Consider the following 63531-nt stretch of genomic DNA (forward strand, 5'->3'; position numbering starts at 1 on the left):
TAATTTATGTATTTAATGTTTTTATTGTGCTTAAATCTCTATTCTAATGATATTTCTAATCCTATCTTGCTTTGTGTAATCTAATTTCTCTCTAGCCCGCTTTATATTATTGTATTTTCTGCTATTTATTTGTAAACCGCTTAAGATCTTACAATTTTGTATAGGCGGTATAAAAATAATTTTAAATAAATAAATAACCAAAAGAACTAATTAAACTGGAATAACATCTGCACTTATAAAAGACTGTAAGAGATCACAAACTTACTAAAAATACCTGTATCATCTTGAAAATGAAATACATATCCGTAAAGAATTTAAATTATTATTGCATCTTATCAGTATAAGAGAAATGTTGGAAACCACCAAGCAACTCTCATGTGTCTTATTGAGTAGTGACTGCATTATTCTCTACTTACGAGATTATCAGTGCTGTGTGCAAGGGACTTAATTATGGGAAAGGTAAAGAGCAATGTGAGGGTTTTGGAAGGAAACTGCCCCCCCCCCCCCCCCAACACCTGTACTGGAAACCCTGGAACATAAATGTTATTGTATAGCTGTTGTGATTCTGCCCTCATGGGCAGCCTCTTACCTTCTCTCTGCCTGGAGGCCATAGTCCCCGGTCTTCCTTGGAGCTGGAGCCGCTCCTCAGTCTACCCTCTGCGGCTTGAGAGCTGCCGACAATGCTGGGCCTGTTACTCAGCCCTGCCCTGCTCTTCGGCGTTAGCAGCAGCATTGCCGCTGGCCATGGTCCAGCACAACTTCCTGCTTTCTGTCCTTAAGGTGTGGGCCGTGCCTCTTCACAAGATTTAAAGGGCCCACGGCCGGATGTGCACTGGCCCCACCTGTGCATATCTGTCTCAGACTGTTTCCTGTCTCAGCCCTATAAAAGGGCTTCTCCAACATTTCTACCTTGCCTTGCATTGGAGTCACTTGCTCCTGGAAGTCTCGTCTTCCAGCGCTCCGTCAGGTCTTCATTCTTCATTGGAGCTCCATGTCTCGTCTGCTTCCTGTGTTCGTGGCTTCATGTCCTGAGGTTCCAAGTCCAGGCTTCCTGATGTTCCACTTCCTGATGTTTCTGAGGTTCCGCCCTCCTTCGCTCATTTCGCTCCTAACCTTCCAGTTTCTCTGGTTCTCCAGATGACCCCCTTGCCTCGTCATTGGAGTCTCGTCTCAGCTGGATTCCCTTCCTGCGCTAGTCCCGTTCTCTGCGTGGTCCGTGACCAACCTCTCTAGGTTGTGTAGGGCGCGCTACAGGAACAGGGTGGTCCGTGACCAGCCCATTGGGTCCGCCCGTGTCGGTGGGCTGTGTAGGGCGCCCTGAGAGACAGTGCCACTGTCTGAACCTTTCCAGCAACACGTTTCGTCTAGAGTCTTCCAAGTTCCTCGTCTCATCTAGAGTCTTCCAAGCTCCTCGTCCACATCCAGAGTCTTCTCATCCATGTCTTGAGTCTTAAGAACATAAGAACATAAGAAATTGCCATGCTGGGTCAGACCAAGGGGTCCATCAAGCCCAGCATCCTGTTTCCAACAGAGGCCAAACCAGGCCACAAGAACCTGGCAATTACCCAAACACCTAGAAGATCCCATGCTACTGATGCAATTAATAGCAGTGACTATTCCCTAAGTAAACTTGATTAATAGCAGTTAATGTGTCACAAGGCTTCTGTGTCACAAGGCTTCCGTCTGCCCTCATCCTTAGTCCGGCCTGCTGCTTCTTGCCGATACCCAGCGGCAGGTCCGAAAGGGCTGGGAACGGTCGGAGGACTGTTCACTAACCAACATAATGTTATTGGTTTCCAGAAGCATGAAGGTCCAGCAGAGGGTCAGACTTTGTCTTCACTCATGCTGGGACATGCCTCGCCAACCCTCGGTGCTGTCTTGGATTTGTCTAGGGTCGTGCCAAAGTCCATGGGCACACAATCCCCTCAAGTTGGGATCGCTCTCCTAGCAGTCCCTAACATAACAAGAGCAGTGTGCATCTAAATAGAAATGTGAGACATGGCCTCTGTAACTGTTATCTGGGTTCATCCATCACAGGGGTTTCATACATGTTTCTTATAAAATCATGATTTTTGAGCATGGGGGTCAATAAGCCAATTGAAAACAAAAAATGTTTATGGCACTGTAGAATGGAGTTAGAAAAAGGGAGAAAATTTGAGCATACTTTTAGGGAGTCAATTTATGCCATTGCACACAAAAACGTTAGCAGATATGTGCATAAGTAATACCAATTTTAAAAGCAGACTTATATGCATAAATCTGCTTTGAAAATTAACCTAACAAATCTATCTGCCCAAGTTCCACCTGCTAAATCGGCCGCACATATTTTTAATGACAATTTACATATATACTTTTTAAAATCCAAAAGTATGCGCCTAAGTCCAAACCCCTCCCCAACTTCGTCCTCTGCAATGCCTCCGGGTAAACTCACAAGTGAACATGACATATGCACATAAGTTTATCCGCAGAGCAGGTGAACAGTTTTGTAAAGGGCCATCTCTGTGTGCAAAATTAATTTTAAAAGTTACCCGGTTAAAGTGAGAAGACGCATACCCTCCAACCGCACCCCTTGGTCTGGTACAGAGTCTCATTTGTAGATCTGGATCATAAAACTTTTTAAACTCCTTTTGGAGAACAGCAGAGTCCTAAAGGTGCCAGTAAATTCCTCATTTCCGAAGGAGCTGAACCTTTCCCTTCAGTCACCAGTATTCTCCTGCTTTCCTCACCAGCTTCCCCTCCTACCGCTTTAAAATCTATTTCTAAAATACCCTCAATTATGGTCCCTCCCTTCCAGACAGTCTGCTCACGCAGCCTGTGTATGTTTTCTGGCTTCTGTTGTCTTAAAGTTCTGGAGGACTGTTGTACTGGAAAAATAAAATAAAGGAACTTCAGGCAGCAGGAATCTTTTTGTAAACATAGAAAGGTGACAAAACACCAATAAAAAATAATGAGCTTGCATGCCAAGTAGTTTAGTGAAAACTCTCACTGCTATAATAAGTACCTATAATTTTCAATGTCTGTCTCACCTAACTTTTACACTTTTATTGTGTTGTAATGTCAATGACTCAACCTCAACAAACGCTGAAAGAGAGAGAGGTTAGAAACCACCAGACTTCTAAACTCAAGCAAACTCTTGTGCAGTGGTTCCCAGCCTGGTCTTAGGTGAGCCCCTAGCCAGGCTGATTTTCAGGATAGCCCAATGAATATGCATGAGAGGGATTGGTATTCACTGTCTCCATTATATGCAAATTCATTTCATGCATAATTTATTATGGAGATCCTGGAAACCAAACAAGCTAGGGGCTCTTCCAGGATCAGGTTGGGGACCACTGCTTTACGGTACAAGGACTGAAACTATTGTTACTAGATGGGGCAGAGGTGGGCATGCCACTAATTCAACAGGAGGAGGCACACTGACTTCCATTAAATTTACCATGTTCTGGATGTACTAACCACAAACAAGCCGAGCACAGCTAGCACTCTATGTCCAATCACACACCAAGAAAGAGTGCTAGATTAGGGGGTTACACAGTCCCAAGTTTCCACAAAACTTTAAATTCAGGAAGATTCTTTATTTTTCATCGGCAACTCCACTGTATAAAGCAAACTGTATTTTCAAAAAGGAGGGTCCCCCGACAAGGACCCATGTTTTGCCAGGGGCTGCATCGGGAGAGATACACAGTAAATTTTAGACAAAAGCTGTAAACAGAAAACATAAAATGGGACTATGTTAAAGATAGGCGCCAATGCCGTGCACCAAAGTATTAAAGACACATATTACAGTTCTTACCTGAAACAGATTTGCAGAATTTAAATGGCAGGGAGCGCATTACATGACAGTAAACGTAAACCTTTAAACATACGGAAAAGGCGCCAAAACATCCACGGCCCAATCAGCTAAGGAGATGGCCAACCAATCAGGACAGACAGGTCTTAACCAATCAGAATCAAGTGACATGAACCCATTCAATCTCCTTGTTCAGACCTCCAGGGAAAACAGTATTGAGACGGTAAATCCACCGTTGCTCACAGCGGATCAAATGGGTGTCGAAGTCACCACCCCTAGACAGGGTGGGCACTACTTCTAAAACAAAAAAAAAAAAAATCAGATAAAGTGTGAGATGACGAGATCCAATGGTCAATCAGGGGGGCCAGTGCTTGAGAGTGTTTAATGTTTGATGGATGCTCTATAATCCTAGTCCTGATCTGCCTTCTCATCTTCCCTACATATAGTTTAGAGCAAGGGCAGCGTATAACCCTGGCGAAACACGGGTCTGTGTCGGCGGACCCTCCTTTTTGAAAATACGGTTTGCTTTATACAGTGGAGTTGCCGATGAAAAATAAAGAATCTTCCTGAATTTAAAGTTTTGTGGAAACTTGGGACTGTGTAACCCCCTGGATGTACTAACACCATCTCCCCTTCTTGAGAACTCCATTAGCAGATGCTAATGGAGTTCTCAAGTTGAGGGGAGACAGGGAGTTGAGGGAGAGACAGGGAGTTGAGGGAGAGACAGGGAGTTGAGGGAGAGAAGCTTCTCTCCCTCTCTGCTTCTCTCCCTCAACCCCCTGTCTCTGATGTTACCCACCAGAGAAGTGCATATGCTTTGTTTTATTACTTTACATGCACACATTTTGTATGCATGTAAAATCATATTTAAGTGCATAAGCCTGATTGTATGGATGTTTGCAAACACATACACATGTAACAAGAAAATGAAACAAAACAAAATGTAAAAACACAACAGCCCCACTCAAGAAAAACAAAACAAATACCAGTGTTCCCACGAATACCTCTATTACCCACATTCCCAGGGCCATTTAATAATAAAGGTGCTTCAGGGGCTGTGGATACCTGAATTATTTCATACCGCTTACAAATGTCTCAAGTTCTTGTATGAAGGGGTTAAAAATAACAGCTTTTACTATGAAACCAGCAGATCATCCTCTGCATTCAAAAAAGGTTCTATTTAGGTGGCGCTGATGTTGGAACACCAATCAGGAGTCCATTGTTGACTATAAAATAATCTGAAATTTAAAATCAATAAATTCTGAGTTTTTTTTAGTGTTTCCCCTGAGATCCGCAATTGATGCAAATTTCATGAGTCTCGGCGTGGGATGGGGGGAATCGGGAGAGTTCCCAGGTATGACTATAGCGGTAAGTAACTGAAACTTCTCATTATTATTGCCTTGTTAATTTTACTACCCTTTCTAATCTCTGGTTAACTCCAGGCCACCAGGGGAGTCTGCTTCCTTATCCTGGACAGGCGGACGGAAGCGTTCTCCCTTCCACCACCGCTATACTTTCTCTTTTCATTCATGGAATAGGGTTCATCGTTTTCAGCTGCTCCTAGCAGGTGGCGCTATAACCTGGGCTCTTGACTTCCCTTGGTGCTGAAAGGACATCCCCGAGCTGCGTGGCAAAAAAAAACTCATCCCCTAAAACTGAGCTCAGCCCTTGCTCACAACCCGACGCTAACAGACCAACTTCCCGCGGTGATCTCTAGGTCTGTAGAGTACACTTCCGCCCTCTGTTTCCCACAACCAAAATGGCCACCTATTGACTTCCTCAGTTCACTTGCCCAAAATGGGTGCGAATTTCCGCTGAAACTATCAACCAATCAGAGTCCGCGGTTGCCAAGTAGGCGCTAGGACTACAAGTTCCGTCCTGCTCGTGCGCCTGCGCAGCTGCTGGAGTCCTTGGAGGTTGAGCCTGGGTCTGTCTAGGGAGGAGGTGAAGGTTTCGTCGGCGGACGAGAAAATGCAGAGCTGGAGTCGGGTGTGTTGCGTCTTGAGCAAGGTGAGACCTGGGTGGAGTCGGTCCTGCCTTGCCGGAGCTGAGAGAGCGAGACCCGGTCTGGGTCGAGCAGTCTTTCCCCACAGTATCCTGGGGACTTGGAGGCCCTATATCGTTTGCAAAGCGCCTGCGCTGGTTTTTTATGGTCTCAGTGACAGGGTATTTTTTTAAGGTCTAATGCAGGCATAGATCTGTTTATCTTAGCCATTTTTTTTTCAAGAAATGTGACCCTTTTGTGTTGATTTGTTGCCCATTATGCCGTTTTGTTCTTCATTTGGAACGACGGTATATTAAATAAATAATTATATGTCATGCGGGTAACTGGTTGGCCTCAGGCATTTAGGGGAGGTTTTGCCCCTTGGCATCATGGAACTGTAATCCTGCTTTTCTCATAAATATGGGACCTCGCAGTTCATACATGCCATGAGGCCCAACCAGGACTGATTTAGCTTTCTCTCTCCCTGCTGATCTGGAGTTATCTTGTACATCTGCAGGTTAGCCACAGGATCTTGGGGTGCCATATTCCAAAATGTGGATTCCACGGTGTCTGTGTTTTTACAGGCACTGGGTGAAACTCTGAGATATGACACTGGAAATCTGACTTCTTGCCTGGTATTTGGTTACTAGAGATCATCATTCTGGTGCCTGAAACAGGAGTCTGTAGGCCTGCAGTTATTCTGAAATCCAGAATTGCTCATTAAAGGGTATAGTAGTACTAGCTCTCAACCCTGTATAGTATTAAGTCAGCTGCATGTAGGATGCATTCTGTTTTACACATGATCCTGCATATGGTCACATTAGAAAGTATTTTTTATTCACAATTAAGAATGCAGCTTTCCCTGCTCTCATCCCCCCACTTACCTGCATAGATAATTTTTTTTTCACTCTTTAAATGGATATTGCCTGTGCAATCTCTCAGGGACAGTCTACTGCTGCTTTTAGTCATAGAGCCACATAAGTGTTTTGTGTTTCTATAAAAGAGAGAATTCTAAACTTTGCAGACCATATAACTTTCTCCTTTGAATGCTCTGTCTGAAAAACTTTGAAAGTAAGTGTGACCCATGTAGTCTCCAAAACTCATAACATTATCTGTGGATAATTCTTTTCTTGCAGTAAAAGATATTGCAACCTACAAAGATTCCAGGGCTCTCCAGGATTAGTACAAATAGTAGAACTCTATGTATTCCTGAGAGCTGAAAAACCTTCAAAGAGTTGCTGTGAGGTTGTGTGGATAGAGTCAGGGCAGTGTCTCCCTTTTTTGGGTGGTGGAGACTGGGAGTTCAGATTTATGGCAGGCAGAATAGGTCAGCATTCCTCCCCTTAAAATCTAGCTTATATGGCCTGTTTGACTATGTATTTTTTCCCCGTTCGTTGCTGGAGGAAGAGGGGAGGGGAGAGGAATCTTAGTAAATCAGGCCCTTATTGATGTTTATAAAGGAGAGCTGTGTGTTAGGTAAAACAATTTTCTCGAAGGAGGTAGAATAACAGTACATAGTAGGAGGATGTAAGCTAAAAAGGCTGACATTTCTCTGCAGCTGTCACCTGGCAAGAAACATCTGGAGTCTGAATTCCATATAATAATGTGACTCTTCTTAACACTACCCTTTTTAGTAACCAGATTCCTTTTCCCAGCCTTCTCTTCCCTTAACACCTGTCCTCACCCTTTTTATCTGCAGAGCTTATCCTCTCCATCTTTATTTGCTTCGCACCTTTTTATGTGGGGCCTTCCCTGTCATCAGTTTTCCAGGTTCTAATTTTTATTCCTTCCCCTGGCACTTCAAGTTGGCTAGCCCCTCTTCTTTTCTGATGTCATTGAACCTAACAAGTTGTTGAAGAGATCTCCTCATCCTCTGGATTCTTTTGGAAACCCATGTCTTGCTTGCTGACCTCAATTTATTTGTTTTAAATCATATTATGAGACACTTCAGGAATTATCAAAGTAATCCAGACCAGCTTTCTTTATAGGAAAAGCAGAATTTATGATCCTTGAATGCTTTGATTTTAAATAATTGCTTTCCTGACTTTTTTCTGCCCACCCTTTTAAGAGAAGCCATTTCAGCCGTATCCTACATGGACTGCAGGGGCTCTCTGCTGTGTCACTGAGGTCATACGCCAACCAAACATGTAAGTAGCATTTGCTGTGGGCTTTGGCTAGCCCAGCAGAATCATTACAGCATTACAGAATCTTTTTGCCTTTAGGTTAGTTTAAATCTACCTCAGATCAATAGGGACTTGAAAAGGTGGCCTTTGTGCAGGGCTGGGAAAATTCCGGGAGCCTGGGTTCTTAAAATTCAGAAATGGAAAAAAAATTAAAAGAAGCCCCCCCCCCCCCCAAAAAAAAATAGAATGCATAATTTACAAAAAATGGCAAAGCAAAATAGCAACAATAAAAAGAGGAAAAAAGTAAGGAAAATTTCCCTGGATTTTAAAATTTTGGACTGGCGCCTAAGTTTTTTTTTTTCTACATGTGTTTCCATCCCTGCCTATGTGAAATGAATTGGTGGTTTCGGTCCAGCTTCAGGGGCCATAGGAACATTCACACTGTGGCCCCTTTCAGATTCCTACAAATTTGTGAATTCTGCAACCTTATCACTGACTTGTGCCAAGGACATGAGGAGAGTGTACTGTTATTATTATGTTGCAGACCATCCCATTGGCTGCCATGTGATATTGCTGCCTTTTGTTACCATCACAGTTGTACATCTACTTGTAATAGAGAAGGGCAGAGTTTTGGTTTCCAAAGATTGTGCATTGAAGAGACATGGCCTGATGTGAGGTTTTATTTTATTTTTTATTTTTATTTTGGAAATCACCAGTTTTGGTTTACAGTCTGAGAACAGTTAGGTCAGGGATCTAATGTTTATTTATTTATTTTTTTTCCTGTCCGTTTTTGGGGATCTAATGGAATGGACAGACATCATCACATGGAGAGGCCAGGACAGGATTTTCCAAAGAGGCTGGCTGTAGGGACTGCAGCATTACTTAGTGGACTCAGGAGGCAAGTTGAAGCCCTTTTTACTGACCAGGTTTCTTTTTGCCTTGTGTATGGAAAGCTCCAGGGAGACAGCTTGCAGGCAAGGGTGAGAGAGGGCAAGCCATCTGCTGCCATGGGTGGGCTATACTCTTAGGTAGAAAGAATCTAGAAGAAAAGTTCTTGGGCTGAATCTGTATGTGAGCAAAGCCGGTCTGGTAATGTGTGCTTTTCTGTGGAAGGTTGAATTATTTGAATATATATAGGCTGAGGACTGGCTGGAGTCTGGTGGCTGCTCTGCAGTGCATTAGGGGAGAGGCTAATTCCATCTCTGTGTGTAAGCAAATGGACTCCCTCATACAATAAAGCTTCTTTTTTTAATGTGCATTGATTCCTGCCTAGCTGTCAGGCTAACCTGCCACCCATGGTAGCCACCGCTCTGTTGTCTCCCACCCTGATTGGGAGATGCCTCTCTGAAGCTGTCTCCTACCCAAGCTGCTCATTAAATCCTGCCTTGGTGACATCGTCTGGTCTCCTCATTCCTCCCACAATTAATGCTGCAGTTACTGCAGCCCCCCAACTGCTTTTTTTCTGCAACCAGCCTCTTTGGAACAAGCAAAGGCAGGATTTTAATCCTTTTCTGTCAGTTTCAGCATTATTACAGTCAAATCAGAATCCAAAACATATCCAGATTGGACTTTGTCTTTGTGTGATCCAGAAGTTTACCCTTTTAAAAACAGCAGTGACAACATTGCTTTGCTGTGCTCATTTCTTCTGTCTTGTGTCCTGCAGCAGGGCTTAAACAGCAGAATCTTTCCCAGCACTGGCGCTAAACGACATTGTAGCTGTGAATTGTCATGTCAGTATAAGTGCAAGGGCTGTAATATGTTTAAGGCAGTGCAAAGTGTAACTGGGCAATATGAGTTGCATTTGACTGCTCTTCTTCTTTTTTTTTAAGTGGATGCTGATGTCACGGTCATTGGGTCTGGCCCCGGAGGGTATGTTGCTGCAATTAAGGCAGCACAGCTTGGCTTCCAGGTAAGAGGGCCTAATGTAGAGGGTGCTTGCTGTGTGTTATGTTTGCCCCAGGTATGCACAGTCTCACAGTGATCAGTATTGGTTTGGTGAGCGCACATCTCTCACTGGAGTCTGGTGGGATATTGTCACTGTCTCGAAGGCCTACCAGAACGTCCTCCCTGCTGACCAATTTGTGTGAAAGTGGATGCAGGAGAAATCTGCTTTTGTGTAAAGCTTGGAAGGAAATTCACCAAAGTATTGTTGAAATGTATCCTTTTGGGTATATAGCACTATTTTATAGCACTGTAGAAGCAAAAGCAGCTTTGGTAACTTTCTTTACCAATTAATTATGGAGCTGCTTCCATGCACTGTAAGCCCCAGTGCAGACCTTAGGCACAGCTCCTGAGTTTCAGTCACAAAGTAAAAGAACATGTTTACACATTCGGGCAGAGATGCTTGCTGAGGAAGGGATGGCAGTATTCCTGAAAGCCTGCATCATTTGAACCTTTGTTAGCCCAATAAAAGGTTTTCTTTTTATGAATTATACATTTCTCAGACTAATATTTTACTTTTTCTCCTTGTTTTAAGCGGTTAATTTTCCTGCTGTGTGTATAGCATTGTATGCACCCAGGGCAGAGTTCCGGCAGAGCCAAACTTGGCATTGGAAACCAATGCTGAAGAGCTGTTTAAGCTCTTCCTTCTCCCTCCATGTCCCAGCTTAGAGGTGGCTTAATTGTGCCGTGAGAGTTCTCCCAGCTGCCAGCCTTAAAACCTGGATTTCTGTTTGTGTTCTGGTTTCTTGTCAGCGCTTTGTTCTGTTTGATTTTTGGTCTTTTTGATGTGCAGACGGTGTGTGTGGAGAAGAATGAAACGCTGGGTGGAACCTGCTTGAACGTTGGCTGTATTCCTTCCAAGGTAAGTCTCTGAGAACCTGCAAGGCCCATTGGGTTTCTCTCTCTCTCTCTGTGGATCTGGCAGAAATGGCTTCCACGTGAGAATGGTGAATACAGTGGACCATGGTCCTTCAAGGACAGCTCAACTGCATAGAAACTGAGGAGAAATGAGGCAGTAAAAGCCTTTGGGTCATGGACCGTATACTTGTGGATGTAGAAGGCACATGTGCAAAGGAGGGAACACCTTTATAATCCAATGAAAGTGGAATCGAGGCTGTGATTATTATAAACTGTCAGATGATCATTTTTGTAGAGGAAACACTTTTGGTCTGCAGTTCAGTGTTTTCTTTAATCTGTTTCTCGTCTCGCTGGGAAGCAAGAGTAGGCTTGTTAAGCCCATGTTCCCTTGTGGTGGGACTGGTAATCCTTAGTATTAGGTGCCTTTGGTGTTTTTACAGTGGTTCACAGCTGCTGCTGAAGGGGAGAGCCAGTAGTCCTGGAAAATCTCACACTTACAATTTCTTGCAGTTGAGTAGCTGCCGTCCAATGCTTTAAACTCCCTAGAGCAAGATTTTTGTGCTTAATTATGGTCCAGTCCTCATGTGGAAACTGAACTGAGAGAAACTTTAGTTCCCTGTACGTACCCGGATCAGCCCAGACTGCTGGGGTTATGCCTCCCTTCCAGCAGTGGAGAAAGAGAAAAACTTGAAGGACATCCCCTGTAAGTACAGTGCACCACCTGCAGCCCCCTTCAGTATTTCTCTGACTCCAGCAGATGAAGGTGGCAGAACCTGCGGTCTTGGTAGCTTGATTCTTTAAAAAATAAAGAAAAGAAAAAACAGGCCTCCTGAGGGGACAGTGAATTTTCCCCTTCCCTCCTCAGAGGTAGGCTTGCCAGGGGCTCCTCTCAGCTTCCCGCATTCCTGGAGCAGCTCAGCAGTGAGTGATCGGGGGGGATTTTTTTAAATCCGCAAATCGACACGTGCCGGCCTCACCAGAGCACAACTTGCGTCTGGGCCGGTCCCGGTCCCTCCCCCCCCCCCCCCCCCCCCCGGCACAGAGACAACCACGAGTTGTGCGCTGGCACCGATTTGCCAACTTAAAAACAAAACAAAAAAACCCCAGCGCCGCTTTTGTTTTGGGCTCCGGTCGTCATTTTTGAGGCTTACCCTCCTCTAGACCATGGCGATGCCGCGCGCCTCGGCATGCTGTGCCTGCAGGGAGCAGGCGACGCGGCTCTCTCGCAAGAATCTCCGCTCCCAGTGTTCCTCCGGGGGCGAGGGCCCGGTGGCGGCAGCGGCTGGCGGGAGGGGCAAGCAGACAGCTCAGTCCCGTGGTGTGGGCAACCCAACACTGCCTCGTGGCGCTAGGCCTCCTCCACTCCCGCGGAACGCGAGAACAGCGGCCATTTTAGGGGCTGTGGATGCTGATGCAGATTGCATCTCCCCGCGACTTCTTTCCCTCCTCCCCTGCTCCTTTGGGACACCCTCCCCCCCCCCCCCCCCCCCCCCCCCCCGTGGGAGAATTTAAAGGGCCAGCCACTCTTTGCAATGGACTTTGTTTTATTGATTCATAAGGCATACTTAGCTAGCCTTATGCCCATGGGGGATCCGGAGCCTGCTCCAGGTCGACCTGTGGCTGGGCTCCCCCCCTCTCGTGAAGGTTCCTAGGCCGGATCCTCCTGAGGTCTTCCGGATTAGGGCAGACCGCGGAGGGTCCGGTCCCGAAGACCAGGGAAATACCGCTTCAGGCGGATGCGGATGAAGATTCCGAGCGTGTGGTGCCAGTGGAGGGGGATGATCCTCAGGGCCTTCGGCTCTTTCATAGGGAGGAATTGGAGCCGATGATCCCACCTGTCTTCACGGAGCTGGGCATACCGGCTGGACAGGCAGCTCAGGATCAGGACACGGTGGATTCAGTACTGTCTGGTCTTCGCCCCAACTTTTCCGTTTCATCCCATGTTGCTTCAGCTGATGTTTCAGGAGTGGGATACTCCGGAAGCTAGCCTTCGGGTAGGCCGAGCTATGGACAAATTGTACCTGCTGCTGGACGACTCTCTGGATCTTCTTAAGGTTCCTAAGGGTGATGCGGCCATGTCCAGTCACGAAGCGTATGACTATTCCGGTTGTTGGGGCGGCACCCTCAAGGACCCCCAGGATCGTAAGCTTGAAGTTCTCCTCAAACGCATTTTCGAGGTGTCTGCTCTTGGGGTTAGGGCAGCTGTTTGCAGTAGTTTGATGCAGCATGCGAGTCTCCAGTGGGTACAACAGCTCCTGAGTGCCAGGAATCTTTCCCCGGAAGAAGCAGGGTAGGCTGATCATTTGGAAGCTGCGGTGGCGTATGGGGCCGATGCTTTGTACGATCTCCTCCATACATCTTCGCGTACTATGGCTTCGGTGGTGTCGGCTCGCAGGCTTTTGTGGCTCCGTAATTGGTCGGCTGATGTTTCCTCCAATTGCAGCTGGGAGCTTTTCCTTTTAGGGGGAAATTCCTTTTTGGAGATGATTTGGAACAGCTCATTAAGTCCTTGGGGGAGAATAAGATGTACAAGCTCCCGGAAGATAGGCCGAAAGCCTCTAGGGGTTTTGGTCCTTCCCGTTCTCATTTTAGAGGTCAGCGCCGTTGTCGCCAGTCTAAACTGGCTCTTTTTGGACAAAGGCAGACGGCCGGCAGGTCTCAGTCTTGGTCTCATTCCTTTCACGGCCGTAGGCCTGCCCAAGACGGCGGCATACATCAACCGGCAAGGAGGAAGAAAGCCGTCCCGTGGCGGCGGAGGTGGATGAGCTCATGGCCTGGGTGGAGAGAAATCTGCTCAGGGTAACAGCTTCTCACATTGTCCGGGTAGACAACATTCAGGCAGATTTTCTGAGCCGTCAGAGACTGGATCCCGGAGAGTGGGAGCTGTCAGAGTTGTTGACTCATTGGTGGGGGATTCCCCGTTTGGATTTAATGGCGACTCGGGGGAATGCCAACACGTTGTGCTTCTTCAGTCGCAGAAGAGAGCGGAAGGAGTGGATGCCCTTGTCCTTCCGTGGCCCCACGACATTCTGCTCTATGCCTTCCCTTGGCCCCTGGTAGGCAAGGTCTTAAGAATAGAGGCCCATCCTGGTGGCTCCGGAATGGCCACGGAGGTCGTGGTTCGCGGATCTCATCAACCTTGCAGTGGGTGGCCCGCTCCGCATGGGTCATCTTCCAGTATTTTTCGACCAGATGGATCACTTTTGTCTAGCGGCTTGGCTTATGAGAGGTGACAGTTGAGAAAGAAGGGTTATCTGGATACGGTGATTTTCACTCTTTTTTGCGGGCTTGCAAAACTTCAACCTCTTACGTATGTCCGAGTCTGGAAAGTTTTTGACTCCTGGTGTAGTAGATCGAAAGTTGCCCCTAGGCACGTCTTGATAGTCCACATCCTAGTCTTCTTACAAGAGGGTTTGGCAAAGGGGTTAGCTTTCAGTTCTCTGCAGGTTCAAGTGGCAGCTTTAGTCTGTTTACGAGGGAAGGTGGAAGGAGTGTCCATAGCGGCTCATCCTGATGTGGTTCATTTTCTTAGAGGTGCTAAGCATTTGATTCTGCCCCTCCGGCTGTTTGTCCTTCTTGGAGTTTGAATTTGGTCCTTCGAACATTGTGTGAACCTCCTTTTGAACAGCTTAGGTGCGTTACTTTAAAGATCTTACGCCGAAAATGGTGTTTGGTGGCTATCTGCTTGGCTCGGAGAGTTTCTGAGATTCAGGCTCTATCTTGTCGCAAACCTTTTCTTAGGTTTTCATATTCCGGCGTTTCTTTGTGAACAATGCCATCTTTTCTTCCTAAGGTGGTATCGGCTTTTCATGTGAACCAGTCAGTGGAGTCGCCTGCGTTTTACGATTTGGATCAAGATTCTCCGCATGCACGTGAATTGAAGAAGTTGGATGTCAGGCGGGTTCTTCTGCGTTACTTGGAGGTCACTAATGAATTTCGTCTGTCGGATCATCTTTTTGTCTTGTGGAGCAGTCCTAAGAAAGGGCATAAGGCTTCCAAGACCACCATTCCTCGGTGGTTGAAGGAAGCTATTGCTTCGGCATACATATGTCACGGGTGAGTAGTTCCAGACGGTCTTAAGGCTCATTCGCTTCGGTCTCAGGCTGAGTCCTGGGCAGAAAGTCAGTTGGTTCCCCCCAGGAGATCTGTAGGGCAGCGACTTGGAAATCTTTGCTTACTTTTGCTCGGCATTACCGCTTGGATGTTAGGGCTCTTGACTCAAAGAGTTTCGGAAGCGGTGTGCTTCGAGCGGTGCTTTCTATGTCCCACCCCATGTAAGGCAGCTTGGGTACATCCCAGCAGTCTGGGCTGATCCGGGTACGTACAGGGAAAGGAAAATTGGTTCTTACCTGCTAATTTTCGTTTCTGTAGTACCATGGATCAGCCCAGACACCCGCCCAGGTTACACATTCTGAAATTTTTTGGATCTGCTTGAAACTTTTAATTTACTGTCACACTATAGGGCAGGATGAAGATTTCACAAGTGCTCTTATTTTGTACATAGTTGATTCTCATAGATTAGGTTTATCCATTTAAATTTGGACTCCTGTTACCAGTTTGAATTCCTTGTCTGCTTTGATACTGTTTATGCTGAAGGGGGCTGCAGGTGGTGCACCATACTTTTGGTGGTACCCTTCAAGTTTTTCTCTGTCTCCGTCTGATGGAAGGGAGGCATAACCCAGCAGTCTGGGCTGATCCGTGGTACTACAGGAATGAAAATTAGCAGGTAAGAACCAATTTTCCTTTTACATCCTGGATAGAAATGTTGTGGGGTTTTTTTTTTTTTTTTTTACTTTTTTGATGATTAATGGCACAGCAGGACAAATGGCTGCATAGTTGCATACATTATAACAAGGAATAGGGGTTTTTTTTTGTGTGTCTGTATCTAGATTGCTCATTCTGTGGGATAATGAAGCCACAGTAGTATGGAGATCTTTAATTTGCACAGTGTAGGCAGGAGCTTGACTTAACATATCTTTTGAAAGATGGCATCCTAACGTCATGATGAGGTATAGACTTGGTACTGGTTCTGAGGAAAGAGCAGTATCTCCACCCTTGTCTCTCCAGCGGTTGGTCAGGCTGATCACTGCTTAATCTTCGAACTCTCACAGAGTGGGAACCCAAGATTGGCTATAGGTGGGTAACCTGCATGGAGCGGACATGATTACAACAGCAGCGTTATGATCCTGGGGCAGCCATGGTTGTGACCCTAACATTAATAAGCAAGGAGTGGCCTAATGTTTTGAAAGACAGCACACTAGGTTTAATGGCTATTTGGTTTATTACAAAACTTTAAGATATGGAGGGACCCTCATGCTTGGGTATTGTAGGATATTTGTAGGAACCAAAAGGAAAATGAGAGAGGTCCATATTCTAATGGACTTTAGACATGCTTAGGTCAGTGGTAGGAACAGGGTTGAGTGGTTTAGCAGAAGACATGGAAGACTGTTTGATGCTGGTGTTGGTTTATGTAGGGGAGTTTATATGCTCATCTACTGACTGGGAGAGAAACAGATGAAGATAACTGGGCAGGCTGAATTGGCCAGTTGATCTTTATCTGTCTTCATTTACTGTGTAACTTAGTGTGTATATTTTCTTTATCTGGATTTAGCTCATGCCTCATTAGTAGTTCAGGGTGAGATAGATGCAGGTACCATAGATATATCCTGCCCCAGAATGCTTACGATCTAAGTTTTTACCTGTTACTGTATAAAGACTATCTCAGTAATTTCTATTTTACCATTGACCACACGCTTCCTGTGCAAAGAAATATCTAAAGCAATGCCATTGATTTCTAGGCCTTGCTGAACAACTCTCATCTTTACCATTTGGCTCATGGGAAGGATTTTGCCAGCAGAGGAATTGAAGGTAAGATCACAGTCCACAGCAGCAGGTTCCAGAAAATGGAAATGTTTTGCATGCCTGTGCTTGCAAAACATTTCATTTGGCTTGAGAGGTTTGCAGGGAAGGCAGTCATGCTGACCAGACTGTTTCTTTTCTGGTGGGAGCTAGAGGTCCAGAAGAACAACTCTCCAACACTTGGTTTTAACTTTGCAAGGCAGTTGGGGGAAGGGGGACTGCTGTGTTAGTGGTATGGGGAATGAGGCAGCAAGGAGAGATCCTGTGAACTGAATTAAGCTGACAGGAACAGATTTGACTTAAGGTTTATTGTCATTTGTATACCGTTGTCTCAGCATAGCCTTCACAATGGTTAACATTACACTAAATATACAATAAGAGAAATTACAATCAATTATAAGAATAAAACAGGTAAAAATTAAGATTACAAAAAAGGTATTGATTATTAAAAAAGAAGCATATGAAACCATAAATATTAAACCAATAAAATACTAAAAGCATAAAAATATATACTTCCAGGATTATTTAAAGGTTAAAAATAGTCACCTGTGAATGTACACTTAAATACAAGTCTGTTTCTCATCTTCGTTATAGGCCGCATTGAACAACCATGTTTTGAGTTCTGCTTTAAATTTATTTTTCTCCTGCTGTATCCTTAGTTGAACTGGTAGTGTATTCATTCCCCACGCCTTAGTGCTGATGTGGGCTTGGGGGTTGGCCAGATTTTCTACCTAACTGGATGTCCATGGGCATGGAAACGTGAAGGGAACCGATGTACAGGGAGAAAGGCAATAGTAAAATAAATTCCATTCTCCCAGGCCATCGATACTTGCAGGACTAAAGGCACATATTTTTCTTTTCTTTAGTCACAGGACTTCGCTTGAATCTGGAGAAGATGATGGAGCAGAAGAGCGGCGCAGTGAAGTCCTTAACGAGTGGCATTGCCCATTTATTTAAGCAGAACAAGGTAAATGGTGGTGTTCAATTCCTTGTGCTTTGTGAGGCAGAAAATAAGGGGGTAAGTGCTGCCAATGACCCCACAATTTTTGCAGTCGCTCGTGTCATGTCTAAGGGATTTTGTAATGGGGAGATCATGTTTTTGACTGCACAGGTTAGAGGTGATTATTCTTGGTCATTATTCTATCAAAGCCGATTTTGGCTGATTAGATCGCAACCAGTGATTATTAATAATAATAAATTGCCATGCTGGGTCAGACCACGGGTCCATCAAGCCCAGCATCCTGTTCCAACAGAGGCCAAACTAGGCCACAAGAACCTGGCAATTACCCAAAAACTAAGCAGATCCCATCTACTGATGCCAGTAAATCAGAGGCCATTCCCTAAGTTAACTTGATTAATAGCAGGGAATGGACTTCTCCTCCATGAACTTATCCAAACCTTTTTTTAAACCCAGCTACACTAACTGCACTAACCACATCCTCTGGCAACAAATTCTAGAGTTTAATCGTGCGTTGAGTGAAAAAGAACTTTCTCTGGTTAGTTTTAAATGTGCTACTTGCTAACTTTACAGAAATTAATTCATCGTGGACACCAGGTCCCGAGATGATTGGTTTTGCATGAGTGCAATACAGCAGGGAAGAAAGGTTTATAAAATACACAGGTTCCTGAGAAATGGTAATGTCTACATTGGGTGGGCGTACCTGAGAATGAATGTGGCATGGAACGGAACAGGAATGATGGAACGTGAGACGAGTGATTTGTTTAATATTACTTACATTTTGTTGTGCAAAAGAAAACATCTCAGCATTAATGTACTTGGGGCTCTGAGAACTAAGTAGGTGTTTCTGAACGATGAGGGAGGAGGGAGTCATCTGCTGGGTAGAGCTTTGGATTGGGATCCAGGGCTTGAATTCAAGGCGCCTCTGTGCCTGGGGACCCAGCTGAACAAGGCATTCACCTTACTTTACGCCTTCTGCTCAGTCAGTCAGATTAGTTTGTTTTTGAGGACTAGCAGGTGAGGGGAGTACACGGCAGTAGTTCTCTTGTCTCGAGCATGCCTGAGGGCCCAGCATTCTCTTTACCAGAGGTAGCTCTGGCAGTCCCTGTTATGATAAAGAGAACGATGGAGCTTGCCAGGTACAGCAAACAATGGAGAAGAAGGTGGTGCGGTGCTGAAACAATATACTCGCAAAAGAATCTATGTACTTTGCTCCATGTTGCAGTGCATTCCTCCTTATTTCACGCTTTCCTTCCTGTGGTTTAGATAGCAGTGATTCCCAGTCCTGTCTTGGAAGCACACCTAACCGGACTGGTTTTTGGGATATTGGTAATGAATGTGCCTATGAGAGATTTGCTTGTGCTGGGTCCCCCATATATGCAAAGCTGTCTCGTATGCAATCATTGTGGCTGTCCTGAAATCCAGACTGACTAGGTGAACCTCCAGGACTAGGACAGTGCAGACTGGGTATGCACTGAATCACAGCATTTATTATTTCCCCGTACGTACCTGGAGCAGTCCAGACTCCTGGGTTTGGCCCCCCCCTCTAGCAAATGGAGACAGAGCAGTTACCATAACAACGCTCCGCCTATAAATAGAATGGTGCCTCCTACAGTCTGGCAGTATTCCTTTGTCTCCAGCAGATGGTGGGGGTACCAAACCTACAGTCTGGGCTGTGTGGTAGTTTGTTTTGGGAGTTAGTCAAGTTAGGTATTTTTTTGGTTCCTTTTCTTATTTCTTAGTCAATTTGGCTAAAAAAAACAAAACAAAAAAACCCAAAACCTTAGTCGTAGCAGTGTTGTCTTCAGCCTCCCAGGGGGTTGTGAGGTCCTGAGAGGGCCATCCCCCACTGGTCGTGAGGCAGCTGCATAAGAGGGTCGAGGACTCTAATTTCTTTCTTGGGCAGCTTTGGGTGCGACACCGGGGAGCCCGGTTCACTCCACCCAACAGGAATCAGCACCTTGGACCACTGCTGGGCAAGTTTCTTAAACAAAAAAAAAAAGTTTCTTTTCATTCGGCCAGCAGTATCGCTGCGGCTCTCTCCTTCCTCCTTGTCTTGGCGCGTTTTAGGAGCGGGGGTGAGTTATTTTTGAAATTTTTTCTTGTCGGTGTAAAATTCTGTTTTCTCTCGATGCCGTTATTGCCCGCACGCGCCTTTCCCGGGAGGGCCTTTGTTCCGCATGTTTGCCGGGAAGGGGTCCTCCGGGGCGTTAATGCTGTCAAAATAGTGAAAATAAAATCTACCCGAGTGCTCAGATACTGCAGGTCAAGCTCCTGCTGACCCTTCCCGCTCAGCGCAGGAACGGAAAACATTTTGTAGTCTTTCAGAGCTGCCGCTTGTGCTGCGATGGGGGAGGGGTTTTTACCGCCTCTTTCTCCTCAGCAGAGGTTCCCAGGTGAAAGGGACCTTTTTGCATCGTGATTTGCCAGCAATGGAGGATTTCCTCTTTCTCGTCGGACTTTGTTTTACTGCTCCATAAAGCTTATAAAGCAAAAAAATCATGGAAGCAGCAGTCTGGCTTAAAATCCAGGTCTCTGGGGTCCAAGCCTATTTCCAGGAAATGCTCTAGGTCTCAGGAGGCTGCTGACCCATCAAGACCTAAGCGTTCTCTCTGAACAGGGGTCCCTCAGACTGACTCGGATACCTCTGATCGAGATACTGACCCTGGGGACCCAGACCCTCAGTCCAACCCCCGCAGGGGGTGGATGCTGATGCTGATGTGCATCCGCAGGGTTCAGCAAGGGGTTCACATGTGATGAAAGGGGACGATCCTAAGGTGGTCAGTCTCTTTAGAAGAGAGGAGCTGGGTCCTCTTATCCCTTCTATTTTGGCTGAGCTGGGCATTGAGGGGCCACCTGAGGAATCCAAACTGGGAGCGATGGATCCGGTTTTGCTGGGTCTGAGAGGCCATGCTACTTTCTTCCCTTTTCATTTTTCGGCTACGGTCTTACTCTTCCAGGAGTGGGATACCATGGATCTTGGTTTGAAGGATTAGCTATATCCTCTGCCGGAGCTGCTATGAGTGCCCAGGGTGGATGCGGCAGTGTCTGCGGTTACCAAGAAGACCATGATCCCGGTCACAGGGGCTACAGCACTCAAGGACCTGCAAGTCAGGAAGTTGGAGGTGCAGCTTAAAAAGATTTTTGAGGTGTCGGCACTGGGAGTGCAGGCGGCCATGTGCAGCAATTTTGCCTTGCGAGCGGGTCTGCGCTGGGTTCAACAGTTACAGGCTAACGCGGGTTTCTCCGATGAGGAGGCCGCCCAAACAGGACGGCTAGAAGCTTCAATGGCCTACAGTGCTGATGCGCTTCACGATCTGTTGCGGACGTTGGCGAGGTCCATGATATCTGCGGTCTCTGCTCGGAGACTCCTGTGGTTAAGAAACTGGTCGGCGGACGTGTCCTCCAAGGCGTAGCTGGGTTCTTTGCCCTTCAAGGGTAAATTGCTTTTCGGAAAGGACTTGGAAGATCCGATTCAATCTCTGGGAGAGAATAAGGTCCATAGGCTGCTGGAGGACAGACCTAAGTCACGAGGTGCTTTCTCGTCTCAGGCCAGATTCAGAGGGAATCGTCGTTTCTGGCCAGCTAGAGCGCCCAGTTCTTCTTTTCGTCAGGCACCAACTAGACAGCAGTCCTGGTCCCAGTCCTTTCGTGCCAGAAAATTTGGCAGAGCCGGGAATTCCCAGTCTATTTCGGGGGCTAAGTCTTCACAATGAAGGGACGCTGGTCAATTCCTCGGTGCCTGCGGTAGGGGGCAGTCTATCCCTATTTTTCGAGAAATGGGCCAAGGTAACTGGACCAGTGGGTGCTGGCCGTGATAAGACAAGGCTATGCTTTAGATTTTGCAATGCGTTCTCGGGATAGGTTTCTCATCTCTCCCTGCAACCAAGCGAAGAGTGGTCCAGAAAACTTTGCTGCACCTGCGGCAGTTAGGAGCCATCATCCCAGTACCTCCAGAGGCAAGAAGGAAGGGCCGTTATTCCATTTACTTCGTGGTGCCAAAGAAAGAAGGATCCTTTCTGCCCATTCTGGATCTCAAACGAGTGAACAGATGCCTCAGGGTGCCATATTTTCGCATGGAAACGCTCTGGTCAGTCATTGCCTTGGTGCGAAAGGGAGAGTTTCTGGCGTCCCTGGATCTCACGGAGGCGTACCTTCATATAGGCATCCGCTCGGATCACCAGAAGTTCTTTTGTTTTGCGATACAGGGTCAGCATTTTCAGTTTCGAGTCCTGCTCTTTGGGCTGGCCACCGCACCCAGGACGTTCACCAAGGTAATGGTAGTTGTGGCAGCCCATCTCTGGAAGGAAGGGCTGCTGGTACATCCCTACCTGGACGACTGGCTGATTCGAGCAAAGTCGGAACCACTGGCCCGGTTGGCGGTTCACAAGGTACTCCAGCTACTTCAGTCGCTGGGCTGTGTGGTCAATTTATCCAAGAGCAGGCTCGTGCCCTCTCAGTCCTTGGAGTATTTGGGGACTCTATTCGACACACAGCAGGGCAGAGTATTTCTTTCCACAGAATGCATTTCCAGATTGCAGGCTCGAGTAAGAGCCTTGTTACTCAAGCATCCTCCCAGGGTCCGGGATTACTTGCAAGTTCTCGGCTTGACGACCTCAACCTTGGAACTGGTTCCCTGGGCCTTTGCTCATATGCGGCCTTTTATAGTCCGTGTTGCTTTCCCGCTGGAATCCCATCTCTGAATTGTTTCTTCTTCCTCTCCCACTGATGGATGCAGCGCGGTCCAGTCTCGATTGGTGGCTGATAACGGACAATTTAATCCGAGGTGTTCCCCTGGAGGTGCCCGACTGGATGGTGGTCACCATGGATGCCAGTCTCTCTGGTTGGGGGGGGGCGGTATGCCGGGGGAAATCTGTAATGGGATTTTGGTCTCCAGAGGAGTCACAGTGGTCGGTCAATCGTCTGGAGACCCCAGCGGTGTGGTTAGCGTTACAAGCGTTTCGTCCTCTCCTTCAGGGGAGATCCGTCCGAGTTCTCTCGGACAATGCAACCACAGTAGCCTACATCAGTTGTCAAGGAGGGACCAGATGTCAGCCAGTGGCAGTTGAGGCTCGTCATTTGATGAGCTGGGCGGAACAGCACTTAATCAGCATAACGGCGTCTCACATTGCCGGTGTGGACAACGTGCAGGCAGACTTTCTCAGCCGAAATTGGCTAGATCCCGGGGAATGGGATTCAGCGGATGCAGCTTTTCAACTAATATGCGACACGTGGGGTACACCCAGCATGGATCTCATGGCAACATTTCAGAATGCCAAGGCCTTGCGTTTCTACGCTCCTCGCAGAAAGATGGGAGAGAGGGCGCGGATGCTCTAGTCCTGCCCTGGCCCACTGAAGTTCTACTGTACATCTTTCCACCTTGGCCGTTGATCGGTTTCCAGACAGCCCAGATCTACTACATCGAGGGCCCGTCTGTTTGGAGGAAGTCGATCGCTTTTGTCTAGCGGGATGGCTTTTGAAAGACAAAGGCTATTCTCCTGCGATCGCATAAAACGTCCACCAACCTCGCATATGTTAGAGTATGGAAGATTTTTGAGGCTTGGTGTTTAAACCGAGTTGTTTCTCCTACCCAGACCTCGGTGTCGGATATTCTGTGTTTACTTCAGGCTGGTCTATCCAAGGGCTTGTCGTGCAGTTTCCTTCTTGTGCAGGTGGCAGCTCTTGATTGTTTGCGTGGCTCTGTGCAAGGTGTAGCGTTAGCGGCACATCCAGATGTGGCTCGTTTCTTAAGGGGAGCAAAGCACTTGCGTCCTCCACTGAGGCATCCTTGTCCAACTTGGAGTCTAAATTTAGTTCTCACGGCTCTATGCTCTGCACCCTTTGAGCCTTTGAAAAGGGCGACTATGAAGGATCTTACCTTGAAGGTAGTCTTTCTGGTGGCCATCACATCGGCTCGTAGAGTGTCGGAACTTCAAGCTCTTTCCTGTAGAGAACCTTTTTTTGAGGATTTCGGAGTCAGGGGTTTCATTACGGACAGTGCCTTCCTTTCTCCAGAAAGTGGTTTCTTCCTTTCATATCAACCAATCGATGGAGCTTCCGGCTTTTGTGGAATTAGACCCTTCGGATCCCTTGTCCAGGGATTTGTGGAAGCTGAACATTCGCAGAATATTGCTTTGTTATCTGGAGGTTACAAATGACTTTCATGTTTCCGACCATCTTTTTGTGCTGTGGAGTTGGCTCCAAGCAGGGTCAGATGGCCTCCAAGACTACCATAGCTTGCTGGCTGAAGGAGGCTATTAGCTCGGCCTATCTCCTTTGTGGTAGATCTCATCCTGTTGGTCTAAGGGCTCACTCTACTCATTCGCATGCAGCGTCTTGGGCAGAGTGCCAGATGGTTTCTCCACAGGAAATTTGCAGGGTGGCTACGTGGAAGTCCTTGCATACGTTTGCGAGACATTGCAGACTGGATGTCCAAGCATCAGGTTCTGGTGGTTTTGGAGAAGGTGTGCTTTGAGCAGGCCTCTCCGGATCCCATCCCAGGTAAGGTAGCTCTGGTACATCCCAGGAGTCTGGACTGATCCGGTACAGGGAAAGAAAAATTAGTTTCTTACCTGATAATTTTCGTTCCTGTAGTACCACGGATCACTCCAGAGTCCCGCCCGTCAGAGGCAAGGAAGTAAGGGAGAGTCTGCTCGGTTATTATGTAATTAATTTTCTAGGTCTCAAGAAATTTGCGATTGTCTGTCCTCCAGTGGTTCTACAGGTTCAGTTCCCAGGAGGGTTAAGTGGACCAATTATTTCTTTTTTCTTGTTAAAGGGTTATTGTACATAGTTCAAGAGGTTTTGATGAGATATTCTGCTTTGACATTGAGTAATACTGCCGGACTGTAGGTGGCACCATTCTATTTATAGGCGGAGCGTTATTATGGTAACTGCTCTGTCTCCATCTGCTAGAGAGGGGGCCAAACCCAGGAGTCTGGACTGATCCGTGGTACTACAGGAACGAAAATTATCAGGTAAGAAACTAATTTTTCTTTTCTCACCATCGTCTCATTTGTAGCTGCAGTCCTTATTCTCCCATGAGCACGTAGCAAGTAAAGTGTATTGCACATTACCTTTGGCCATGCCACCCTGAATATGCTGATCTTGTCTCATTACTCTGCGCCTTCTTCTTTTTTTGATGAAGTTGATTGGCTGTTATAAAACTTTGGCTGATGCGTGTAATGCTGCACCAAGTAAAAGTGGCTGAGCTAGCATGGAGATGGGATACAGGAGAACCACAAGTGATGCAGGGAGCCATGCAGGCTAAGCTGGAGGAGAGCAGGCCAGGGTTATCTGAGGGTGGAAATAACAGTGGAGGCAGCATAAGGATAATGTCAAGCTGCTGCTATTTGTGTTTTGATTAGAGGAAAGCCTACAGAGTGCAGCGCTTAGCAAGGTGACATTGTCCTTGTGGCAGCAAAGTTGGGTGGGTAAGTAGGAGCTGGAAACGAGAATGTCTGTCTGTCTTTTCGTCCTTTATGACAGGTCCTGTTGCTGAATGTGTAAAAGCAAACTGTGACATATTCTTCTCCTCCTGAAGGTGGTGCATGTCCCAGGGTTTGGAAAGATAACGGGTAAAAACCAAGTTACAGCAACGAAAGCAGATGGCAGCACTCAAGTTATCAACACCAAGAACATCCTCATAGCTACAGGCTCGGAGGTCACCCCTTTCCCTGGAATTGAGGTACAAATTTTGAGCACAATCCTCATAGTCTGTTTTAGTCCCTAGCCCAGCTCCCTCCTTGCACGATCCTCTCTGTCTCCCTGCCCCATGATCTGAACATCAGAAATGCCATGCTGGGTCAGACCAAGGGCCATCAAGCCCAGTATCCTGCCTCTTGACAGTGGCCAATCTCGTGCTCTACTTCCTGCCCCCCCCCACCACCACCCCCTAACATATCCTCCTCTCACTCTTTCCCTCCCTTATAATCATCTCTCTCCACTTCCTGCCCAGCTGTGGTCCCGCCTTGTGATCTCTCATTCGGTCTTCTTTACTCCCCTGATCCTCTCTCACTCACATCCCATCCCACCCCACCATGTGATCTTTTTATGAGCCAGGGCTTAAAATATGTGTGTTTTTTATTATTTTGTTGGGGTTGCTGCCCCTTTCAGAGCTGATGGTTGGAGCTGGAGTGATTTACTGTGGTAGCATGAAGTGAAAGGTAGCGTTTTCTTGAGCCATGGGGGCCTTGGAAATGTTGGTAGTGTTGTTGTTAGCTGAAAACTGCAGGGTTGCTGGTGAGGGGAGCATTATCCTTTTCCTGACTCACCTGCATCATTGTCTCTTACATTCTCCCCCCCCCCCCCCAACCCCATCTGCTTCTCTCTTTTATCTTTGTTCTCCATTGCTGGCCAGTGCGGGGAGGGCAGTGTTTCTTACCTGTGTCTGTCCTCTCCGCCATCAGTTTGGCTCTGGTTATTGAATGCACGCTGCTGGCTTGTCCTCTTCAAGGCTTCTTGGGTTTCAACTTCAGAGTGAAGCTGGTGGGAGAGACTGTAGACAAGACATGTAGCGCTGTTATCCTCCTGGCGGCAGAGGTAGAAAAAATGAGCATTGGGGAGGGGGACATGGCCACCAAACAAGATGGCTGCCTGAGTTTGGGCTCTGCTATTCCCCAAGCTATTTTTATTATTATTGCTGCCCATTCCACAGGTTTCAGCCTGCTAGTCTGCTTTGAACTATTTCTAATTTTCCTTGATACCACTAAGAAGAAAGGTCCTGATTTTTAAGCAATTCTCCTACATGAAAATGTCCTCTCACAGTTCAGCGCTGGATGAAGCCTTGGCCCAGAGTGACTCTGTGTCGGAGATGGCCACGGCGGGTGGTGAGTCAGAGGGACACCTGCGAGAGCTCCCAACCCGTGCAGAGTTTAGGCAATGGTTTTGCGATTTACGCAATGATAATGCGAGAAACTGAGCAAGACCTGATGGAATTGATAACAGAGAGAGGTCATCGTGTGGACGACTGTAATATGTGCTTGGATGCGCAGTCTGAGAAGGTGGTGAAATTAGAATCTCAATTCGGTCATCTCTCCCTAGAAAATTTAGACCTGCAAGATAAAATTGAAGACTTGGAAAATTGGAATTGCCGCTGCAGTCTAAGGTTCTGCAGCATCCCAGAGACTGAGAATTACAAGGACTGCCATACAGTGGTTAAAAACTTGTGTGCTTTTTTTTTTTTTTTTTTAATTTAATCTTTATTAAATTTTCATTAGTAGCTTACACCATGAAAAAGAAAATATGTATCTCGACACAGAAAACAATATAGAAATCAAACAATTCCGTTATTACTACTGTTGTTACATATACCATAAATGGGAGAACTTAAAGTAAACATTACCATATATCCATCAATTCTAAAAAGGCAATTTACTATATTCTATACAACAAAACAATATATGAAGAGAAGGGGGGTATTCTTTCTTTACTGGTCATGCTCACTTGATATTTCCACTTGACTTTTATCAACCAAGAAAGTTTCTAAGTGTGTTGGATCTAAAAATGCAAATCTTTTCCCTCTATAATTAATACAACATAAACAGGGGAATTTAAAAAAAAAGGTCGCACCAATTGCAAGTACACGTGCTTTCAATGACAAGAAATACTTTCTTCTAGCTTGTGTGGATCTAGCCACATCAGGAAACATCTGCAATTTATGTCCACAAAATAATAAATCCTTAGAACTAAAGAATTTTTTGAATAAATTCTCCTTATCTTGTTCAGCCACAAATGATATAAAAAGAGTAGCTCTTTTATTAATAATATCAATCGACTCCTCTAAGAAGTTCGAAATTCCCGGAGAAGATGGAACTTCTCCATTTATATTCTGAATATCAGTACCTCTGACTGATTTTTTTCTCTAAATAATATATTTTTGAAATTTTGGGAATTTCCTCATCTTGATATAATAATGACTCAAGAATTTTTTAAATGCCAATATCTTTCTCCGCTTGTGATGAGAAATATAAATATATTCCAAAACTCTCGTACTCTCACCTACAAAAAAGTTCTTGTGAACTATCTTTTTTATTTACACAATTTAATGAAATAAATTAAGAAGAAAGAGGTAAGTTTCATATTACAGATGCATGCCTCCGCGGCCTTGCATTCTTCTTGTAGTATAATCATTAACTTGCCTCCTTCCTCCTTGTATCCATTTTATTTATATTAGAAATATTTTTTTGTAATTGAAATTTCTCTAAAAAACAATTATAATCTCCACCTTGCATAGCATTGGTTGATTTACGATCTGCTGATTAGCTTTTAAAGCATAGCGAACACGCTAAAAAATAACGCCGCCACTCAGAGTCTGTAAGCCTGAGAGAGAGGACGTAGACAATCTGAATGAAAAAGTCACGAATTTTTGAAACACTTTGAAACAAACAAGAACAAGAATGGACATACTCCCCTGATGAAGGAAGAACGAAACGCAGCTGTGTCGGGAGATAAGTCTTCAACAGTTTCATTTTTGATAGTGACAGTTTAAAGTATAAGAAATTGGCATTTCATAGAAAAATTCCCGTCAGGGAAATTTGAAATAGATGGCGTATAGATGATTAAAATGGAGATTTGAATATAATCTTCCTCGAGCATAGGGACAAAAGAATTTAGCTATTCAACATAAGCCTGGAAAGTTTTGAAAAAAGTTGAATGATCCTGCTATGCAAGGTGGAGATTATAATTGTTTTTTAGAGAAATTTCAATTACAAAAACATATTTCTTAAATTATCAAAAAAATATTTCTTAAATTATTTCTAATATAAATAAAATGGATACAAGGAGGAAGGAGGCAAGTTAATGATTATACTACAAGAAGAATGCAAGGCCGCGGAGGCTTGCATCTGTAATATGAAACTTACCTCTTTCTTCTTAATTTATTTCATTAAATTGTGTAAATAAAAAAGATAGTTCACAAGAACTTTTTTGTAGGTGAGAGTACGAGAGTTCTAGAATTTTTTAAACATCTCCCAAGGAGATAGGAGCCGAGTGATTGGAAAATTTAAATTTCTCATGTTCCTGGATCTCAATAAGTTTTCTACATGTTCAACTTCCTTGTGTATCATAATACTATCCCTTATAAAAACATTTTCAGAATTCTGAATTAACTGAATCTTATTTGTCAAAGTCGTTATTTCTTTATCAAGTTTATCCACCTTTTTTACTAGTTCATCAATTAATCCCTTGTTAACATTAATAGCTGTCACTAATGATTCATTCATCTTAATTACATTGTTGTCAAGTTTTAATATCATTCTACCAAGATCAGCCATAGTAACATTGTCTGGCACAATCGCCGGGCTAATGTTACTTTCTATGTGAATTGGGAGTCTCAATTGCACATCATTATTACTAGAGGAAATAACATTCTCAGTCCAAGGGGGTACAGACTGTGGATTAATATCAGTACCTCTTTGAGCTAATCCTACCAGTTCACTTGATGTTCCAGGGGATGTTAACACCTTTGGCTGCGGTGGTGGAGTATGTCCTTCGCCAGGACTAAGGGAGATTAAGGACATACTTCCTAAACTGTCCTCTTTTGGCGTTTCCAACACCCTTACGACGTGTTGGTCCATAGGGCCTGTGCGATGTGCTTGCACCGGTGAGGAGGTAGTGATGACTCTCGCTTTCCATTTCTTGCCCATTTAAGTTGTTAGCAAAGAAAGTTGGCCGGCCCCCGGCCTTCTCCGGTCTAAGCCGGTCCAAGCCGCGCGCGCCGGTGGCAGCGCCAGCGCGGCGCCGCCCTTCCGCCGGTCTTATGGTCGGAAGGGGTCCTCAGCTTACGTCATGCAGCTGGGCTTCGGCTTGCCTGCACAAATTTCTTTCTCGGGTAAGCCGGAACAGGGAAATCAAAACAAGCTTTCCCCTGCTACAGATCTTCTCGCGGCGTTTCCGGGTGGCTCAGCGGGAGGGCGATTCCCTCCTCCCTTCTCTTCCGCTCACTCCCCAACTGGCAGCGCCCTTCCGCCGGTCTTATGGTCGGAAGGGGTCCTCAGCTTACGTCACGCAGCTGGGCTTCGGCTTGCCTGCACAGATTTCTTTCTCGGGTAAGCCGGAACAGGGAAATCAAAACAAGCTTTCCCCTGCTACAGATCTTCTCGCGGCGTTTCCGGGTGGCTCAGCGGAAGGGCGATTCCCTCCTCCCTTCTCTTCCGCTCACTCCCCCTGCTTTTTTTTTTTTTTCTGAGTGGGCAACAAGGTGCAGAATTGCATTCTCTGATGGCTGAGTGGAATTGGAGAGAGCACATCGGACTTTAGGACCTAAGGTTGAGAATGAACCCCGCGACATCGTGGCATGTTTTCATCGTTTCCCAATTAAAGAGAAGGTTTTTGCTGAAGCCAGAAACAGAAAATCTGGCTTTGGGAGTCGCACAACATTTCTGTTTTTGCAGATTTATCACCAGTCACTATAAAAAGAAGATCGGACTTTAGGGAAATAACAGCTATCCTGCGAAAAAAAAGGGATCCTTTATCGGAGGTTATTCCCCTTTGGTTTAAGCCAGGACTATTTGCAGCACAACCTCCAGAGTTCAGAAAGTGGAGGAAGTGGCGGCCATTTTGGAGGAAGCTGGCTTAGTTGTTAAAGCTTTACCCCAGAGACTGTCGACACCCCTGCCGAAAGATGATACCCCTAGATGTCAGAGAGCAAGGAAAGGAGGTTGAGGAGGCATTCAGGAGATTCATTCTCCTCTCAAGACAATGGAAAAGGCTGAACTTTCTATCTTTAATTTTTGCATTGACTTTCTTGTTTTCCTTGTTCACTGTTTTAGGCTATGCTAATGCTTAAAGTGATATCTAGACAAACTTTCAAAGATATATGATGGGAATGTGCAGGCAACTTTCCTTTTTCAGTGTTTATTTACAGTTTTTGTGGGGGTTTTTTGTTTTTGCTTAGGGAGAGTGTAGAACTAATGCTCCTCCATTTGCAGTTCTGCTATGGAGGAATAGCAGTTGGGGGGGGGGGGGGGGGGAAGGGGATGGGGATTGTTTCTATGTAACGGTGGGAGAGGTGAGTTATATGGGTTTGGGTATACTGATCACAAGAGAAGAGTTTCTGGTCCAGAGGGAATTTCTTTAAGTCATGGAAATGTAGTTTCTCAGCGGAACAAAGTCATAGCACAGTGTGTACAATTTATTTTCTTACTTTTCATTTTTATAAAGGCGGGAATGTGTATAATATCTTTAAATATTAAGGAACTAAATGTCCCTCATAAGAGGCAATTGCTTAAGTCTGAACTTTTGGATAGGGGAACTACTATTGCTGTCTTGCAAGAAACTCACTTAAAAAAAGTGCTATGGATATCTCGTAAAACGGCCTGTTTTTCCTTGGCAGTTCTTCAGTGCTGCAACTAAACGGGAAAAATATGCAGGAGTGAGGATTTTGTTTCATAAAGATTTCAGGGGCCTGATTCTTAATAGCTACGTTGATCCCCATGGTAGATACATCCTGGTGAAGTTTGAGCTGGAAGGAGAAATGTATTCCTTGATAAATGTATATGCTCCAACTACAGGGCAGAGAGACTTTTTTAACGGCTCTCAGAGTTTTTAACATCAAAAGAGGAGGGCCATTTAATCCTGGCTGGTGATTTTAATTTAACCTTGTCTCCGATGTTGGACAGTTCAGGGGGGGAGGGGGTAGTATTAGTTCTAGCGCTCCACAGGCTCAATTTAAGAGGTTGATGAAGCAATGGGATCTAATATATATATTTGGAGACATAGGTTCCCCCAGGGTAGGGATTATTCCTTTTGCTCCCATCCTCATAAGTCCTATTCCAGGATTGATTTCTTTCTCATGGACAAATTGGTATTATCTAAGTTTTCACACACAGAGATCGGCTCAGTTTCCTGGTCCGATCATGCTCTTGTCTGGGTAACTATGCAGTGTGGCCAGGAGAAGCATAGTGGCCGATCTCGGACTCTCTTTAATACTTTATTAGGAGATGAGTCTTTTTTTTTGCTCTCAATTGGCTGACAGTATCAGAGAATACATAACTATATTAATGATGTGGGAGATATCAATCCATGCCTTCTTTGGGACTGTTTGAAAGCTGTTATAAGGGAGCGCCTTATCTCAAGGGCAGCCTTCCTTTAAAAGGAAACGTTTGTGATGAAATAGAAGCTGCAATCTGAGCTCTCAGATCTGGAAAGACATCATAAGCGCACTTTGTCTGCTTCAGTATACAGGAGAGCACAGAAGCTTAGGGATAGTTTGCAGGCATTAGAAATTGAAAACGTGGCGTTTCACATGAACTGGATGAAGCAAAAACCCTTTGAATGGGGCAATAAAGCTGGAAAATTGTTAACTCATAGGTTAAAGAAGCATATTTCTCAACACCAAATTACTAAGATTAAGGCAGAAACAGGGGAGATGACGTATAGGGATGTAAGGCAAAGTTTTATGCATTTTTATGGGAAAATAAACAATGCTGATACTTCTGTCACACAGTCAGACACTTACTTGGATTCCATAGACCTTCCAAGTCCCACGGAAGATGAACAGCGATATTTTGACACTGAAATAATCTCTTGAAGTATTACAGATGATTAAAGATTTGAAAATAAATAAGGCTCAGGGACTCGATTGTTTCACCACCGTTTTTTACAAAATAGTTTAATTCGCTACGTGCCGGCAATTCTTTATCAGCAGGTACCAATGTCACTGGGATAACTATTCTGGCCAAGCCAGGTCGTGACCTGTTCCTTTGTGGTTCGTATAGGCCCTATTTCCTTGATTAATGTAGACCTTAAGATCCTAGCCAAAGTTTTAGGTAATTGTTTAAACGGGGTCATGGCTCGGATAGTGCACCCAGATCAGCCGGGGTTTATAGCTGGGAGAATGGCTGGTGATAATGTGTGAAAGATAATTGGTTTAATTTGATGGGTCATGGAACAACTCATTCTGGCAGTCTTACTCTCAGTAAATGCCGAGAAGGCTTTTGATCTGGTGCACTGGCCTTTTTTATTTCGAGTTTTGGAGAAAATGAAATCTGGGTCTTTTTTTATCACATGGCTTCAAAAGCTTTATTCCTGAACATACCCAGATCAGTCCAGAGAAGTGGGTTGTGTATCCCTACCAGCAGGTGGAGTCAGAGAGCAAAACTTTGGGCACTGCCATATATACGAGAGTGCCACCTGCAATCCCTCAGTATTTCTCTGACTCCAGCAGCTGGAAGAGATGCACCTGCAATCTTAGTTAGATTTTTTTTCTTGATTTTTTTTTTTTCATCTTGTGTGTTTCCTGAGGTGTTAGGCACATTTGTGGGCCATCCCTCAGTCGAAGCCGGGCGTCCGGGGGTTGGATACCCCTGTCTTTGTCTCGCCCGCTCTCACACGTGGGGTGGCAGCCAGGGGCTCCTGGTTTTTCCCCTCCGAGGTTGCTCTGAAGCTGCTCCTTCAACTCCTGCTTCGGTGGACCCCATAAAGTTTAATTTAAAAAAAAAAAAAAAAAAGAACTTTAACTTTTTGCTTTGTTTCCTCCAGCTGAGGTAAGGAGTCTGCACCAGGGGAGGCCGGCCTTGCGGCTGATTGGGGAGTCAGGCAGCCTCATTCTTTCTCATTTCCCTCAGCCCCTGGAGCTCCGGGTGGCTTTAGGAGGGAGGGGGTAAGTGCCTTTCGGCAATTTCGCTGCTGGCTCGGTGCGAGCAACAGCGTGGCAGCGTTAGATGGCCGGCCAGCTAAATTTTTTTTCTCAAGCAGTCGGCAGCGCACGCTTTTTCATTGCAGCCCTTCCTCCCCGCTCAGCTTGCAGACCGCATGGCTGTACGATAGCGGCACTAATTTTTCCTGCATTCGGCAGTGCGTTCCCGGCTACACCGCGTGGCTGCACGGTTATTGATGGGTCTCTGATCCAAATCTTCTGCCTGCCGCTCCTGTGGGACGCGCAGGCAGATTCTGGATTCTGCCTCCCTCTATCTGGCCTGCGCCTTGGGGATGAAGGGATTGTCGGGTCCTGTGTTCTCTCCCCAGGGGGGAGGGGATTTTGGCTGCGGTTCGCTGGAGGAGGATCCCCCTCCCATTTTGGCCCCGGTGTGTGTGGATGTCTCGGTGGGGGCTGCTGACTCGGCGGATCTGGACCTCGCAGAGGGGGAGGGGGACCCAGAGGGGTTTTCCCTGGAGTTTATCTTACTAATGCACCAGGCATTCTTAGCCAGGAAGCAGGCGGTACCTAAAAGGTCCGGTCAGCCGCTTTTACTCTCGGAGCCCTCAGTTAAGAGAGTGCGGACTGAGGAACAGCTGTCCAGCTTGATAGATAGGCCACTGGACCCAACCCCAGGGTCAGGAGCAGCGACAGCTCCAGGAATGGTTTTGGCTCCAGATCTGATTCCTGATCTGGGGGATATCGATCCGGCAGATACAGATGGAGAGGATCTACCTTCCACAGAGGGCAATGATCCTAGCGTGGTTTGTCTTTTTAAGCGAGATGAGCTGAGACCACTTATCCCCCAGGTGTTGGAGGTACTAGGCCTTACGGTTTTGCAAGAGGAATCGGATAATGAAGGGGTTAACCCGGTCCTCGATGGCATACGTGGGCCAACTACGTCTTTCCCACTGCCTAAGAAGGTCCAGAAACTGGTGACCCGTGAATGGGATTCTCCAGATGTGGGACTAAAGGTGGGCAGAGCTATGGCGAAGCTGTATCCACTTTCAACGGATGTTTTAGATCTACTGAAGGTTCCGATGGTGGACAGAGCGGTATTGGCAGTATCAAAGAAGACCACTATTCCGGTGGTGGGGGCTGCCGCCTTGAAGGACATGCAGGACCGCAAGCTGGAGATTCAGTTGAAGCGAGTCTTTGAAGTGTCAGCTTTGAGTCTTCGGGCTGCGATTTGCGTTAGCCTGATGCAGAGGACATGTCTGTGCTGGATTCAAGAGTCCAGGGCTGGGACCGACAGTGATGGTGCACTACAGGGCGCCCGCTTGGAGGCAGGTATCGCATATGTGGCAGATGCGCTGTACGACCTGGTGTGGACCTCGGCTCGCAGCATGGTTTCCGTATTGGCGGCATGCCGACTTCTCTGGCTACGAAATTAGTCAGCAGATTTATCCTCCAAATCGCAGCTTTGTAACCTCCCTTTCAAAGGTCAGCTTCTGTTCGGGGAGGACTTCGATCAATTGGTGAAGCTGCTCGCTGAGTCCAAAGGCAGCAGGTTGCCAGAAGATAGAAGATCTACCAAGAAGGTTTTTCCTGCTAGGACTCTATTTCGGAATTCCCGTCTTTTTCGATCCAGCAGATATTCCACTCCGTCCGCGTCTAAGCAGACTCCTGGGTGCCAGCAGTCCTTTTGTGGTGGCCACTGAGCCGGAAGGGACTCTGAACACCCTGGGGCAGGAGGCAGTAAGTCCTCCCAATGAAGCCACGAGTACCTATTCCATCATCGAAGCTGTTTGAGGCAGATTATCCAGCTTTTACACGGAATGGGCAAAGATTACCTTGGACCGTTGTGTTTTGGAGGTGATCAGAGACGGCTACTCTCTAGAATTCTCTTGTCCCATTCGGGAGGTGTTTGTGGAGTCCCGCGTGGCCTCACTCAGCAAGCAAGAGGCGGTGCAGGACACACTGCGTCGTCTGTTCGAGCTGGAAGCCATTGTCCCAGTGGCAGAGCAGGGCCGGGGCCAGTACTCGGTGTACTTTGTGGTCCCCAAGAAGGAAGGCACCTTTTGCCCCATCCTCGATCTGCAGAAGGTGAATCGTTGTCTTTGGGTTTCACGCTTCCGGGTGGAGACCCTGCGGACAGTCCTGATGGTGGTTGGCAAAGGGGAGTTTCTGGCGTCTCTGGATCTCATGGAGGTGTATCTTCATATTCCGATCCGGCCCAACCACCAGTGGTTTCTGCACTTCAAGGTGTTGGGACAACACTTCCAATTTCGAGCTCTTCCCTTCGGTCTAGTAACGGCTCCTCGAACTTTCACCAAAGTTATGGTGGTGGTGGCAGCTTTTCTTCGCAAGCATGGGATCTTAGTCCCGGTAGGAATGCGAGAGAGCCATTTAGAGGGCGCGACTCACATTATAGTCACTCGGCTGGATAATCAACGTGCAGAAAAGCCACTTGGAGCCCACCCAATAGCTGGTTTATTTGGGAGCACTGTTCGATACCTTTCGAGGCAGGGTGTTCCTGGTGGCCGACGGGACGAAGCTGCAAGATCAGATCTGCGCCCTTATTCGAAGGAACACCCCCAAGTCTGGCACCATCTTCAGGTCCTCTGATCCATGGCTTCCACCTGGGATTTAGTTCCCTGGGCGTTCGCTCACTTACGACCGTTACAGCGTGCACTTTTGTTGCGTTGGCGGCCGGTGTCTGAACAGTTCCACCTCCCCATGCCGCTCTTGCTAGCATTCAGAGCCAGTCTGTCATGGTGGCTATTGGCCAGCAATCTGAACTGAGGAGTAGACCTTGACCCCCCCCCCCCCCCCCCCCAGATTGGATGATAGTCTCCACAGATGCAAGTCTGTCCGGTTGGGGAGCAGTGTGTGCAGACAGATCCGCCCAGGGACTCTTGTCCCTGACAGAGGGAACCTGGTCCATCAATTGTCTCGAGACGAGGGCGGTTCGGTTGGCTCTGCTAGCCTTTCTTCCCTTGATCAAGGACAGGATGGTACGAGTGTTCTCCGACAATGTGACTACGGTGGCTTACATCAATCGGCAAGGCGGAACAAGGAGTCCCACCGTAGCACTCAAAGCACGGCTGCTGTTCGCCTGGGCGGAGCATCATCTGCGAGGAATAGTGGCGTCGCTTGTTGCAGGAGTGGAGAACGTGCAGGCGGACTTTCTCAGCAGACAGCAGCTCAATCCCAGGGAGTGGGAGTTGTCCCCCGAAGCGTGGAACCTCATCTGCGTCAGATGGGGGGGATTCTCAGTTGGATCTGATGGTCACTCGGGCAAACGCAACAACAGCATGCTTCATAAGCCGTTGTCGGGAGTAGGTGTCGGTGGATCTCGACGCCCTGGTGTGTTCTTGGCCCTGGGGAATTCTGCTTTATGCCTCCCTCCCCCCCCCCCCCCCCCCCCGGCCGCTCATCGGTCGCCTTCTCCGTCACATAGAGCGCCATCATGGCGAAATGGTTCTCGTGATTCCAGAGTGGCTGTGTCGCCTGTGGTTCGTGGACTTAGTTCGTTTGGCTCTCGGGTCCTTTGCAGCTAGCTCATCTTTCGCACCTGCTATGCCAGGGACCCATCTTTTCGGATCGGGAGGATCGTTTCTCTCTCGCGGCTTGGCTTTTAAGAGGTGAAGTCTACGCTTGAATGGGTATTCCGAATAGGTCATTTCTACTCTCCTTCAGGCTCGCCGACTGGCTACTTCTATGGCCTATATTAGGGTCTGGAGGCTTTTTGAGACTTAGTGCCTCTAGCACTCTTGCGATCCATTACTGGTTCCTCAGGTGTTGGATTTCCTACAACAAGGTCTAGGTAAGGGTTTAACTTTCAATTCCCTTCGTGTACAGGTTGCGACTCTTGGGGCCTTGCGTGGCAGATTGCATGGCTGTTCGCTTGGCGCTCACCCGGATATTGTTCGATTTCTCAAGGGAGTCAAACATTTGCATCCTCCGGTCCGGGCAATTTGCCTGGATTGGAGTTTGAATCTGGTGCTTTGCGGAGCCCCCTTTGAGCCTCTCTGAATTGCTTCGCTTAAAGACCTCACTTTGAAGACAGTGTATTTGGTGGCCGTTTGTTCGGCTCATTGGATTTCGGAGTTACAGGCGTTGTCGTGTCGCGATCCTTTTCTGCGGATTTACGATGATTGCGTGTCCTTGTGCACGGTTCCTTCCTTCGTCCCTAAGGTTGTCTCGGCTTTTCACTTCAACCAGACGGTGGAACCTCCGGGGTTTCCGTGGGGAACACGGCTTTCCACTCAGGAGAAGGAGCTTCATCTTTTAGACGTACGTTGCGCCTTGTTGTGCTATCTCGAGATTACCAATGATTTCTGACTTTCCAATCATTTGTTCCTTCTCTTTGGTGGTCCAAAAAAGGGAGACAAGGCGTCAAAGGCAACGATCTCCTGTTGGATTAAAGAAGCTATCGGCTTGTCCTACATAGCCCGGGGGCATCAAGTCCCGTTGGGTCTCCGAGCTCATTCTACCCGGGCCCAGGCTATCTCCTGGATCAGAGTGTCAACTTCTCTCCCCTCAGGAAATCTGTAGGGCGGCGGTATGGTCATTCCTCCATACTTTCACTAAGCATTATCGTCTCAACGTTAATGCTTCGGGGGAGTCCTCCTTTGGTGCGAGTGTTCTGCGTGTGGGTCTTTCGGGTTCCCGCCCAGTTTAGGGTGGCTTGGGTACATTCCACTTCTCTGGACTGATCTGGGTATGTTCAGGAAATGAAAATTGGTTCTTACCTGCTAATTTTCGTTCCTGTAATACCACAGATCAGTCCAGAGGCCCACCCCTTGGTTCAGATTCTGAAAGACTGGCTGGATATGCAGTTACGATTGCTGTAGGTTTCACTAAACTCCTTTTTGCAGAGATTCTCGATGGAGCAGTTTCCTTCATGTTTTTGGTTCAGTTTCAGTTCTTGTTCGGTAGGCGAGGGGGTTGTAGGTTTGTTTTTTCCAACCCTTCGGCCTTTCTTTTCTTAATATGGGCTTGGGTACAGTCTAATACTGAGGGACTGCAGGTGGCACTCTCGTATATATGACAGTGCCCAAAGTTTTGCTTTCTGACTCCACCTGCTGGTAGGGATACACAACCCACTTTTCTGGACTGATCTGTGGTATTACAGGAACGAAAATTAGCAGGTAAGAACCAATTTTCATTTCTAATCCAAAGGCTTGTGTTAAAGTTAATGGTTTATACTTTGATTTCTTTAATATAAAACGGGAGACTAGACAGGGGGTGTCCTTTATCACTTTTATTATTCGCTTTATTTTTGGAGCCATTGGTGACCCAGATCAGGAAGACTGGGGAGATTTCTGGGGTTAAGGTGGGGGGGTGGGGATTACAAAATTTCTCCTTTTGCCGACGATATTTTATTTACCTTAATGGTTCTCTTTATTTCACTGAGGGCAGCGGTCGAGGTTTTGGGTGTATTTAGTAGGGTTTCCGGCTTTAAACTGAATCTAGAAAAGTCAGAGTTGCTCAATCTTACTGTGATAGAGGATCGGCTTCCCTTGTTGAGAAGAAATTTTCCCTTTAAATGGGCAACTAAGAGTATTAAATATTTGGGGATCCGAGTTAGCAATTGTTTAGAGGATTTATTTGAGTTAGACTGCAGCAGTGGCTTATAATTTATTTGTCAGGATGTAGATAAATGGTCCGGGTTTACTTTGTCCTGGTTTGGTCATATGCAGCTGGAAAAAAAACCAAACCAAATATTTTCCCTAGATTTGTGTGTGTTTGGTTTTTTTTCCCAAGTCTATTCAGATTCCCATATCAACTGCTGTTTTAAAATGTTGGCAATGCCGTATATTTGCTTTCATCTGGAAACGGACACCCCCCCCCCCCCCCTCCCCAGGATAGCAAGTAGGGTTGTGTTCCAAGATAAACTACAGGGTGGGTTGGGAGTGCCTAATCTCGAATGTTGCTGTGCTGCAGCGCAACTAAATCATAAGAGATTGGCATACAAGGGGCGAACCTAAACTCTGGATTCAAATTGAGCAGTCATTGGTTGGGGGCATGCCCCTTTGGGCTTTTCCTTGGCTACCTAGAGTGACGTGGCCACAGGTGTTATATTTTCCACTGATTACTTCTCATACCTTGAAGTTGTGGTCCCAATGGAAACTAAACTTAGTTGGGAAATGCAGAATTTGATATAATTCAGTGATTAACCATAATATTGCCTTTCCAGCAGGCATGTCTTCCCGCCTTTTTCGGTTTTGGATATCCCATGGATTAACTGAGTTTGAAATGATTTGGGGAATACTGAGGTTTCTCGCTTTTAAGGAATTACAGGATAAGCATAATTTGGCAGATGGGGAATCTTTTCTGTTTTCTCCAGCTTCGTGACTTTATGGCAGTTGAGAAGGTTGGAGGATTTGGCATTAGGTAAAATACAATTTTAACATTGGGGCAATAATGCCGATACCATAAAAAGCATGGTTTCCCATATTTATAAGTTTCTTAATAGGGATTTACATTCACAAGCTACTTATGTTAAGGCTTGGGAAAGGGATTTGGGGCGAAATCTGATGAATGAGGATTGGGATGTTAGATTTCTTAATACGAAACGCAGCTCTATGTCTGCCCTCTTGTCTGAAAACACCTACAAGGTGTTACTGCGGTGGTATCTTACACCTGTATGCATCAGTAAAGCTTACCCTGAAAAGCCTGATTTATGTTGGAAGGGATGTGGGGATGTGATTTAATCCATGTGTGGTGGGGTTGTCCCAGAATTTGTTTTGTTTTGGTTACCTCTGTCCTTTTTCTCCTGAACATTTGCTATTGAACCTACCTTTAGATATTCCACTGGATAAGTGGCTGCTAGTACATCAGATTTTGGTTTCAGCTCGAAGTGAGCTCGCCTTCTATTGGAAATTGGATATTGTTCCTTCCGTTTTTGCCTCCCGGGGGGGGGGGGGGGGGGGGGTGACCTTACATAGGCAGCACCCATTTTCGTCCCAATTTTTTCTTTCTACTACGACGTATATATGCAAGCTGAGGCTGACTGGTACGCACAGTATCCTGCCCCGTTTAAACAATTTAGACCAGCTGCAGACCCGGGGAAAGCTAGGCCTCTGCTCCCCCACTTGGTTCCGGACGGGGGGGTTTCCCATGCCCTCCATGCCTTCGGATCCAGCGCCTCAGGATCCCCTCACGCTGCAGGAACGGTAGATTTTTTTGCCTTCCCCATGGGGGGGAAGAAGAGGAGCTGGGTGCAGGGGGACCCCTGACAAGTTTCAGGCCTCTGGTCAGAGAAGTAGAATTCCTCTGTCACTTTAAGCTGTCTGGGGGGGGGGGAGAAAAAAAGAGGAAAAGTTTTTACTTTTTATTAATCAGTACCCTGTACATGGACTGGCAACTTACAGGGGAAGGAGCAGAGAGCAATTCTCTCTCTCCCGCTCGCAGCAACTGGGCACAGAAGGACTTGGCCGATCCGCGGCAACTCCTCTCCCTCCCTCCTGATGCTTCGATCGCCATTTTGTATCCACATGTGGAGAACTGGCCAGCTGCACAAATCAAGCCTGTTTCCTTGCTGGACGGGGGAAGGGATTCTGTAGTTCATCAATCCCCTCCGGCTTTGCGCCCCCTTGGGCTCTCCAGATTTGATCCTGGACCCTTAGGACGATATCCCCTCTCCTCCAATTCCAGGGAAAGCCCCTTCTTTCTTTACTGCTGATTTTGTACTTTTATTACACCTAATTTAAGCCTGTGCGACCGGCCGACCTAGAGCCTGCCTCTCCTCCCGATGCGGCCCCTCCCCTAGGGAGGCCTTAAAGAGACAGAGTTTTTTTTCTAGGTTTAAAGAGACAGCAGGTTTTTTTCTTCTAAGTTTGTGCTTTTAATGCCCAAAGCTTTTTTTAGAAGCGGAGGCTAAATGGCAGGAGGAGGGACCTACACCAGCGAAGGTCCCCAGGCCATCAGGGGTGTTGGATCCCTCTAGAGGACAGTCAGGGCGGACAGCTGTTAATTCCTCGGGGGTCATTAGCTCCTCATCTGCCGGACCCTGGGTCGCAGGACCTTCTCCTTGGGGATGGAGATGGGGACGTTGATGGGTCCACCCCAGATGAATTGGACCATATCATTAAATCGCTTGGGGTGGATAAGGTACATAAATTGCTGGAAGATCGTCTTCGGACCGCCAGAACCTCCAACATTACGTGGCCCTGGTTCAGAGGGCAACGGTGTGGTCATCAGACTAGACTGGTGCCTCACAGGACTCCCTCTTCGGGGTTGCAGTCCTGGTCTCATTCCTTTTGCTCATATGAGAGCTTTGCAGAGGGCGTTGCTTTCCCATTGGGATCCCAAGTTGGAAGAGTTCTACCTGCCCTTGCCATTACTGGATCCGACCAGGGCCAGCCTAGATGGTGATTGGTCTTGGATCACTTGCTTCATGGTGTGGACCTGGAAAGTCCCCAGTGGTTAATTGTGACAACGGTTGCCAGCCTGACCAGTTGGGAGGTGATCTGTCCGTCCCGCTCGGCACAAGGTCAGTGGACACCTCAGCAGGCCAAGTGGTCCATAAATCGGTTGGAAACCAGAGCGGTTCGGCTAGCGCTGCACCAATTTCTCACGCTTGTCCGGCACCGGGCGTTGCGGATTCTATCCGACAATGCGGCCACCATGACTTATATAAACCATCAAAAGGGGGTACAAAGAGTTGGCCGATGGCCTCCGAGGCAGACAAGTTAATGGGGGCCTGGGCGGAATGCAATCTGACCCGCATAGCGCCATTTCATATAGCCGGAGTAGACAACGTCCAGGCGGACTTCTTCAGCCGACAGCGGCCAGATCCTGGTGACTGGGAACTGTTCAAGGAGGCGATCGGCTGGACTTGATAGCGACTCGGCTGAACGCCAAAGCGGCTTGTTTCTTCAGTCTCAGAAGGGAGTACGGATCGGAAGGGTTGGATGCCCTGGTTCTTCCATGGCCTCCCAACATTCTCCTCTACGTGTTTCCTCCTTGGCCGTTGGTAGGAAAGTTTTAAGGCGAATAGAATCCCACCGGGGACTGGTTACTCTCGTGGCTTTGGTGTGGCCGAGAAGGCTGTAGGTCGCGGATCTGATCAACCTAGCGGTAGAGGACCCTTTGCGTCTGGGTCACCTACCGAATGTACTGCGACAGGGTCCAGTATATTTCGATCAGGCGGATCGCTTTTGTCTAGCGGCTTGGCTTATGAGAGGAGGCAATTGAGAAAGAAAGGCTATCCAGAGGCAGTGATTACCACCCTTCTGCACGCACGAAAGGCATCTACTTCTCTCACCTATGTTCGGGTGTGGAAAGTGTTTGATTCCTGGTGCAGTGGGTTGAAGGTGTCCCCACGGCAGGCCATGATAGTACACATTCTTGCCTTCTTACAAGGACGGCTTGAAGGAAAGGTTTGGCATACAGTTCACTCCGGGTCCCGGTGGTGGCGTTAGGCTGCTTACGTGGTAAGATGGAGGGTACCTCCATCACGGGACATCTGGATGTTGCTTGTTTTTTGAAGGGAGCTAAACATTTACACCCACCGGTGTGGGCGGTTTGTCCTTCATGGAGTTTGAATTTGGTGCTCCGTGGACTTTGCAGTTCTCCTTTTGAGCCTGTCAAGCAAGCCACGTTGAAAGATTTAACTCTTACAATGGTGTTTCTAGTGGCTATCTGTTTGGCCAGATGTTTTTCGGAACTTCAGGCGTTGTCATGTAGAGAACCATTCTTTCAAATATCGAATTCTGGAGTCTCTCTTCGGACTGTGCCTTCTTTTCTGCCAAAGGTGGTCTCAGCGTTCCACGTCAACCAGTCTGTTGCGTTACCAGCCTTTCCAGAGGTGGATAAGAGTTCTCCTCAGGGCCAGGATGTTGATTCTAAAGAAGCTCAGCAACAGTTAGTAACTTGAGACTTTTATTTAAAGAAAGACAAGAGACAAAGACAACAAGAGAGGGGGAGGAACAAATTATTTTGTTCCCTGGAGTATCAGGCTTACAGCAATCGTGTGAATACCTTGGTACTCAGTCGTCCAGCAATATACCCATACTTTATATATTCCTTAACTGACCAATCAGAGTACATTCAGAGTGTTGTTTCTAGATAACTATAGTCCATTTCATTTGAGAATGTATTAGGCCAATCAGCTAATGGGTCTGGGGTGTTGGTTGGCTGCATTCCAGCACATAGGCTGGCTGCATTCCAGCACGTAGGCAGGGTCCTCAGTAGTCTTAATCTAAAACTAGCATTCTTGAATACAGCAGAGATGAGGTACTTCAGAAAGTTAGTGCATAATATAACATACAAGGATATGAGGAAGTTGGGTGTACGACGGATTCTCCTGCGGTATTTAGAGGTGACTAATGCCTTTCGACTGTCTGATCATCTTTTTGTCTTATGGAGCGGTCCAAAGAAAGGGTGTAAGGCTTCTAAGACTACCACTGCCCGATGGCTAAAGGGACGCTATTGCTTCAACGTTCATATATCACGGGCGACAAGTGCCAGGTGGTCTTAAGGCTCAATCTATCAGATCGCAAGCGGCATCGTGGGCAGAGAGCCAATGTGTATCACCTCAAGAAATCTGCAGGGCAGCTACTTGGAAGTCTTTGTTAAGCGTTACCGTTTGGACGTCCGAGCTCCGGATGTGGATTCCTTTGGCAGCAGTGTGCTTAGAGCGGGATTCTCGAGGTCCCACCCCATTTAGGGCAGCTTGGGTACATCCCAGCAGTCTGGACTGATCCTGGTACGTACAGGGAAAGGAAAATTGGTTCTTACCTGCTAATTTTCATTCCTGTAGTATCAAGGATCAGTCCAGACGCCTGCCCAGAGATATATTGTCCAGGAGAGTCCGCTCAGCTTGTTTTGTGGTTTTCGATTACAGGTTTTTGGCGTCTTCGAAGTCTCGCACGAGCACTTATTCATGGTTTTCGCTGGTTATTGCTTTACAAAGATAAATAAATAGGGAAGGTTTTTTTCTTGATCTAGTCGGTTATTAAATTTACTTCATTCTGCTTTGATATTGATTATACTGAAGGATCGCAGGTGGCACACCGGTATATCTAGGGGGTGCTTTTCAGCTTTTCTGTGGCTCCATCTGTTGGAAGGGAGACATAACCCAGCAGTCTGGACTTGATCCTTGGTACTACAGGAACGAAAATTAGCAGGTAAGAACCAATTTTCCTATATCCTAGAGGAGAAAAGACTTTTTAAGTACCTGAAAGGTGTTAATGCACATGAATGGAACCTTTTCCAATAGAAAGGAAGCTGTAGAGCTAGGGATCATCGTATGAAGCTCCAAGGGGGTAGACTCAGGATCAATGTCTGGAAATATTTTTGTGGATGCCTGGAGTACCCTCCTGGAGGAGCTGATGAAGACAAGAACATTAATGGAATTCAAAAGGGCGTGGGATAAACAGAGAGGATATCTAATAGTTAAGAGGATAGAAATGAAGAACTGGGTTAACCTGCATGCAGCGGCAATCGCAGTCCTAAAGACCTTGCTGGGAAAACTGGATGGACCATTTTGGTGTTTGTCTGCTGTCCTTTCCTATGATGCTATTTTATTACATCTAGCCCCTTTTAGAAGTAAGAACTTTTTAGAAATCCATAATCACTGGGCTGCAAATGACTTTTTATTGGGCAGTTGTGGAAGGACATTTTTTTTTTGTTTGTTTCCTGTTTTGAACTCCTTGTAAAGAGATGTCCTCAGCGATGGGCCAATGAAAGGTGACGCCTGACCTGTTAGTTTCTTCAGGCAAGGCTACATATCCAATTTGTGTGCTTGTAGATCACCCTTGTTCTTATTGGTCAGGAGTTCAACGTTCAGTCACCCTGCTTATAAAATGTGCAGAGCTGTCCTTAATTGAGCTTGGGGAAAGGCACGTGTCTTGGGGGTCTGTGACACCATCTCCCCCTGATCATTGACAGATTGATGAAGAAACGGTTGTCTCCTCCACCGGCGCGCTGTCTCTGAAACAGGTTCCTGAAAAAATGGTGGTCATCGGGGCTGGCGTGATTGGCGTGGAGCTGGTAAGTGAGCCCCACCTTACAGTGCCAAGTCAGGTGATCAGAAGCCTTGGTCCACTTACTCCAGGCAGCTTATGCCGTAGCAGCTGAAACTGGTACTCTGAATGCTTGCATGTGTTTGCCACCTTCTCACTGTCTTTATTCTGAATGATAAATCATGTTGGAAACTTCGCTGCATGGCAATGAAAATTCGCTTTAAATTTGTGTACTCTAATTTTATAGAGGTGTGCTTTCATTTTGTTTTGCACATGTTCGTTTTGGTTTGTTTTTTTTAAACATGCACTAAAATGATTAACGTGTTGAAGCAATTTAATGCATGTTAAATCACGTTAATGTGCACTAGCGTTCATTTGTGCCAATGTGCCCAGATTTATCAACAAACTCCTTGGCCATCCTTTAAAATCTGCTTGTCTGATGCCTCATAACAGAACAGTTCTGCATTAGAGGAAAAGTAATACAAAGACTAACCTTTAAAAAAAAAACCAACATCCTTTCAGGTAGTATTATATAACAGTGAGCAGAGCTTCCTCCTTGGGACTCTGTATCCTTGGATGGATCACCATGCTTAACTGTTCTGGCCACTTTAAAGTTTGTTCCTCCATTCATGGATTCCCACATGGGGTGCCATGTGCGAATGAATGTTGTGATACGCTGGTGCTGAGCTATGGAGGTATTGCTCTGATGATGTGCCTCTTTTACCTGCAGGGGTCAGTCTGGCAACGACTTGGTGCAGATGTCACCGCAGTCGAATTCTTAGGCCATGTCGGTGGAATAGGCATAGACATGGAGATCTCAAAAAACTTTCAGCGTATTCTTCAAAAACAGGGACTGAAATTTAAACTAAACACCAAGGTTACTGCTGCTGCTAGAAGACCGGATGGAAAAATTGATGTTTCGTAAGTTTTTTTGTTTTTTTTTTTCCCCCTCCTTGTTTTCTCCCCCTTAAAATTTTGCAGATGGAATTTCAAGATTCACTGCTGTTATTGGTTTATTTAATGTTTTAAAGGCTGAGACTGAGCAGCTTGTATCTGTTGCAAAACATGATATCCTTTTAAGCAGCAGTTCCCTCTTTGCTCAAGAAAATTAGCTGTTTCTAGACAGATGCTGCACAAGAACAGATAAAATCTGATCTCAAATGATTTTTAAAAAGGCAGTTGTGTGCCAGCTTGTGCTTGGCAGAGTTCAGCCAGGGTTAGTCATGACTGTGCTGCTGATGGTGTCCTAAATCTGACTGTTTGATCCCTCTGGTGCTGTCCCATTGTGTAAACAGGAAGGTAATTTTGGGTGTGGGGTGTATGTGGTTTGCTAAAGCTGTGATTGACACCCAGTGGATCACAACCAGCATGATGGCCTACTTAAAAGCTGATCTTATGCTTTATCATTATCCAGCACTTACCTGCTTCCACAATGGTTTCTAATCTGTATTTCTCCAGGAAGGAGCACTGCACCTTGGTGTGCCCCTTATAGGTTTTACGCCTCTGTTTGGATTGCACTCATTAATGTATTGGTGTGATCCCAGCTTTAGTTCTGGGGAGGCTCAGTCCAGCAGCAACTCATTTTACACAGATTCACAGGAGAAAGTTAATGTTTGCTTTAAGTGCCAGCCGATTTCTGTAAAGAACATTTTTGTGCTAATGTTGGTGCCTTGTTTTTCTTACTGAACTTGTGCTTGGCTATTCCACATGAATTACTAATATATTGCTGTCCTTGAGTAAATGTTTTGAAGGTATAGTAGCTCATGACATGATAGACTAAACACTTTATAGTACAAGAGTTAATGTAAGAGTATGCACAGCTTGTAAGATCGGTATTACAACTTCCCTACATTTTCTTCCCAAGTATTTAAAAGCTTTTTTTAGTTATCCTGTCTAGATCAGAGTCGTTAATTTTAGTCAGCAAAGAAAAATTAATATAATTATTAAAATATTCCCTGAGGTTTTTAACACCTTTCGCATTCTCTGGTTCCCCCAAACAGTCATACCCTGGTACACAGGAATCCTTTGTAGGCTCCCGGATTGGAAAGGTGCCTGCAATTCCACTGGTTGGCCAGTAGGAGCTGCTACTGTCATCTTCCTACCTCCTCTCCCACCACCCCCTCAGGCTTGGGAACCGTGCCTCTTTGGTGCATCCAGGCCTAACCAGACCTAAATCTCAATCCCCCATGGCATAGCATGTTGTGGCCTGAGCTACGGGGCCAACTCACAACTTCATGTTTCATCGTCTGGATTCTGACATTCTGTCTCATGAGATTTTAGCCTGGATCTATCTTTTTATTTTTTTTTTATTTTCATCCCAATGAATTCTGCTCCTGCAAGTTCTCAAGAACAGAGGTGTCAGATTGCAGTTGTGGAGGGCTGTAGACAGGTCAGGTTTCCAGAATATACCTGATGACTGTACTGCAGATATTTGCATATACAGCCTCCATTGTATGTAACTATATCTCATGCATATTCAGCAGGGATATTCTGAAAACTGAACCGGTTTGTGGCCCTCCAGGATTGCAGCTCGACACCCCTGCTCTAATTCAGCACTTCACAAACCTGTCCTAAGAGCCCCATTTTCAGGGTATCCACAACGAATGTGCTGGAGATAAATGTGCATAAACTGGAGAGGCAGTATATGCAAATTGATCTCATTTGTATTCATTGTGGATATTCTGAAAACCCTACTGGCTGTAGGGTCCCCAGGTCAAGTTTGCTTGTTCGATGTATATTCTGCTTTTCAGGCACTTCAAGTTGGGAAGCCCTGTAGAGTGTATCAAGATGTCTGTTTATAAATGAGCCCTCTGGCACTTATGTGGATTTTGTCCCTGCCCTTTTCCATCTTCAGTATCGAAGCTGCTGCTGGGGGCAAGGCAGAAGTTGTGACCTGTGATGTTTTGCTCGTGTGCATTGGCCGCCGCCCTTATACTCAGAGCCTGGGGCTGCAGGAACTGGGCATAGAAACAGACAGCAAGGGGCGAATCCCCATCAACAACCGCTTCCAGACCAATATCCCCAAGTAAGTAGCCGGGAAACGCTCAAGACCTGCTGTGTCCAGAGCAGGCAGTAGCAAAACACAGTGACCTAGGTAACAGATTTTCTCCACTTGGTGAAACGATTTTCCTGCTATTAGTGCAGATTTTCAAAGTATTTAAAACCCAGCTAAACACACGCTTCAGAACAGAATAAAATCCAGTTGTATTTAAGAGCCAGTTGTCTGCTCAAGGTGGTAATCATGTGAGTTGGAGGAAGCAAGAGGAAACTACAGGATCCAGGGTGTTGTAGTGCTTGCCACTTTCAGAGGCTAATATGCAGCCTGCAAAACGCCAAAAGAGTTGTTTTGTTTTAGTGACCTCATCAATGTCATCTCTTAACATCTCAAGCTAGTATAGATGTAGTAAAACAGTAGCATTTTGTTTTTCGTTCAGGCTTGACAATTTTCAAAGCCATGTACATGGGTAAACAGTGTTTTTACCTGCGTAAATGGGCCAACCGAAAATTGCCCCCCTTTCATGTAGCAAAATTTCTGCGCTGCGTTTGACAGTTTGTGTGCATTTAACTATGGGGAGAGGTGTTCTCATGGGGGCAGGCGAAGTAAATGCGTAGATGGCATTGTGAAATCTGCATACCTGCTTTTCCAGCAAACGGCACTTGCACAAAAAGAGCAGGTGTGACTCTGCACAATTTTGCACCTGTGGCAGTTTTCAAAGTAAAAGCACACACGTGTTTTTTTTGGGGTTTTTTTTTTTTTTTTTGCTTTGAAAAGTGGTGTAAAGCAAAGGGTTAAAAGCACACTTAGTCTCTATCCCAATGTCAAAAACATGAAACTTGGCCCCCTTAATGTGGCACAAACGTCCAGTAGTGAAATGTTGGTAAACCTCTGCAGTCTCAAGCTCTTGATAGTGCCATCACTTAACTGGGCTGTGTTATTGGTTTGTCCAGCTTTTACGAGGAGTGGGCCAAGATTACCTTGGACCATTGGGTTCTAGAAGTTATGAGAGACAGCTACGCTCTAGAATTTTCACGCCCAGTCAGGGAGGCCTTTCTTGAGTCCCACTTTACCTCTTGAAGCAAGCGAGAGGCAGGTTGGGAGACTCTGCAGAGACTGTTAAGTTTAAACGCGTGTATGTGATATTGTGCACTGACTTTCTGAAGTACCTCATCTCTGCTGTATTCAAGAATGCTAGTTTAAAATTAAAGGAAACAAAGGACTCTGCTACGTGCTGGAATGCGGCCAACACCCCAGACCCATTAGCTGATTGGTCTAATATATTCCCAAATCGGAAGCCCTGCACTTATCTAGAAATAACACTCTCATTATGTTCTGATTGGTCAGTATGGAAGGTATAAAAGGTTCTACACATTACTGGAACTTTGAGTGACTTGGTAATTATACATTTGTGTGGACCTGTCGCTCCCTGGAACAAACTTATCTGTACTTTGTTCCAGTATCTGTCTCTATTCCCTTTGTCTCTGTCTTTCCCTAATAAAGTCTCAAAGTTAACTATTACAGCTGTGTTTTCCTTTAGAATGAACACGCGATAGTCCTCCATCGCAGGAGGAGCAGTGCCGGGGAAGATACTCTGTTTATTTTCTGATGCCCAAAAAGGAAGGAACTTCTTGGCCCATTCTCGACTTGCAGAAGGTGAACAGGGTCCTGAGGGTTCCTCATTTTTGAATGGAGACGTTGCGAACTGTGATTGCGGCAGTCTGCAGAGGAGAGTTCTTGGTGCCATTGGACCTGAAGGAGGTGTACTTCCATATTCCCATTCAAAAGGACTATCGGAGATTTCTTCAGTTCATGGGGTTGGGGCAGCACTTCCTGTTTCAAGATCTTCATTTCAGCTTGGCCACGGTGCCATGAACCTTCACGAAGCTGATGGTGGTAGTGCAAGCAGCCCTTCGAGAAGGGATTTTGGTACATCTGTATCTGGATGATTGGATCATCTGTGCGAAGATGGAAGAGGAGTGCATGCGGTCTCTCCAGCAAGACATGGACATCTTCCTGATGCTGGGTTGGGTGATTTTAAATATGATAGTCACCCGGTGCCTACCCAATCATTGGAGTATCTGGGGGTGCTTTTCCATACCCAGAAGGGCAGGGTGTTTTTGATCCCATAAAGGGTTGGCAAAGTTACAGGCGCAGATGGTGCGCCTGCTTCGGCTGACGGTGCTGATGGCCTGGGATTATTTGCAGGTCCTGGGGTCGATGACTTCCACGTTGGATTTGGTTCCGTGGGCCTTCGCGGACATGAAACCGTTGCAGAATGTGCTCTTGTCCAGGTGACATCCCTTGTCGGAAGAGTATCTACCTTTGCCTCTTCTACGAGAATCCAGGTCCAGTCTATACTGTTGTGTTGCACCTGGAAAAGGGAATGTATCTGGAGAACCCAGACTGGGTGGTGGTAACCACAGACATCAACCTCAAGTTGTGGGGAGCGGTGTGCCTGGGGCGGACTGCCCAGGGGCTTTGGTCAGCAGAGGGGAAGTGCAAGTCCATCAATCACCTGGAAACAAGGGCAGTCTGCCAGGCGCTGGAGGCCTTCCTTGCCTGGATCAGAGGCAGGATGGTTCAAGAATTCTCGGACAATGTGACGACAGCAGCATACATCAACTGGCAAGGAGGGATGAAGTGTCATGCGGTGGCTCTGGAAGCTCGGCAGTTTTTTGGGTAGAGTTCCATCTCGAGGGAATAGCGGCCTCTCATGTCATGGGTGCAGATGATGTGCAGCTGGATTTCCTCGGCAGACAGCATTTGGATCCGGGGGAGTGGGAGTTGTCCCCGGATGCTTGGGATCACATCTGTGCCAGGTGGGGCGTCCCCCAGTTGGATGTTATGGCGACGTGAGCCAACACAAAGATGGCGAGGATTTTTTTTTTTTGTAATTTATTGTTTAACACAACCATAAATAAGTGTCATACAATGAATTGAGCAGATTGAAACCATAAACAGTATGTGTACATGACATGCTAGATTGTCATCCCTTACACAATGTTAATATACTTACACACATTCAAGATATTGTTTAACAAATATATCGAAACAGCATGGCGAGGATTTTCAGTCGCAGAAGAGAACTCGGGCATGGTGGGGCTGGATGCTCTTGTGTGCCCTTAGCCGATGGGGATTATTCTGTACGTGTTTTCCCTCCATGGGCAGTTGTCGGGTAAGTTCTTTGGCACATAGTCGCATCTGGGATCGGTGGTGCTGGTGTGCTAGAGTGGCTGCAGTGCCTATGGTTCTCGGATCTCGTGCATCTTATGGTAGAGGGACCCCCTCAGATTGGCCCATCTACCACGCTTGCTGCGACAAAGGCCCATATTTTTGGATCGGGAGGCTCACTTCTGTTTTGCGGCATAGCTTTTGAGAGGAGGCAATTGTGTCTCAAAGGCTATTCGGAACAGGTTATTTCTATCCTCCTCCAGGCTCAGAAATCTGCTACATCTGTAGCATATGTCAGCGTCTGGAAGGTCTTTGAGTGCTGGTGCCTGCAATGCCATTTGGATCTTTTATCTGTGGACGTTCCTCAGATTTTAGCCTTTTTGCAAGAGGGATTTTCTAAGGGTTTAGCCTATAACTCCCTCTGTGTTCAGGTATTCGCTTTGGGTTCCCTTAGGGCAAGATGTGGGGGAGGTCTGTGGCCTCTCATCTTGATGTGGTTCATTTCCTGAAGGGGTCAAGCATTTACGGCCTCCGATTCAGAAGTTGTGTCCAGATTGGAACCTCAGTCTTGTTCTGAGAGTACTTTGTGGTACGCCATTTGAGCCTTTGAGAAGGGCGACGTCGAAGGACCTGACATTGAAGACAGTGTTTCTGGTGGCCATATGTTCTGCCAGGTGGATCTTGGAATTGCCGGCTCTGTTGTGCAGGGATCCTTTTCTGCGTATTTCTAATGGCGGGGTCACATTGCAAAAGGTCCCTTCTTCCTTACCGAAGGTGGTGTTCTCTTTTCATGATAACCAGATGGTGGATCTTCTGGCCTTTCTGGAGTGTTCTAAGGATTCTCCTCAGGAGAGAGAGCTGTATCTTTTGGATGTGTGCCGGACTCTGTGGCGGTATTTGGAGGTCACTAATTCTTTTCGGCGGTCAGATCACCTTTTTGTGTTTGGGGGCATGAAGAAAGGTGATAAGGTCTCACAAGCCGTGATTTCTCGTTGGCTGAAGGAGGCCATTTGTTCTGCTTATGTTTGTAAGGGTTGCAGGATTCCAGTGGGGCTGAAAGCGCATTCTACAAGAGCGAAGGTGGCCTGTGGGGAAGAGTGTCAGTTGCTATCTCCTCAGGAGATTTGTAGAGCAGAAGTGGGATCCTCTCTTCATACTTTCACTAGGCATTACTGTTTGGATGTGCAGGTGCAGGAGGATGTGTCCTTTGAGAGCATACTGCGTGCGGGTCTTTCGGGTTCCCGCCCAGTTTAGGGTGCTTGGGTACATCCCAATTGTCTACACTGATATGGGTATGAACAGGAAAGGAAAATTAGTTCTTATCTGCTAATTTTCATTCCTGTAATACCACAGATCAGTCCAGAGACCCTCCTAGTTGATGTAATATATTCCAAAGAGTTTGTGTTTGCAGTATGTACATACGTTTTTGGGTTTCTGGAGGTGACAGAGGCTCCAGAGTAGGGGGTTCCATCCCTGCTTTACCTGTTCGCCCTGGAGAGGGTTTTAGATTCAAATCTTTGGCTTGGGTACGGGTCAATGCTGAGGGAATGCGGGTGGCACTCTTGTTTATGTAGCAGTGCCTCAAAGTTTTGTTCTCTGCCTCCATCTGCTGGTAGGGAAGCAAAAGCCACTTGTCTGGACTGATCTGTGGTATCACAGGAACAAAAATTAGCTGGTAAACAATTTTCCTGTCATTTTCTTTTATACTGATAGAAAGATGCAGCATTGCTACTAAATGATTGCATGCACCCGATTTAATGTCAGCAGTCATTATTGCTCAATGTGTTCTTTGCTCCGCATTGACAGTATCTATGCCATCGGTGATGTAGTTGCTGGTCCAATGCTGGCTCACAAAGCGGAGGATGAAGGGATTATCTGCATTGAAGGCATGGCTGGCGGTGCAGTTCACATAGACTACAACTGCGTGCCGTCGGTGATTTACACCCACCCGGAGGTGGCCTGGATTGGTAAATCGGAGGAACAGCTGAAAGAAGAGGTATGTTCACCTTCTGATTGAGCCGCACCGGTCTTGGGTTTCATGGGCTGCAGTTACCTGAATTCAGGAGCTGTGCTCTCTCCGAAACTAATAGAGAATAAAAATCTTTTCAAGTTTGAGCTATGCCAAGACTCTGCCGAAGAGGAAAGCAAAATGGAGGGTTTCACAATGTTAGGGGGGATATTAATTCAGTCTCTACTTGACCCCTAATTAAAGGCACCCACTCAGGGAGTTCCAGCCTCATACATAGCATTCTTTAGATTTAAATGCTTCCATTTTCAACCTTGCAGTCGTGGCTGAAATAGGGTCTTCTGTGGCCTCCAAAGCTCAAGCATTGGTATTTGGGCAGTTTATAAATTGCTATAAATAAATATAATCATCAAAGAATTATGTACATGTAATATTGGTAAAGCTGTCCTTTATCATTCATATTGGGAAGTTTTAGTTATAACTATTCTTTTAAAAGAAATGTAAATACATTTTACTTCTGTGTGACATCAATCATTTAATTCCAGCTAAGCAAACTAATTTTCCTCCAGCTACATTTGAAAATAACTTAAAGAATACAATCTGCATGTAAAAGTAAGTGCTAAATGTGGTGGAAATCACTGCTGATTGCAGAATCTTAGCAAGTTAAAGAGGAAAGTCTTAACACACAATTTCTAAAATGTAACCTATTGGGCATTGCGTTATTCAGATATGATACTGCACAGATCTAACTTATGTGGTTGATTTTGGAACTTCACTCAGCATGACTTGGCGCACACTTGTCTGTATTTTGTAGGGCACAGAGTACAAAATTGGGAAGTTCCCATTTGCTGCTAATAGCAGAGCTAAGACCAATGCAGACACAGATGGTTTGGTGAAGATTCTCAGCCATAAATCGACAGACAGGATGCTGGGAGCACACATTCTAGGAGCGGTGAGTATCTCACTAGATAAATCCACCCCTCATCCCTTCTTCAAACCCCAACCAGGATAATAGATAGGAGGAAGAGAGTTAGTTGGTTAATACAGTTGATGCATATGATGATTTTAGTCTTGAATAATCTTTAAATTTTGCATCTTGTTAAGTACTAGCCAGCCAGTGAAAGTTTATATGTTGTAAAATCCAGCATCGGACAATCTGATTGGCCAGTTTGAAGCTTTCTGGAGTATAAGGGTGACATGTGGCCAGATAAATGGCTGGAATTGGAGCTTATGGTTCTTCTGTGGCTTTTCTTTGAGTGGAGAAAATCTAGTGGTACCTTTCATTGGGATCTGATGGAGGGTGCCTATCTTGTATAGGACTGAAAGATTTATAAGAGTCATTTTGATCACAGATGCATTTGCATTTTGTCTTGTATCCTCCCGCCAGCAATAAGAAAAATGGACTAGATGTCCGAGGGTCCATGTGTTAGACTTTCTTTCGCTGAATGATTTCATTTTAGAATGGGGAAAACACCGTTTTAAATCCTGCTTATTAAGTTCAGGATAAATTATCCAACACTGCTAAATGAAGTGATGAGATGTTGCATTTGTTTTCTTAAAGGGTGCTGGGGAAATGATCAATGAAGCTGCTCTTGCTATGGAATATGGAGCATCTTGTGAAGACGTGGCCAGGGTGTGCCATGCGCATCCAGTAAGTGTTAAATGTTAAGTTTACTGAAAAGCATTACCCATTCTCTTAAATGATTCTCTTTGAGTCTTTGCCCCTTACTTTTTCTTGTTAATAAGCCTTTGTGAATAGCCTATAGCAGCAGTTTGCAACTGGTCCTCATGACCATACAAGGAGATTTGTGTTTTCAGCATGGCCTTGATGAATATGCATGAGATATTTGCATACATGGGAAACACAGTAGAGGCAAATAGCCACAGTGAATATGCAGGAGAGAGATCTTGACGACCTGTTTGTTGGGAGGTTGGATTTGAAACCACTGGCTTGCAGCATTTTCTCTTTCCCACAGAGGAGGGATATTTAACACCTATTTGAACCTAGATATGCAAATCAGTGGCCGATCCTAAGGAGCAGGGTTGGCTGTCCATGATATCAACCAAAGGCTGTAGTCCCTCCATGGACACAGATGTCCAACAGGATAAAGATCATACAAGAGACAAATTGCTCAGAATCTATATGGATAGAAATCCCATGGGTGTTGGGTAAGAGTATAGTGATAGGAGTTTACTACCCTCCACCTGGACAAAATGGTCAGACAGATGATGAAATGCTAAGAGAAATCAGGGAAGCTAACCAATTTGGCAGTGCAATAATAATGGGAGATTTCAATTACCCAATATTGACTGGGTAAATGTAACATCAGGACTTGCTAGAGACATAAAATTCCTGGATGTAATAAATAACTGCTTCATGGAGTAATTGGTTCAGGAACCAACAAGAGAGGGAGCTATTTTAGATTTAATTCTTAGTGGAACGCAGGATTTGGTGAGAGAGGTAACGGTGGTGGGGCCACTTGGCAACAGTGATCATAACAAGATCAAATTTAAACTAATAACCGGAAGGGGGACAATAAGTAAATCTGCAGCTCTAACACTAAACTTTCAAAAGGGAAACTTTGATAAAATGAGGAAAATAGTTAGAAAAAAACTGAAAGGTGCAGCTGCAAAGGTTTAAAAGTGTTCAACAGGCATGGACATTGTTTAAAAATACAATCCTAGAGGCGCAGTCCATATGTATTCCACACATTAAGAAAGGTGGAAGGAAGGCAAAACGTTTACCATAATGGTTAAAAGGTAAGGTGAAAGAGGCTATTTTAGCCAAAAAGCATCCTTCAAAAATTGGAAGAAGGATCCATCTGAAGAAAATAGGATAAAACATAAGCATTGTCAAGTTAAGTATAAAACATTGATAAGACAGGCGAAGAGAGAATTTGAATTGAAGTTGGCCATAGAGGCAAAAACTCATAATAAAAACTTTTTAAAATATATCTGAAGCAAGAAACCTGTGAGGGAGTCGGTTGGACTATTAGATGACCGAGGGGTTAAAGGGGCTCTTAGGGAAGATAAGGCCATTGCAGAAAGACTAAATGAATTCTTTGCTTTTGTGTTTAGTAATGAGGATGTTGGGGAGATACCAGTTCCGGTGATGAGTCAGATGAACTGAATGAAATCACTGTGAACCTGGAAGATGTAGTAGGCCAGATTGACAAACTAAAGAGTAGCAAATCACCTGGACCGGATGGTATGCATCCTAGGGTACTGAAGGAACTCAAAAATGAAATTTCTGATCTATTAGTTAAAATTTATAACCTATCATTAAAATCATCCATTGTACCTGAAGACTGGAGGGTGGCCAATGTAACCCCAATATTGGTTTAATGGAACACAGTCAACATGGATTTACCCAAGGGAAGTCTTGCCTAACAAATCTGCTTCATTTTTTTGAAGGGGTTAATAAACATGTGGATAAAGCTGAACCAGTAGATGTAGTGTGTTTGGATTTTCAGAAGGCGTTTGACAAAGTCCCTCATGAGAGGCTTCTAAGAAAACTAAAAAGTCATGGGATAGGAGGTGATATCCTTTTGTGGATTACAAACATGGTTAAAAGACAGGAAACAGAGAAGGAAAAAATGGTCAATTTTCTCAGTGGAAAAGGGTAAACAGTGGAGTGCCTCAGGGATCTGTACTTGGACCGGTGAGAGAGATATATAGAGAGAGATATATATATATATGTATATGTATGTATATATATATATATATATATATATATATATGAATATGATGAGTGAGGTTGTCAAATTTGCAGATGATACAAAATTATTCAGAGTAGTTAAATCACAAGTGGATTGTGATACATTACATTACAGGAGGACCTTGCAAGACTGGGAGATTGGGCATCCAAATGGCAGATGAAATTTAATTTGGACAAGTGCAAGGTGTTGCATATAGGGAAAAATAACCCTTGCTGTAGTTACACGATGTTAGGTTCCATATTAGGAGCTACCATCCAGGAAAAAGATCTAGGCATCATAGTGGATAATACTTTGAAATCGTTAGCTCAGTGTGCTGCAGCGGCAAGGCTCACAGACTTTTATCATGGGTTACAAAAAGTGTTTCAGTATCAAGAATCCTCAGAAGAAAGGACTACAGTAAACAGTTAAACTACAGTATATACAGATACAAACATGTATCCACTGCTGGGGACAGAACAATAGAGGTCTTTAAGATCATGAGAGGTCTTGAACAAGTAGATGTGAATCGGTTATTTACACTTTCGAATAATAGAAGGACTAGGGGGCATTCCATGAAGTTAGCAAGTAGCACATTTAAGACTAATTGGAGAAAATTCTCTTTCACTCAACGCACAATAAAGCTCTGGAATTTGTTGCCAGAGGATGTGGTTAGTGTAGCTGGGTTCAAAAAAGGTTTGGATAAGTTCTTGGAGGAGAAGTCCATTAATGGCTATTAATCAAGTTTACTTAGGGAATAGCCACTACTATTAATTGCATCAGTAGCATGGGATCTTCTTAGTGTTTGGGTAATTGCCAGGTTCTTGTGGCCTGGTTTGGCCTCTGTTGGAAACAGGATGCTGGGCTTGATGGACCCTTGGTCTGACCCAGCATGGCAATTTCTTATGTTCTTATGTCTGACCCAGCATGGCAATTTCTTATGGTACGCTTAGGCCCCCGCCCATGATCTACATCAGGGCTGTCCAGCTCCGGTCCTCGAGGGCCACAAACCAGTCTGTTTTTTAGGATTTCTCTAATGAACATACACGAGACAGATCTGCATACAATTTAAGGCAGTGCATGGAAATTTATCCCATGCATATTTATTCGGGTTACTCTGAAAATCAGAGTAACCCGAATCAGTGGCCCTCGAGGACTGAAGTTGGACACCCATGATCTACATAATCCTCACCATTCCTTGTATTCATTTATGTTGCCTCCTGCCATTGCACCACTGGAACCAGCTCCCTCATCCTTACCAAATTTTCATCCTCACCTATTTGAATTAGCACCCCCTAGCCTTTACAGTTGAACTTTATCTTCCAGAATGCTTTCTTGGGTCTCTTATCAATCTCAGGGACTGGGTACTGCTGACTTAGGGAGAGTTTTGTATGTGACCACATTAATGCCAAAATAAATAAAAATGATCACCAGGAGAACTTTACTAAATGATCATTGGAAGAAGCATTTCCAATGCTAACCCAGTTCTGTAGGGTCTTGTAGTGATATTTGATTTTTCCCCTGTACTTACATTGTTTATCGCTTCTCTTTTATCTACAGACTGTCTCGGAAGCCTTCAGGGAAGCAAATCTGGCTGCATCCTTTGGTAAAGCCATCAACTTTTAAAGGGAGAGCCTCTCGTCTGTATATAGATTTCTATTGAGAACTGACCTGGCATATTGGAGGAAAGTGATTATCCATTTTTGTCTAAAGAGCAGCTATTTAATAAACAAAATTAACGGTAGCTTGGAATAAGCACAACTGTCAAATTCCCTTTTAAATATATTTAAATGCATTGCCACAGAAAAGAGAACTTGTTTACCAGCAAAGCCAGATTAATGTAAATGTCTTTTCTACTGCCTCCTGGTGATGCAGGGGACAAAATGTGACTTGGCCAAGGTCGTACAGCGAGGCAGTGGAGAAGAGGAATCCTGAACCCATGTCCCGGGACATCTCCTGCATCATAGTCCACTAATCTAAGCCTGTGGCTACTCCTGTGGGCAGCAAATCATGCTGAAGACGCACATTCTAAACCTGTTACTGGATGAAAGTTCTCCAAGCCCCCAAATATAAAATATCTGCTTTTGCTGCTCTCGCCGAGCTTTGTGCTATGTGATATTTGAATGAGTTTGTGAAAGTGATGGGAGGGCTGTACTCCTGCAGCAGAGTTTGCTTTTTTGACAAACTGTCCAGGTAATTTATAACCCCGTGTCTTATTAAAAATGCCTCAGGAGTCTAGGATTGATAACGGAAGGGTAAAAAGCTGAACCTCCTGATGAATGCAGCTCAAAGGTGGAAGGAGGGGGTTAGAAGCAGGAAGAACAGTAACTATGGAACAGGAAGAATTCAAAAGGGAAATGGAGGCTCTTGAATTTCAAAGAAGGGCAGGTGTAGGAAAGGTCAGGAACCAAAATGGGCAACGTGGAGGGAAAACCAGAGATCAGCTTGGGCCTGAGGCATTGCAGCAGGGACAAAATTTGGGTGCACTGGATGAGCCTTTGGTTTCTATACTTTTTGTGTTAGATGTGAGTAAAGGGAGGGGGAAACTGTTTCAGAGAGGGCCAAACCCTAACTGCAGTTGGTTGCAGCACCAGCTGCGTTGGCGGGAAGCTCTTGCCGGAACAACCTTTGGCTGTGTGGTGATATTTTAGAGCTCGGTGACCGTATGCAAAGCAGGTTATGCTCTTGATGTGCAACCTGAACAGTAGTAATGTGTATGAGTTCCAATTTGGCTGCCGTGGGTGGGTAGGAGACTAAAGAACTGGACTTCCATCAGATTAGTTTGTAAATAGCAAGAGAGCCAGAAACCCAGTTTGCAGTTGTGAACCTATCACTGTGTTACCGCTCTATCAGCATTTGTTTGTCATGCTCTGTGCCACAAATCTGGGGTGCTTGAAACCAGATTTAAGTGTAAGATATGGATTTTATTAAAAATATGGGCGCTAAAGCAATGTAATAAAATAGGGCAGAGGGAAAACTTGGCTGAAAACTAGTTTGTTTTGTTTTGGGGTTTTTTTTTTTTTTTAAACAAGCTTCAGTATTTCTAGACCACAGGCAGGTATGAAAGGAGCTGGTTCAGTAGTTCTGGTTTGACATAGTGTCAGCTCCCTTTCTATAAGTGAAGAGGCAGCGGGGGGAATGTGTTAAAAGATTGCTTTTTATTTTGAAAGTGCTGCTGGTGGCAAATCTTTTATTTTTCTGTACCTGCTTTTGGTCTGCTGAAGAAAAGAAGAGCATGGGGTAGGGGTTTTAGAGTCCAAAAGGAAGAATGACCAGAAGCCAGCACCAGGGTGGCAGACTGGAGGAAAAGAGGAAGTGGGAGGAAACGGAGCAAAAAGCTACAGACTGGAAGAGTGGACCAAGCCCTGCTGTCTCCTCAAAATGGGGGTGGGGGGGGGGGGGGGGAGTGAGAGAGAACATGGATGAGACTGACTGGAGGCAGATCATATGGATAGAATAAGGAGCAAAAGAAAAGAAAACATTGTAGAGAAAAGGGCAATAAATTTGTCTATGCTTAAAAGTATCTGCCAGTTCTGCTTTTTTTTTTTTTCCTGCATGATGACACTAAACTCAGACTTCTGTAGCCATGAAATTTACAATCTATGCCATGAACATTATACAATGTGCTGTGCTGGGTGGCACCAAAAGGTAGAACAAGCCCAGCCTTCTGTCTCTGATCATGGCCAGTTTTGACAGTTCCTGTTTGTACCCCAGATCAGTCCAGACAAATGGGTTTTGCATCCCTACCAGCAGATGGAGGCAGAGAACAAAAACTTTGAGGCACTGGTACATATCTGAGAGTACCACCTGCAGTCCCTCAGTATTTCTCTGTCTCCAGCAGATGGTAGAGGTGCAAACCTGCAGTCTGCAGTTCTAGGGAGAAAAAGGAGAATCGGGGAAAAGAAGGAAGGTTCTTAGAGGCGACTCCGCGAGGTATTAGGTTCCATCATGGGCCATCCCTTGGGTACAGTAGGAGGAGCGGGGGGTTGGTTATCCCTGTCCTAGCTTGGCCCTTGTCTGCAGGGGTGGTGACAGCCTGGGATCCTGGTTCCCTTGCCTCCTCTGGTTCTTGCCACCCCTAGTGATCAGCCTTTTCCAGCCAGAAACAGGAAAATATGGAAAATTCTTAAGGTTGATGGGGTCGTGTCAATGGTGACCAGGAAGATGACCATCCCAGTGGCAGGATTGGCCACGTTGAAGGATGTGCAAGATCGAAAGCTGGAAATTTTGCTGAAGAGATTGTTTGAGGTTTTGGCCTTCAGCCTTCATGCAGCTGTCTACGGGAGCTTGATGCAGAGGGCCTGTTTGTGCTGGGTCCAGAAGTCTCACGAGAAGATGGCAGGGGCAACAAGTGAGGCCGCTCAGCCTGCCCATTTAGAAGCAGGAGTTGCCTACCTGTCAGATGCCCTGTATGATGTGATTTGCACTTGAACCAGGAATATGGTCTCGGCTGTGGCAGCGCAGAGGCTACTGTGGTTGTGAAATCGGTTAGCAGTTACATGGTCGAAAGCCCAGCTGAGTAACCTACCCTTTAAGGGTAAGTTGCTGTTCGGAGAGGACCTAGAGCAATTGATGAAGCAGTTGGGAGAGTCGAAGCGAAATAAGTTGCCCGAGGACAAGGAGATCACCAAGAAGTCCTTTCCATTGCATGTTGGTTTTCGAGATGCAAGGAGATTTCGATTAACCAAAGGTTCCGTGCCTGCACCGCAAAAGCAGGGCTCGGGTAGGCCACAGTCCTTTCTAGCTCAACGGCGATCTCCCCAGGATGGTGGCACCCAGTGGGGAGGCGGATGTAAGGTTGGACAATGAAGGCAAACTGTTGTGCTCTGCCCCAGCAGTGATCAGAGGGAGGCTGTCCCTTTTTTATGAGGAGTGGGCCAGGATCACGAGACCACTGGGTGCTGGACGTGTGAGACAGCTACACCTTAGAATTTTCTTGGCTGCTCAGGGACACCTTTGTGATCTCCTGCTGCGTCTCCCATTCCAAGCGGGAGGCGGTGCAGGATACTTTGCAAAGGATGCAGCTTCTGCAAGCGATTGTTCCGATGCCTCCGCAGGAGAGGGGGCAGGGAAGGTACTCAATATAGTTTGTGGTTCCCAAGAAGGAGGGGACCTTTCGTCCCATCCTAGATCTGCAGAAGGTCAATGTTTCCCTCCGGGTGCCATGTTTTTGGATGGAAACTTTGCGAACCGTGGTAGCAGTGGTTCGCAAAAGGGGAGTTTCTGGCGTCATTGGATCTGACTGAGTCCTATCTCCATATTCCCATTAGGGTTGATCACCAGAGGTTCATGGTTCAGGGGGAGCATTTGCAATTTGGGTTGGTGACTACTTCACAGACTTTCACAAAGGTGATGATGGTTGTGGCAGCTGCTCTCAGGAGAGAGGGAATCCAGGTCTATCCATACCTAGACGATTGGCTCACCAGGGCCAGTTGGAAGTGGAGTGTCCTCGTTCGGTGCGATGAGTGATGCAGCTCCTGGACTCGGGCTGGGTGGTGAACCTGGCGAAGAGTAATTTGAAACTGTCCAGTCTTTGGAGTACCTGAGCCCTCAATTCTATACCCAGTTAGGGAAGGTTTTCTAACCACGGAGAGAGTGGTCAGGTTGCAGAGTCAGATGCTCAGTCTTCTGCAGCTTTCGGTTCCCAGAGGCTGGGACTATTTATAGGTTCTGGGCTCCAGGGCTTCTACGCTGGAGTTTGTTCCATGGGCCTTTGCTCATATGTGGCCGTTGCAGAGGGCTCTGTTATCCCGGTGGAATCTGCTTTCGGAGGAATTTCAACTTCCTTTGCCGTTTTAGGGGGGTGCTAGTTCCAGTCTCTTGTGGTGGCTGTCTCAAAGCAATCTGGAGAGAAGAATGGACCTGGAGGAACCTGACTGGGTAGAAGTGACCACAGATGCCAGCCTCAAAGGATGGGGGGTGATTTGTCAAGGCAGATCAGCCCAGGGGCTGTGATCACAAGAAGAGGTGTCCTGGCCCATCAATCGTTCGGAGACCAGAGCAGTTTACAAGGCCTTGCTGCCTCATTCAAGGAAGATTAGTGCGAGTGTTTTTGGACAATGCGACAACGGTGGTGGGTGAATCACATCAGTCTAGGAGCCTGACTTTTGAAAGGCAGTGGCTCTGCCTGAAGGGATATTCGAAACCTGTTATTAATACGTTGCTTCAGGTAGCCAGTGTTCAACAGACATTGTTTAAAAATACAATCCTAGAGGCGCAGTCCATATGTATTCCGCGCATTAAGAATAGTGGAAGGAAGGCAAAATGATTACCGTCATGGTTAAAAGGTGAGGTGAAAGAGGCTATTTTAGCCAAAAATAATCCTTCAAAAATTGGAAGAAGGATCCATCTGAAGAAAATAGGATAAAACATAAGCATTGTCAAGGTAAGTGTAAAACATTGATAAGACAGGCGAAGAGAGAATTTGAATTGAAGTTGGCCATAGAGGCAAAAACTCATAATAAAAACTTTTTTAAATATATCCAAAGCAAGAAACCTGTGAGGGAGTCGGTTGGACCATTAGATGACAGAGGGGTTAAAGGGGCTCTTAGGGAAGATAAGGCCATTGCAGAAAGACTAAATTAATTCTTTGCCTCCGTGTTTACTAATGAGGATGTTGGGGAGATACTAGTTCCG

At 45.9% G+C, this 63531-nt stretch overlaps 1 protein-coding gene across 1 annotated transcript; it reads left to right on the top strand.

Moving 5' to 3' along the window:
• Positions 1–5657: 5657 nt before the first annotated feature.
• DLD (dihydrolipoamide dehydrogenase) lies at positions 5658–60349 on the top strand. Its single transcript, XM_029615644.1, has 14 exons — positions 5658–5797; positions 7840–7918; positions 9724–9803; positions 10629–10697; positions 16492–16561; positions 17419–17519; positions 25054–25197; positions 44992–45093; positions 45796–45986; positions 47920–48090; positions 53041–53230; positions 54015–54152; positions 54762–54851; positions 58456–60349. Exons 1-14 carry the CDS (start codon positions 5759–5761, stop codon positions 58519–58521), a joined length of 1530 nt encoding a protein of 509 aa, XP_029471504.1. The 5' UTR covers positions 5658–5758; the 3' UTR covers positions 58522–60349.
• The last annotated feature ends 3182 nt before the right edge of the window (positions 60350–63531 follow it).

This window comes from Rhinatrema bivittatum, chromosome 9 (genome assembly GCF_901001135.1).
Source record: "Rhinatrema bivittatum chromosome 9, aRhiBiv1.1, whole genome shotgun sequence".
Lineage (NCBI taxonomy): Eukaryota > Metazoa > Chordata > Amphibia > Gymnophiona > Rhinatrematidae > Rhinatrema > Rhinatrema bivittatum.

Excerpts from the sequence above, each read along its gene's own strand:
- DLD (XM_029615644.1), top strand. The coding sequence starts at position 5,759 with ATGCAGAGCTGGAGTCGGGTGTGTTGCGTCTTGAGCAAG. Across the intron at positions 16,562-17,418 it reads TGCCAGCAGAGGAATTGAAG|TCACAGGACTTCGCTTGAAT; the intron begins GTAAGATCACAG and ends TCTTTTCTTTAG. Across the intron at positions 48,091-53,040 it reads TTCCAGACCAATATCCCCAA|TATCTATGCCATCGGTGATG; the intron begins GTAAGTAGCCGG and ends CCGCATTGACAG.